General features: G+C 35.3%; 6 protein-coding genes and 1 pseudogene across 6 annotated transcripts; 6 read left to right on the top strand and 1 right to left on the bottom strand.

The window, feature by feature from the left end:
* The first annotated feature begins 9,466 nt into the window (after positions 1 to 9,466).
* LOC114498904 (olfactory receptor 52Z1) lies at positions 9,467 to 10,764 on the top strand. Its single transcript, XM_028514910.2, has one exon. The coding sequence runs from the start codon at positions 9,672 to 9,674 to the stop codon at positions 10,641 to 10,643; it is 972 nt and encodes a 323-aa protein (XP_028370711.2). The 5' UTR covers positions 9,467 to 9,671; the 3' UTR covers positions 10,644 to 10,764.
* An 8,070-nt stretch (positions 10,765 to 18,834) lies between these two features.
* On the top strand, positions 18,835 to 19,800 carry LOC114498455 (olfactory receptor 51G2-like). The gene has a single exon (XM_028514372.1). The coding sequence runs from the start codon at positions 18,835 to 18,837 to the stop codon at positions 19,798 to 19,800; it is 966 nt and encodes a 321-aa protein (XP_028370173.1).
* Positions 19,801 to 29,717: 9,917 nt separating this feature from the next.
* LOC114498903 (olfactory receptor 52A5) lies at positions 29,718 to 31,585 on the top strand. The gene has a single exon (XM_028514909.2). It carries the CDS (start codon positions 29,942 to 29,944, stop codon positions 30,965 to 30,967), a length of 1,026 nt encoding a protein of 341 aa, XP_028370710.2. The 5' UTR covers positions 29,718 to 29,941; the 3' UTR covers positions 30,968 to 31,585.
* Positions 31,586 to 45,205: 13,620 nt separating this feature from the next.
* LOC114498901 lies at positions 45,206 to 46,103 on the top strand (annotated as a pseudogene).
* A 3,136-nt stretch (positions 46,104 to 49,239) lies between these two features.
* On the bottom strand, positions 49,240 to 51,166 carry LOC114498900 (olfactory receptor 51V1-like). The gene has a single exon (XM_028514908.2). The coding sequence runs from the start codon at positions 50,758 to 50,760 to the stop codon at positions 49,810 to 49,812; it is 951 nt and encodes a 316-aa protein (XP_028370709.1). The 5' UTR covers positions 50,761 to 51,166; the 3' UTR covers positions 49,240 to 49,809.
* Positions 51,167 to 54,872: 3,706 nt separating this feature from the next.
* LOC114500770 (olfactory receptor 51V1-like) lies at positions 54,873 to 57,387 on the top strand. Its single transcript, XM_028517550.2, has one exon. The coding sequence runs from the start codon at positions 55,187 to 55,189 to the stop codon at positions 56,234 to 56,236; it is 1,050 nt and encodes a 349-aa protein (XP_028373351.2). The 5' UTR covers positions 54,873 to 55,186; the 3' UTR covers positions 56,237 to 57,387.
* A 10,030-nt stretch (positions 57,388 to 67,417) lies between these two features.
* Positions 67,418 to 68,696, top strand: LOC114498899 (olfactory receptor 51V1-like). The gene has a single exon (XM_028514907.2). It carries the CDS (start codon positions 67,717 to 67,719, stop codon positions 68,662 to 68,664), a length of 948 nt encoding a protein of 315 aa, XP_028370708.1. The 5' UTR covers positions 67,418 to 67,716; the 3' UTR covers positions 68,665 to 68,696.
* Positions 68,697 to 72,089: the final 3,393 nt, after the last annotated feature.

Below are 72,089 nucleotides of genomic sequence, written 5' to 3'. Positions count from 1 at the left end.
GCTCTCCTCCTCAATGGCTGCCAAATCTGGGTTTAAATCCCTGTGGCCAATCTTCCTCTGCAGCCTCACTTCCGACTCCTCCCACACTCGGCTTCACATGCCAGAACTCGTATCCTCCAGCTTTACTGGGCTGCCCTCATGAGTCTGGGCAGGTGTGGCCCCATGTCCTGGAGCCAATCCTCTCTGAGCTCCCACACAGGCGCTGTAACTCAGGGGACCCGCCCCCACAGTTACATCTGGGTGGGGAAGTTACTTCCATTCCCCTGGCTTAGAGCTGATCACAGCTACTTAACATATCTATGCAACCAGTCAAAGGTTATAGATATGCCAAACTACCATGCCAGAGCTTAGCTGCAAGGCTGTTGCTACGCTAAACAGCTCTCAGTGGCCCTGCTCCATTTGTCCCTTCCCCCAACCCACACCCTGGGGGGGGATGGAGACATCCCAAAATCTCCTGGACACCTTAAGTTCTGGACCGCATTTCAAATGCCCATTTGGGGCCCCCCCTCTTGGCTGCACCCTGTAACAATAGTGTGAAGTTCGGTTGTTTTCAGGGGTTCAGAGAGAGGAAGGGTGGGATGAGCTAGATGGAGCACAGAGGCTGCCTTACTGGTCTTTCCCTATTTAGACCTTCTAGTAAGATAACAGCTTTCATTAGACTTTCTATCTCCCACTTTTTGGCTTATGTGCTAGCATTCAGGAATCTCTCTTGCCCATAAAACAGCTATGTAGGGTCAGCTTAGAGAAACTTAAATGTTAACACATGTTAAAAGAAAAAACCCCAACCAGTTCAACATCCTCAGTTTACAGTAAAGAAAGTCATGCTCCAAGAAGTTTCTACCATTATTTTAGTTACACAGCCACAGTCCCTTATTCATTCTTTTGAAATGCATAGAACTTTGAAAACTGAAACTTCGGTTGCACAAGTCTGACCTAAAGCAATGACAAAACCTGATGTATAGGGGACCAGTTTGTTTAGGTCTGGCAAATGTGACTCAGCTCTGTATGGAAAACCTACAGAATCGAGGTGTTGGGCAGGAGCCAGACCTTCAAACCGAGTTTTCCCATGGGAATCAGGCCTAGAAAATGCATGCAGACTGTTATGGTTTGCTCTTGCTAAAACTCCATCACCCTGGTCTGAAACAGTAAATGTATTTTGTCTATCTTCAAGGTAATTTCCAAAGCCTGTGTGAATTTTCCCAAGGATGGAGCTAATCAGCTTCCCACCTTTCCCTTCTGCATATGTTATTTTCATTTTCTTGATTGTACCTAAAATGTATACAATAATATTCTATGTAATAGATAATAAATTCTTCTTTGATGTAAGACCCAAGAAAAACAATAAAAGCTTGTCTAGGCAAGGGTTGGGACACTCTCCTCTTGAAAGAATGACTGTGCCACCCCTTTGTCTCCATAGGATTGCTGTAGCTTGTGCATTTGTTTTTGTCTTTAGGCACAACAGGTAGACTCTGCTAGCTGGAGTCCGCCACATCTGGTGCCCAGGAACAGGGACCCAGAGGCTATGAGCCACAGTTGTGGCCAACACACCAACTTGGTTGGAACACGTGCATCAGCCCCGGTAAGAGCCAACAACACTGAGTGCTTTTCGGTAAGGTCATAGGGTGTGCTGTATTTCAGAGAAAAATGGTATTTTTCCAAGGTTGCCCTTTCTTGCAACCACACTCTCTTTAGTAAGCAGAAGCCTTGCACTCTCTCTCTGGCAATCACCACACTTCTCAGGCACCGGTTGGGTAGTTAAGAGCCACAAGGGCACGCGCCACTGAAAGTCACCCGTGACAGGATAAACTGGACGTGGACCAACTGCAAGCAAAAGTCCACACGAGAGCCACACTGTAAAAACATTCATAAGTCCATCCCTGTGGCACAACCCCCAATCAGTTTTTAGTCTTGTGAGAGAGAGCAATGAATTTTCCTTTCAATTAGCTTTTTTTTTCTTACAAATGCCTCTGCACGTTCTTTCTTTAAAAGCTGCTTTTTACAGACCTTTTGATTCTGCCTTTTCCCACCACACGCCCGTAAACAGAAAAGCAGATAGTAAATGAGTGTTTCAGTTTCAACCAGACTCTGAAGATTGCTTTTAGAACTCAGTGTTAGTTACAGGGTTATTTATGAGCGTCTCAGCTTTTTGCTGAAGCACTGAAGATAAGAGGCATTCCTCCTGTGGCTTGAAATCTCAGGCTTTCCCTACCTGAGTAGGGGCCTTGTGGAGGTGTCTGGGGTCAATTCCCTGGACAGGCAGAGGCCTCACAGGGAATTCCAATCACAGTAATTTAACTCTCAGCTGGGTCAGGGAGCACAATATAAAGGTGGTCACCTGGCACTTTGAGCCCTCCTCACAATATTAAATGTGTGAGGGGAAAACCTGAAACCATAAGTGGGGTTAGGGTACCCTGGATACCAGGAAGCCCTCCCTGAAGGTTTTCACCATCAGTATATTATGACCCACTACATTCTTTTCACTAAAACAAGTAGGATTCAAGGTGTAGATGGAGTGAGTGAAACTGGTTTTGTAATTGCTGTGCTTGAAGCAGGAAGAATTTTAGAACAAGATTCTATTAAAAAAAATTTTTTTAAAGCTTCTGCAAATCCTCAACTGTGGGGAACGGGCTCTCTAAAGAACAAGAGCAATGTTTTATGTTAATTCAGCAGCTTTTTAAGGATGCTAAATGTCTCCCTGATAAGAATGTTTAGACTTAGTTATTTAGAACAAGTTGGGCAGAAGTTGAAATAGCACCAGGTGGTGTGAGATAAAGGCTAGTGTCTCATTCTATCCTTTAGAGGGTTTAATTGAAAGCACTGGTTTGCCCGAATTTTGTTTTTGTTTCTGTTTTAAATGTAACCTCTCAGTCTCAAAATGTTTGGTAAATGGAATGAGATCTCTAATGTTGTTACATCAGAAAGAACTTAAATTGATTATTTATAAAGAAAAAAGATCTCACTTCCCTCAGACAGTAAAAAATGCAGGAAGAAAAACAATGAGAAAATGTGTCTTTTAACCTAGCTGAATCCTCTTTCTGAAGGCCCAGAGACTGCTTTGGTCCTGGGAACAAGCTATGCCAAGCTTAGCATCCTCCCTCTTCCTACTCCTGCCTCCCTAAAGTTGTCAAGGGCACTAGATAACGAGACAGCTCACCTTGAGCACATTCCAGGAATGAAGTAATCACCAAGAATAGAAAAAAAAAAGTAAATGTATTTACCAGTAGAGAAAAAACTGTTTCTAAAAGTTATGAATGTGTTCATAAATTTGTTAATCTAAAGTATGCTGGGATCGGGGTGTGACATGTTAAAAAATATTAAGAACCATCCTTGTTTATGCTGCAGCTGTGACCTTTTACTGTAAAAATAAAATATAGTGTACTGTCTCTGGGGAGAAACTAGCCTTTCTCCACAGAAGAATAAGTATCATTTTTTAACTCAATACCTGTAAACACTGATCGTTTCCTTGGGGAAGAACTATTTCCCAGAGGGAAGGGCTAGTCAGTCGAGTCACGAAAGGTCCTTGGCACGTAACCACCTTTTGTCTAAAACATATTTGAGGCAGAATCCCCCCACCATCCTCCCCATTTTCCTTACAAACTCTGAACCCAGGAACTACCAGGTCTTAGGAACAATAGGGTAGTTAACTGGCTGCTCAAACTCACTGCAGCTTGCAAAAACAGCAGGGGACCTGTCTTTCCAAGCAGAGAAACAAATAACACTTTTGAAACTAAGACTGTTTTTCAGCAGCCATTTAGAACCAAACCTCATTCACACTGCCCCCTACCTGTTGCAAACTGGAAAGCCAAGTGTTAAGGGCTAAAAATCAAGAGGAGCCCTCCAGGAGGCCCAGGAGGGCGAGAATCAGACCTCCTGGGCCCTAAACAGGAAAAGTAATAGAAAAAGTTAAAGGACTATTCTTTATCACTCCCAAGCTAAGCAAATTATTAAGGTATGCCCTGACTGTCAATCCCTTACTGAGGCACCTCCATTCATGGGAGTTAACCCTTGAGGACTAAGTTCTCAACTGATTTGGCAAACAGATGTCACTCATTACTCTCCCTTTAGAAAATTCATATACATTACTCTGGTGCCCCACATGCATCTACTTTAACAGGAGAATCTGCTAAAAATACATAAGCCCTTTGGTTTGAAGCCTTTAGTATTTAGGTTGGCCTCAGCAAGGTTAAAACTGATAATGCCGCAGGATATCTTGCCTATTCTACTCAAGCTTTCCTTCAGCGTTGGAATATCCAACATAAAACAGGAATACCTTATAATCAACTGGCTAGGCAATTGTTGAACGGGCACATCATACCTTTAAATCTTCTTAAAAAAACAAAAAAGGGGGAGTCAAGAGTCTGTTACGGAAAAGACGACTCAGACGGCCTGGGAGTTTACAAAGTGGGGTTTATTCACACATGCGGACCCAGAGGAGATAAAAATCCAAATTCTGGGAAATGAGCTTAAGCTAGAGGCTTCTTCTATGCTTGTTACACAGGCAGAAGGAGGAGGGGAAGGAGTGCAATTGCTAAAACGGGGGTAGTGTACATACGACCTTGAGACCAACTGCTTATCTGGGAACAGGTTGCTGTCTGGGAATGGCTGCTGGTCAGCTCCTACCCAAGAATGGCTACTGCTCAGCTCTGTCCTGTCACAAGTCAACCCCCGAATATTTGATTATGTTAGCTATGTTTACCTATAATTTTCTAAATTGTGATGAATCACCTCTGTACTCTAAATGAAAACATTTTCGGAAGAAGAGCCAAAGTCTTGTTATCCTCAGGTTTATATAGAGATCTGCTGGAAGATGACTCTTGGCAAGGCCCTGTAGACCCTCTTAACGTGGGAATTACCTTAATAATTATACATTGTTTCCATCCCTACAGGTCCTGTCTGGCTTCCAGTTAGAAGGGTGAAGCCTTATCATGAACAAAACAAGGACATCAAGCTCCACTACCTGGAGATGAAAAACTGATTAGCTAGCAAACCACATAGCCCATTAGAAGAAAAACAAGCACTGGATGCCCGTGCCAAAAAATACAATCTATGTTGCTAAGTATTTTACCAGTTTATTTTTCTGTTCTTACTGACACTTACTTTGTGCTTTCCTTAAAAGAGCAACTTTGTGCTGCAAGCAAAAGCGCAATACAGTAATTAGTATTAGTTTTCCATGGTAACTACGGTTGGCCTATGTACCCAGGAGGGGATTTATCATACTCACAATCCCCTTACAGTTCCTCCTTGTACTTTAGACAGTAGCCATAAAGAATTCAGTCTCTTTGTCTTTGTGCAGAGGACCAAATGCCACCATTGCTTTTCTCCCCAAAAGTCCTTTTGTAGCAGAGAACTGGGGAGCTAATTGGAAGGTACTGGCTCTGCCTCAAATTCCAATATACTAATATGTGGTGGAGAGGCCCGGTACCAGGGCACCGGGTATCAGAATTGTTTCTTCCAACTACACTAGCCCTTGGCATTACAACTTTTGGAAATGGGCTTGCCTTTATTGCTAGAAAATGCCTGTATAAAAAAAAATTTAAATGTCCTATACCAGGATGGCCCTCCAAAGCAGGATTGGGCCATGGTTTGTATCTCTCACCCTTACTTGTTTTTAACAACTCCAGGGACAGCTTCAAGTCTTTTACAATAATCAGCAAAAATTTATTCTCTGCCTGTCCCTGCAGGCTCCATGTATGTCAGCTGTTTTACTCATCTCAATATTACTCAGTTAGCTTCACTATGGTGTATATAGTTAGAAAGACAAACTCAAGTATGGGTGCCAGTTAATGTAACCAGAGAATAGGAAGATCCCAATGGCATAGTAGACGCTTAACAATGTGCTGGCCTCCTTAAGAGTCCAACAGTTTGTTGGCACCTTAATTGCATTTATTGTTTCTGCTATAGTTGTTGCAGCTACTGCTGCCATGGCAACCATTGCCCTCATTAAATCAATTCAAACTGTTCATACTGTCAATGTTCTTTTAAACAGTTCCACCTTACACATGCTTAAACAGGCCCAGATTAATCAAGAAATCCTGACCTCAGCTTTCTGCAATTAAATCAGCTCTCAACTGGACATGCCAGGACATGCTAGTGACCTGTCGGTAGCTGACCTGATTTTCTGATGGTAGCTCACCATCAGAAAATCAGACACAGAGGCCATTTCTTATTGTCACCTAATTTTTCACTCTCCTCCTTAGTCTCTTTTCCTCCACTATACTTCAGTTCCATTAATTTGTTTTCCAAGGATAGGTAGGAAGATAAGTGCTTTTCCCTTTTCAAATTCAAAATCACTAGAGAGAAACTATTCAATTTAAATGTAATTTTTGCTCTTAATACTTTTGGATGAAAAACATTTGAAATGCAGGGAACACTTAGTAGCTACAACTGAGTATGTGACCAATGGAAGAAAGGAGAAGCTAAGGAGCTTGAAAATCTCAAAGTAAATAAGATGACAGAACTCAGTTGTAGGAGTCTTCTAAGAAGCACATTATTCTTCCACATGTGGCATTGAGAGCTTATATTGAAAATGCCTCATTGGGCACAAGGTATTATTACTACAGTACCACTAATCTCTGACATGCAAAGGAAATCTAGATAGTTAGCTGTATGTGTTAACTTGGGTGTCTGAGATTGCGAGCCAGGGGAGCAACTGAATGTGTTGTAGAGGGAGAGAAAGCAGGGTGCCTCTCCCTGCAGGCTATGTACCAGAAATAGCTTTATGGACCAGAAACACCTCTGTCCACAAGGGAAATAAAATTCAATCCTCTAGGGGCTGAAGATGTTGGACCTGAGAGATGCCTAAAAGGAGGTATAAATAGAGTTCCAGATTCCTATTCATGTTTTGGACATCTTGCTTTATTTTTTTTCTCTACTCAACCAATTAAATACCTTCAGGATCCTAGAAATGACAGGTAAGTAAACTGAGTTATGCTCAGTGAAGACATATAGAAAAGAAACCAGGAAAAATAGCACAGTAAACTGTAGCACAGAATCTGCTCATTCTTCCTGGAACTGAACTATCTTGCATTTTCCTTAACCTTGATCTATGATGTATTGGATATGGCTTTAACTTTGAATTTGACCTGCAATTGTAGTATCTCTTTGTACTCTCTTATTAAATGGGTCCTCTGCAAAGAGCACAAATGTATGCATTTTTCCTTTTAGAATATGTTAATGCAGTGGCTGTTTTTCTTTGACATGCAGATCTGAATGTTGTGCTTAGATGCATTGAACTTATATTCCAGTAGTGAAAAAAAGGCTGTTATTTTAAAAGTTTGTTAAAGATTACACTTATATTCCAGACACACATATACATATATATGCATGATTTTTCCCATAAAATTTACTGAATATTCATTATATATCAGGTGTTGTGCTAGGTGCATATGAAGAAGATGAAACTCAGAGATTTTTAACTCCCTCTTTATGTAACAAAGGTGTTTCATTAGTAATGGGGCAAGAACACTCTACTTCTAAGCCCAAGCATCCATCACTATGTTAAACTGTTTGTACCTTATAAGAGTAAAATGATTGTTTTGGGGTAAAAATGATCAGTTGGGACCATGTGCTCGGTATAAGAAAATAAGTCACGGCCCTTATGGATACCTTGAACCAGTTCAATCTCTGTGTAGAGGCACGTAGCCTAAAATCGAGAATGTAACTTCTACAGTATTTGAATTCAATTCTATGTAGCCCTAGAATCACACTATCTGTATTACCACACATTGCCCCATTCATATATTAATGATTCAGTCAGAATATTCCATCAGTAATATTATAAAATAATGCCACAAAGAAATCCAGACCTATAAGTTAGATAACTACAAGTGATTATACTACAGTCAAAAAAAAAAAAACACCTAATAAAACAAAACAGATACCTGATATCTCAGATCATGCATAGAATTTAAAGAAAACTGGCAAAACTTATTTTCCTTCCTCTCATCTCCATTTCTCTATTTCTTTCCATCACTTAGACTCTTCCTTCTCCCTTCTTAATGTCCTTACGAAGCCTAACTCACTGTAAGCCTCACCTGCATAGCTGCACTACAGTCACATACGTGACTCTGTCAGATTGGTATGGGTATGCTCCAAAATTATCTTTACTCTCCCCAAAGCATCAAAAGTCCATTAACATTTTTAAACAATGAATTTTAGCTATATGTTAAGTGGTTAAACAGTCAATCTATGTAATGAAAGTAGATCCCTAGACTTATGCATATCAACATGTTATTAAGTTATTTTAAAATAATTACATCCCAACATAAAAGCATAATGGGCAAACCATTTGAGTATCATGTATTCTAACTCACAACTCAAAAAATGGAGTCCAAACATTTCAATCATATAAAATGAGGGATTAAGATATTGAAAGCTTAATAAAAATAAAAGTAAAGATAATAAAACAATACTGTACAATGATTGCTACACTGAACTGCAGTAGAATAGAGATGAAGAGGTAGCCATTCCTGAAGCCTGTATACCACCTTCGAAAATGAGGAATTTAGCTAGCTCTTATTGAGAGCACGGACTGTGAGAGGATGGGAGTCACTTGTCAACTGTTTGTTTTGTATCTATGTCTCTACCTGTGTTTATATCTATGTGTTTATGTACATACACAAATACATACACAGATACATACAGCCTACCCTAATATTAGGTCTCCTAGCTTGACTTTTCACCCAGCAACTCTTACTTCTATCTATATTCTTTGAGAACTATAGAAACTAGTAATCAATAAAGTACCTTCCCTCCCTTTTATTGAAGAACTATGGACCCCTGCTTTATAATATGAAAATATTAAGTTATTTGCCACTGTGATGGTCTTCAGAGATACAAAGTGTATTGTCTCCTTTTCCATCAGTGACCCAAGTGGATCAGAATGATTTCCTTCACCACATGCTAAGCATATCCGTTTACGAACCCAACTCGGTTTGGCAGTAAAAAGTTTTTAATCTTAATCCCATAATTTTAAGGGATTGGTAGGCAGGGATGAATTTATTTCACCTGTGTGTCCTCAACGTCTACTAGCACAGGGCTCAGCATCAAGTCAGCAATCAACCAATGTTGAAGAAGGCATATGTAAAATATTGCTTGAAATATATTTTGTCAAGACCTAGTCCCTCCCTCTTCCCTAAGCAGTATAATCCAATTTCACATCTTTCTGTTTTACTCAGCAATGTGATCAGTAAAATTTTTGATGACATTTTTACATCTAGTTTTATTTTTATAGCTAGTATTGGATGGTCATTAAGATCATAGCTTTCAAATTTACCCTGCCTGACTTCAAGTCCACGGTGACCAGCAAATGGCTAAATGAAGGTCTATGGGACCTATCCTTTTTGTCATACATAGGAATTATAACAGTATCTATGTCACACATTATTTTAAATGTATTTTCAATAGGCTATTGTGAAGATAATATTAATATAGAGTATTATAACACATATTAAGAATTTATGAAATGTTAATTTTTTTCAGGATACAATATTTAATTCTTCCATGGAAGAAGTCAGAGTGGACTTTTAGGTGAGTTAATCCATCTCATTATTCTTTTATAGGGAAGAATATATTGGGGAAAATATCTGATCAGATATCATTCAGCCTAAGGTGATGTTCCTGTATCCTCAGTCAGCCCTGTGGTCTTTCATTGAAGGTACTAGGTCTGGAGTATGCAGCCACAGATGGGGCCTTCTTTTTACAATCACACTAATCCCCAGGATATATGGTATGTCCTGATAGGAGTCCCAGGACTGGAAGAGGCACACACTTGGATCTCCATCCCTATCTGTTTCACATACATTGTGGCTGTCATAGGCAATATCTTCCTAATCTTTTTAATCATGACTCAGACCAGTCTGCATGAGCCCATGTATCTCTTCCTTTCCATGCTGGCCTTCGCAGATGTCCTGCTTTCCACCACAACAGCCCCCAAGATGCTAGCAATCTTCTGGTTCCATTCTGTGAATATATCCTTTGGTAGCTGTATATCACAGATGTTCTTCATACATTTCATCTTTGTGGCAGAATCTGCTATTCTCCTGGCCATGGCATTTGACCGCTATGTGGCCATCTGTTACCCACTGAGATATACCACAATCCTAACCTCCTCAGCCATTGGAAAAATTGGCATAGCAGCTGTGGTCAGGAGCTTTCTCATATGCTTTCCATTCATTTTCCTGGTATACCGACTTACATATTGTGGGAGAAACATCATTCCCCATTCCTACTGTGAGCACATGGGCATTGCCAGATTGGCATGTGACAATATCAACATCAACATCATTTATGGCCTTACTGTGGCTCTGATCTCTACAGGACTGGATGTGGTGCTCATCATTATTTCCTACACAATGATCCTTCTCACAGTGTTTCAGAGACCTTCTTGGGCGGCCAGAGGCAAGGCCCTTAGCACATGTGGTTCCCATATTTGCGTCATACTTATGTTCTATGCTCCAGCCTTCTTTTCTTTTTTTGTCCATCGCTTTGGGGGTAAAACCATCTCTCACCATATTCACATTCTAGTTGCCAATCTCTATGTGGTGGTGCCCCCTATGCTCAACCCCATTATTTATGGGGTGAAGACCAAACAGATTAAAGACCGAGTAATTTTGCTTTTCTCCCCCATCAGCACATGCTTTTAAAATAAAGAATACATCAAAAATTAAGAATTGAGTTATTACCATGTGACCCAGTAAACCTTATTCTGCATATATATCCCCCCAAATTGAAAATGTTTATTTCATTTATTCATAAAAATATATGCACTCCTATGTTCATTGCAACATTATTCACAGTGGACAAGACATGGATGTCTTCAATGTATGATTGGATAAAGAAGAGGTGGTACATATATACAATAAAATACTACTCAGTCATAAGAAAAGATTAAATACTGTCATTTGAGACAACATGGATGGATCTTGAGAATATCATGTTAAGTGGAATAAGAAACAAAAAGTTAAGTACCACATAATTTTATTCATATGTGGGATATAAAGCTGAAAGCAACAAATGAACAAGGAATAAAAACCCAAAACTCATAGACACAGTATAGTTGTTACCAGAGGGAAGAAGGGTTGGGAGTAATAAAAGGGCATAAGGGGTCAAATACATGGTGACAGAAGATGATTTGACTTTGTGTGGTGGGCGCACGATGCAACATACAGAAGATGTAGCATAGAATTATACTATTGAAACCTATATAATCTTGTTAACCAATGCTACCCTAAAATTAATTAAAAATACAATAAAAATAAATTAACGGTATCTCAGTTCTTCTAGAAATCCTATTATTATGTGTTTTAATTTATTCCTAAAAATACATGAAGATAAATGACAAAAGAAAAGTATTTCAAGATTCAACCCAGATTAACTTTTCATGTATAAAGCTAGGAAGTGAGTGAGTCACTCAGGTTTTTTTATAGACAGTTGAAATTCTGCTGAAATAGAAACATTCTTATGCTCTCAGTTGATCATTGAGCCAATAGAATGAGTCCTCCATATTTTAGTTATTTTTCTCAGCGTGTATTTCATAAGTTAAAAAGTGAGCTCTAAAATCAAATAATTTCTCCCCATTATGGGGGGCAAGGTGGGAAGGAATTTCAGAAACAACTATAAAGGACAAATGGACAAAACCAAGGTGGGGTGGAATCAGGGGAGGGAGGGAGGGAGGACTGGGTCGGGGGAGGAGTGATGGGAAAAAATGCAGATACTTGAACAATAAAATTAAAAAATTTAAAATTAAAAAATTTAAAATCAAATAATTTCTGAATGACTAACATCTTATACAGTATAGTGTATGGGATGGACACACAGGGCACCACAAAAGTAAGTTTACAGTTGTAAGTACATGAAACACAGTTCGTGCTTATATTATCATTTGTTAATTTTTGTTTTATTTTCCATACAAACAACTAAAAACCTATTTGCCCCACCCTGTACAGTATATATTTATGGAGTAAATGAATAATACTGAATTAAAGTAATATCCAACATTACATTAACCCACCTGAAACCACACAGATAACTTAAAAACTAATACTTCTGTTCTACATGTTGGGGATGGAGGCACAAATCATCAAAGAGCATCCTGATATTAATAAAGACTTCACTAGGGGACTAAAGGATTGAACACTTTCATACCCAGGACACAAAAATAAAAGTCAATGGAACATTAAACAGGATGCTTACACAGAATACAAGAGTCTCTTGTATTAAAGAGACTCTAATCTGACCAAGTATAATTATCTATGAACTTGTCTCTAAACTGTGCCTTAATTCCTTCATATCTAGAAAATATTTTTATAACCTCTTCTCTTCAAGGCCTAGCACAATCCCATGAGAATGTGAAATCTGACCTTATTTACACTTAAAGAAAGGCATATAAAACCTTTGAGGTGTTCTTTTGAATATTTATAAGCTTTCGAGGGTTAGGTTTTTTAAAATCTTTTCTTTATAACACACACACACACACATATATATGTGTGTATATATATATATACATGTGTGCACCAGAAAAGAAGAAAGTTATGAATGGGCTTTCCTATATCACTTTCCTTTTTGGGAAGTGGGGGAGAAGACAGAAAATATAAGTAATTTGTGCATAGTGGTACTGGGTTAAATAAACACCATTTTGATTTATCTTCAAAATATTTGGATTTTACCCATATATTTTTAAAAATTCAAAGTACTGGTAGATATTTTTCCTATAGTACTTTAGATATCTTTCTGTGAAATTTATACTCAGTGCTATATTTATTTATCCTAATACTACTAATTAATGCAGCTAACAGTATCTGCATTTTATAGGTGAAGGACTGGTCTGTAGGACAGGGAGATAAAGTTGTTTTCTCAAGCTTTCAGGGAAAGGGGCAGGCTTGAACAGAAACCCAGGCTTATACAAATAATGTGGATCAATTAACAATTTTAAGGAAGAAAAATATGATTCAGATAACTTTTTAGAATAGCAAAATGAGTATTATGTAAAGGGTCATATATTTACAAAAAGGTAAGTTAAAAATCAGTACCAACAGTCAGTGTTAAAAATGAAAATTTTATTTCCTTGAGCTTTGGAGATCTAGATAATTGCCTTGGCTTGAAAAATATGTTCAATTCACCTTAATTTCAGCAAAAAAGATTGTTTTAGGGATTAAAAACTTTGATGTTATGAATCCTGGTTTGCCTGTTGCACACTAACTGTAAGAAATTCTACATTAACTATTGGTTATCAAGTGGTAAAATGAAATTATTTTAGTATACATGTCATTACTTTGATAATTAAATGAAATACGTCAGATAATATATTCAACATTTAATAAATATTCATTTTTTGGTTTTGATAATAATGATAATTTTTATAAATAAACACATCAAAGAAACCAGTCCACCAAATAACTTAGCCCTCCTTCAAATAACCCTCAGAAAATGTTTGGAATTGGGTTACTGTCATAGATAGTGAAGTCACATAAAATTTTGACAAAAGTTGCTGTAAATAAATTTATGACTCAAAGGCAAATTCTTCAAGGAATAAAGGAGAGTAAGAGAGTAAATGTATTACAGCATGACAGAATATTTGATTCTGTGGCCTTAAGATATTTTTATGCTCACAATTGGCAATGGGAAACTAGGAAAATGCCAATTTTGTATCTAGAATGCATGAAATAAGAGAAGAACAAAATATGATTGAATTGGCAGCCTTAATTTTAAGGACACTTTCAGGTTGAGGGCTCAGAAATGTGCACATGCTGAAAGGGATTAGGAGGTCACTGTCCGCACTTAACTGCCAAAAGCAATATGCTGAGCTGTGGTCCTGGAATTTTTGAAAGAGACTTTTCATGCCCTGGTGTGTCTCCTTGACCACTAAATCTCCACCTACAGGACAATGACCGAGGGAGACATAACAGCACAAAAAATGGAAATGTAGACTTCTGAAGGGGTTTAAGAAAAACTGACATATTCTTTCAGATCACACACACACACACACACACACACACACACACTCATGCATGCGCGAGGTCTGTCCAGAAAGTTTCCAGCAATGTCATATGAAAAATAGAGACGTTTATTGAAGATACAAGATACAGTGTACATAGGAAAATGACACTTTAGTCCCCTTAAAGCAAGCACCTTGGGACCTCACACAGTTCTTCCGATCACCATCACTGCACCATCTTATTTTTCTGAATCTCATCAACAATCTGACATCTCTTCCCTTTCAAAGGTGATTTTAATTTTGGGAAAAGCCAGAAGTCTCAGGGTACGAAGTCTGGGCTGCAGGGGCGCTGAGTCACCTGGGTGAGGTGATATTTCACCAAAATCCCTGCATGAATACTGTCTGATTCCAATTATATAAAATACCTAGAATAAAAATTTATAGAAACATCCAGTAGATTGAAGATTACCAGGGAAATGAGAATTACTGCTTAATAGGTATATAATTTATTTTTTTGGTGATGAAAGTTTTGCAGTTAGATAGTGATCATGGTTGTACAACATTGTGAATGTTATTAATGCTACTGCATTGTGCATTTAAAAATACTTAATGTGTAAATATCAAATCACTATTTTGCACACCTGAAACTAATATTATAATACTATATATCATTTATACCTTAATTAAAAATAAGAAAAATGTTATTTTTAAAGTAAAATTCTTTTAAAATGTTAATATGGCAAATTTAATGGTACATAGCTTTTACCACAATAAGGATTTGAAAATAAAATTGAAAAAAAATCACCAGTAAAACACAATACAATATTAATATTCTGAGTGGGATGATATTAAATTAATACATTGTTTTTAATACAATTATTACTACTACTATGAACAATATTCAGTGAACATTTCCTACATTTATTTCCATCACACATAATTTTTTTACCATTTTGAATGAGGTCATTTTCTATTTCATTTTTTCTTTAATTATTGCTGCTATAAAACATTATTGACTTTATTTAGGTATAAGTTCAAAATAAAAAATTGTATGTATTTAATATGTAAAACCTGATGACCCAATTTAGGTATACATTATGAAATATTCACCTAAACTAGGCCAATCAACATATCCACCAATTAATGCCTGTACAATTTTCCTCTTTTTCTTCTTTGTTGTAGCAAGAATACACAGGACTTGTCCTCTCGGCAAATTTCAAGTACATAATACAGTATAAACATTATAGATTTGTATGTTATTCTTATAGACCTCTGTTGACTTTCTTATGTTTTATAGATTAAAAAATCACATTATCTTCAAAATAAGTAAACAAATAAATAAATAAAAAATAATAAACAAAATTCAGATTTGTCTTTTTCTCTTATTTTCTACACTTCTTTGATTTATATTAAACCTCAATTATAACAGTATTCTGCATTAGTTTTGATACTGGGTATTCTGATCTGGTTTACTCTCATTACACTTTTGGATACTTTTTCTTAACATTTTTTGCTTTATGTCATAAAGTTTTATCATACATGAAGCCACTGAAGACATAGTAAAAACCACAAGGTGGGAGATTTATTCTTCTGACTATTCTGGTTTCTAAATCTGTCTCTGGGGAAAAACTACATACAGTTCATCTACTGAGATGATATAACTTTTGAATCTCCAAGCTTCAGAGTCTGATGAAAAATTATGCAGCCTCTCCCTCTATGAAGGCACTCTTCTCAGTTTATTTAGTCATCTCTTAGTATCTTAATTTAAAATATAGGTGTCAGATCAGAGGCACAGAAATGTGGACTAGGCTGACAGCTGTAAGAGAGGAGGTGTCGGTGGGGACTAGTTTAAAAAAAATGAAGGGATTAGTCAAAGAACATGTATGAATGACCCATGGACATGGACAATGGTGTGAAGACAGACTGTGGGAATGGGGGGAAGGCTCTGGGGGATGGGCAAAGGGGAACATTTGAGACAACTATATTAGTATAAAGAATAAAAAAGACTAAAAAGGCAAAATAGATCTTTGCAAAGAAATAAACATATTTCAAGTTACACATACATATATATGCATATATGTACACACACATGTGTGTGGGGGGGTGTCTGTCCAGAAAAAGTCCAACTATTGTTATTATAATGAGAATGGTTTGTGCAACATCAACCTGGCAGCAAAGGAGAATGGACTGTAATGGGCATGTGTGAATGATAACAACTTCACTATACTAGTCACTAGTAGACACCAATGATTGAATATGTGTATTGCTTGGCCATAGCATTCAAAATGATTGAGCAAGTAGAGAAACAAATTTGCATCAAATTTTGTGTTAAACTCGAATATTCCTCTGCGGAAATTATTCCAATGATTCAGAAGGCTGCAGCTACGGGCAACTGGTGACTGGCAGCTTCACCATGACAATGAGCCCACGCATGCATTGCATCTTATGCAGGCATGTTGGGGGAAATATCAAATCACCCAGATGACTCAACCTCCTTACAGCACAGATCTGGTGCCCTGTGACTTCTGACTTTTCCCAAAACTAAAATCACCTTTGAAAGAAAAGAGATGTCAAACTGTTGAAGAGATTCAGGAAAATACAACGGGGCAGCTGATGGTGATTGGGAGAACTGTGTGAGGTCCCAAGGTGCCTACTTTGAAGGGGACTAAGGTGTCATTGTCTTATGTCCAATGTTTCTTGTACCTTGTATCTTCTTCAATAAATCTATTTTTCATAAACAATTTAATTAAAATTGAAATAGAATATGTAGTTCCTCAAAATGATTGGGGGAAGGACAGACCAGCAATTAATATATAGTATTGAAAAAATTATTTATATATTTGAGAATAATTAAATGAAATCTTTAATCACCCAAGTCCTCAGAATGAACTCCAAATGAAGTAAACATTTTCCTCTCTCCCTTTCTCACTCTCCTATTGCTGTCTCTTTTCACTATTACTGTCTAATCATTATCTGTATCACTTTCTGTCTATTTCTACTGTTCTATCTCTATCTCCATTGCTGTGTTTTTTACTTTGTGTATGGAATAGCATTTTATTTTATTTTATTTTATTTTATTTTATTGTTTTATTGTTCTTCAAGTACAGTTGTCTCCATTTTTCTGGCACCACTTTCCCCCACCCCACTCACCCCCACCTTCCATCTTCAATCCTTCCCCCTTTTGGCTTTCTCCATAGATCCTTTATACCTGTTCCTTGACAACCCTTTCTCTTCTTTCCCCTGTGGAAGAGCTTCTTAAGAATGCAAATAATGTCATAAATATATGTTAAATTGACTACATAAAATTATGTATGTCATGTATGTGACAAAATGAACAAAGTTAAAAAGCAAGAGATGTATTCAAAATATTTAAAATATAAAAGTGTTCTACATCTAAATTATAATTAATGATTTAAAAAATTAAGTATTTCCCTTATTTTTGTATATGCATATGTTTACGTGTATTTCCTGACATGCCTTTTAGTGAGAATAACTTCCTCATCTTCTCAAAAATCTAACTGAAGAATCTGAGAATAATTATTCATAGTTAATTGCTCCTTCAGGACCTGTCTCATCTTGCCTCCCCTTCTAGTCAGCTAAGCGCATATAAGTAGAAGTAGAAACCATATCCACAGCCCAGTTGGAAGGAAACAACAAGAAAGGGGATGCATGGATGCTTGTTCTCAGTGCCACCTGGACAAGTAAGTATCTTATACCTAGGATTAACTGGCTGTATTTGTGCTTAATGATATACTGATACTGACTTGTACCATTTTGGCAAAGCTGATTGTAAACATCTCAGTTCTACATTCAGTGGCATCATGGTGGTAGCATTAAATTTCAACAGAAGTATTTCAACAAAAAAATGGTAACTGGCACAGATCACAGAATTTTCACTCAGAGAGCTGATTGTTAAACATTTATTAGCACTCCAAGGGTTATAATGAACCAAGGGCCTTATCCCAATATAGAGGGAGAACTCACTTTCACTTACCATTGCCATTCCCAAGCCCCATTCTGAATTCCATTTCTGGTCTTTAATCTTAATCCAAGACTGCTACAGATGAGTAGAATTTTAGTGTAATAAACTTGTTCCCAGATACCCTAGTCCTGGACCCTACAGCATGATCACACTTAGACTGTAAAATCCTGATGCTTTTAGTGTTGCTCTCAGCCCTGACCCCATGTTCTTGAAGGAGACACGGACTTTCCTGCGAAACATAGAGAAACTTTCCTCGTTGCCTGTGGATAGCAGGTAGTGAAAGTGTGAACTGGTAAGTTAAAAAAAATACATTGGAAAATATAAAAACTAGGGGAAACTATGTTAATTTTCTAATTTGTTAATTTTTCTTTTTTATTTCATGCATTTAATATTTATTGTGATCAAATATAATGATAAACAATTTACATATTTCATCTTGTATCACTATTATCATATTTCTATTGAATACTTGAGTTAGAGATATGTGACACCCCCAAGATCATAGGTCTATTAAATATAAGAATGCTCTTTACTACTATCATGTAACTTTACTACTCATTCACTCCTGTATAAACTACAGGAAGTTACCAGATCTTTCAATCCTTAATTTTCACATAAACTTGTCACCTCTGTGCTTATTATCACTGCCTTTTACAGCCCTAAATGACCCAGTTTAAGATTTCTATTACTGCCTTCTGCATTTTGTTTGAGGTCATATGGGAAAATTCTTCTACATACCTAATCATATTTCTCTTTGATACACTGTGGTTTTCATGTACCCTTGTTTCAGATGTAAGTTTTTCACTTATTCTCTAAGAAAATGTCTTATCTATGACTGCCAGGAGCTCAGAATTTAATGTATAACAACTAACAAGTGATATATATTTTTTAGTCTTCAAGTACTTCCTAATATCTTCAAATGAAGTCTCACTATGATATTTCCAATGGTTCCATTGAATTCACACAACCATCATTTATTCTTATGGGTATCCCAGGACTAGAAGGAGAGCATATCTGGATATCCATCCCTTTCTGCCTAATGTACATCATTATCTTCATAGGAAATGGCCTCATTCTTCACGTAACCTGGATTGACACCGTTTTGCACCAGCCTATGTACTTTTTTCTGGCTATGCTGGCCTTTGTTGAACTCGGGGTCTCCGCTTCCACCATGCCTACAGTGTTAGGCATTTTTCTCTTTGGCATTAATGATATCAGTTTTGGTGGTTGTCTGCTGCAGATGTTTTCCATGCATTCTTTTACCCTTATGGAGTCTGGTGTCCTTCTGGCTATGTCTATAGACCGCTTTGTGGCCATTTACAGCCCACTGAGGTACACAGCTCTCCTGACGATTCCCCGCATCGCTGGGATGGGTGCTACCATTGCCTTGAGAAGTGTGATGCTCATGTTACCACTTCTCTTTCTCCTGGAGGGTCTGCCTTTCTGTGGCCACAATACCCTCACACACTCTTACTGCCTTCACTCGGATCTGATCAAATTGCCCTGTGCAGACACCCGCCCCAATAGCATCCTGGGTCTATTTGTCATTACCTCCACATTGGGGCTGGACTCATTGCTCATTGTGGTTTCTTATGGGCTGATCATTCACACAATAGTAGGAATAGCATCTGGTGCAGGGCGGTGGAGGGCACTCAACACATGTGTGTCACATATCTCTGCTGTGCTTGTGTACTATGTTCCCATGATCAGTCTCTCTTTGTTGCACCGCTTTGGGCATCATTTACCTTCACTCCTCCAGACTTCCATGGCCAATGTGTACCTCTTCTTCCCACCTGTGGTCAACCCCATTGTCTATAGCATCAAAACCAAGGAAATTCGCAACAGCATTGTTCGTACACTGTCTAGAAAGAGGGGTGTAGTCTAATCAAACAGATGATACCCTGAATAGCCTGAGAACACAAGGACTTGGATTAGACCTATTGCCTGAATATTAGCCTTGCAAATGGAAGAATTCATAGTTTATTATTGCTTATGAATGAGCTACAAACTTTAGTAGATGGCAACCCCCCACTTCTGCCCCCACTTCTCCCTGAGAAAAGAGAATGTCATTACTCTGAAGAAAGTATATTGAAAGAGACAGAGGACCTGGTCTTTTTTTTTCTGGCAAAGACATCATTTGTTTATTGAACCCTTGAATATTCAATTCATTTTTTCCCCTTGGGAATAGGTAGAATGTGCCCTGGGAAGTTTCTTTTTATAGGTATGTACAGGTTAGTGAAAAATATGTGTGAGTGAAAATAATAAGGACACAAAAGAGTATGTATTGTATTATAACCTACATATAAAGTTGAAAAATGAGTACAACCACTTAGTGTCAAAAATAACAAAACAGCAGTTGCTTATGATGGATGTAGAGGTGAGAGAATGGGAAAATGCATGAGGAAGTTTTAGGGATGATAGAAATGCTCTATGATGTGTTAGGGATGTAAGTTACAGAACTATATCTATTTGTCAGAATAGTACTGCTAAAATTTGTGCATTTCAATATTTGTGCATATCTTGATTTTAGCTCTAAAACTCATAATAATATTTAAAAGACTAAAAATAATGATAATGATAATCATTGGGTTACATGGTGAATGGAGGTACAGAAGATACAAGAAAGGCATAATGTTGATAAATGTTAAAGCTGGATGATGGGTAGGTGGAGGTTCATTATAATAGTCTGTTTGCTTTGTACATGTTTGAATGCTTTTAATAAAAATTTTAAAAGAAATACTAGTGGTAATCTTATTACATTGTTATTGAATGTAGGCCATGAGATAACTTTTAGTTGGTCAGAATGATTTGGTCAGGAAATGATTTGACTTTAGAAAAGTGTTTCATTTTTAATGAGTTAAGTTAGAAAAAACAGCAATGTAAAAATAATGGTTTTAAGAGGAAACAACTTAAAAAAATAAGCCCTTACTTTGCAAATATTCTTGGTTGACACAAATCATTCAGTAGCAGACACTTTCTGATCACAGGAAGGTAGGAAGGGAAGAAACAAAATGGAGTAACATTGCTACACAGGACCTGCAGTGCTCAATTATTTTTCCATATAATTTTGACTTTCCACAACTACAGTGAGTACATCATACACCATAGAGTCTTGAATAAACTTTCACTCAACCAAGTAATTAAGAGAGGTCCCTCTCTTAAAATAAATGATAAGTATATAAGGTGATGGGTGGCATCATTCATATCTTTTTTCTGTTTTTATCTAATTCATTCAATTATTGGATTTTCTTCTATTTTTATATATCTATCTTTGAAAGTGCTCAGTCAGTGGAATTATGAACATGAGCTAAGATATTTTAATAGTCTAATCTTTAATTTTTCAAGGTAGTGCAGAAACCATTGGATAACAATAATTATTGGTAATCTCCATGACAAATATGTAAATTAGATAGCATTATTAATTTCATATATAAATGAAGAAAATAAAAAGTTACATAAATTTATCCAAGTCATGCAAAAAATGGTCTAAAAATTAAATACAATAGGATGGGAATAAAAGGCAGAAAACTGTACTTCAACAACAATTTAAAAAATATACAGATAGCAAATAAGCCATGAAAAAAAATTAAGTAAAATGATGCATGTAAAACAATTAGCACAATTCCTGGTAGAATTTCCTTAATAAGCAATGAGATTTTATTATAATCACACTTTTCCAGCAATCTGATGACTGCGTGAATCCCACAGCCAAATTTCACCATGCCTGATAGTAACAGTTCTACATCCTAACTTAAAATTCAAAAACATCATAATGAAAGTCATAAATTTATTTGATGAAAGCTTTATACAATATGTCATATTAAGTGATTTATATATGAGATATTGAGATAATTTATTCAAAGAAATGACACATGAAGCAATTAGCAGTAATCTCTGCATGTTACAGTTATGGAAATGGAAACAGAGATGTGTCATGCCCCAAATCACAGAATTAGTAAGTTGTAGAATCCAGAATCAAAACTGGACAATCTAATTTAAAAGCTCGTTCTCTAACTAGCCATAATCTGAATTCTATAAGTGAAAATTCAAATCAATTCTTAAATTGGAATCTGAAGAATATCAGGCAATTAGAGAATAGTAACAAAAGGTAAATTTGACATAATGCTTAAATTTCATGGTTTTGTTGCCTCTGTAGCCTTATATATACATTGAAGAGAGAGAAGGGAGAAAGGAGAAAGGGAGATGAAAAAGAACTCATAGTGATAGTCATGAAATATGAGGTTGACAAAAAGAATAAAGCATTGAAATTGAACTGAAAGCAGCAGCCAGGAGAGTTATATTTGTTTTGTGTTATGTTTTAATTAAGAAGTCTGATTTTTGAGGAAGGATGAATGCATAGACAAGCAAATAAGGGCACCCCAAACCAAGCAGACCATAAAGGAGATTTAAGAAAACGTGGTTTTAAGGTAACTGCACAGTTATTGTTGTTGTTGTTTTTGTTGTTTTAAATGTAATTACAAGGTGTCCAGCAATAGACACCTAAACACAATTAATGGTTAAAAAAGATGTGGTACATTTATACAATGGAATATTACACAGCTGTAAAAAATAATGAAATCTCACCACTTGTGACTACATGGATAGACCTAGATGGCATTATACTAAGTGAAATAAGTGAAAGAGAGAAAAACAAATACCATCTGGTTTCACTTACACATGGAATCTAAAAAAAAATAAAACAAGCAAACAAGAAAAAAAAAACAGATTCAAATAGAAACAAAGACCAAAGGATGGCTGTCAGAGGGGAAGGAGAAAGAGATAGGAGTGAAAGAAGAGAAGGGGAATATAGTCAATAGCATTGTGACAAGTTTTCCCAGTGACAAGTGGTTACTAGAATTAGTGGAGTGACCACATTGTAAGGTGTAAAAAATGTCAAATCATTATATTGAACACTTGAAACTAATGTAACTACTTGAAGACTGTATACCAACTACACTTAAATAAAAAAGTTTAATATAGCAAAAATGAAGAATAGTCATGTACACTGTGCAAGTTTGTTAACTTTATTCTGAAAACTACAATGTGTCACTGGAACATTTTTGTCCATAAGAAAGACATGTGTGTGTTGTGTGTATCTAATGAAGGCAACATATCTTCTCAGTGGTAGTATAGGTTTTCTGTAATTCATGTATATTAATTAGAAGAATGGAATTCATTTTTTGTCCTTAGGAGAGCATTCTGCTTAAGTGGACTTAAAGTTAAATTTTCTCTATCATCAAATTGATTGCTAAAGTTCCTCCGTAAAAGAATATGCTCAGCTAGTAGATTATACAAATACAGACAGCAGACAGCTTTGAGTGTTGCACTCTAATTCTAAGCTAATTTGGAGAAGTTTGAAATATGCTTAACAACTCCTAGTTATGGCAGTAGTCCTGAAAATATGTAGGAATATAAAACTGAAACAGAAACAGAATGTGAAACTAAAAAGTATTAGTACCATATTAAATAGCAAATATCCCATAAAATATCTAGTGAAAAATCCAGTTTAGTTAGTCATTATGATCTTCAAATTATGAGAACTATTTCTAAACTGAGACCTGCAAATGGAGAAAAGAAAAAATGGGAAATTTCAAGGACAAGAGGGTGCCTAAGACTTTCTATCACCCCCACAAAATTGGACCAGGACAATTATAGTATAAATACTTAAACATAAAATGGCTTGAAAAATATATTTTGTAACTTCAATAAAAGTATAATTTTGAGAAAATTAATAAGCAATACATAAACCATGATATGGTATAATACATGTATATATATATATATATACATGTATATATATATAATATACATATATATATATATATGTATATTCTGACTAAAGATATGAATCTAAGTTAACATATAAAAACTGTGTAACTATCACTAATATCTAATTCCAGAACATTTCATCATCCCAATATAAATATTCCATCCCACTAGCAGTCACTCCCCACTCTGTTCTGTCCCCAGTCTGTGGTAACCACTAATCACCTCTGGCTCAATGGATCTGACTATTCTGGACATTTCATATAAGTGGAATCATATAATACATGGCCTGTTAAATCTACCTTCTTTCAAAGAGCATCAAGTTTTTAAAGTTCATCTGTGTTGTAGCATAAATCAGAACCTTCTTTTTTAATGTTTGAATGAAATACCATTGCATGGAAATACTGGAGTCTCCTCTTCCACATGGCAGGCAGGATTCTGACCAAATAAGGTTTTTCTTAATCCCTCTATATGGTAAATGTTCCCATCTTAATTAGGACAATTGCGCAATTAATATAGGAATGGCCAGGCACTTCTCTTTCACATTTTACCTATTTCATTTAAACTTATTTCTACTCACTTGGTGAATTTTATCACCCATTCATAGTAAAAGCTATTAAACATCCATTTCTAACTTGGTTACTTTTTAAAAATGAAATGATTTGTTTCTCATTTTCTCTAAATAATGTGCAGAAATAAGAGTCTCTTCTAAAAATTTGCTCTCTGTATTTCCTGCATTTTACAGATGAATACATTATTTCTATTTAATACTAGGAGTACTAAGGAACCACCAAGATAAGGAGTCACATCTTTTCTAAAATGCCTTATTCTTCCATTGTTCTAATAGGTGAATGTTCTATTATTCAATAACATTTTGGTGCACTGAGGTTCAAATATTTTTCACATATTTCAAAAGTATTCTGAGAATTATTAAGCATGTCTAATAATTCAGTTATTAGACATAGTTAGTTGCACTCTATCTACATAAGCACAAATTTCAGAACCTGAGAAACTCACCACAGTCTACTTCATATTCATCCTGAAAAGTATTCATCCTATTTTTCCAGAAAAGATTTGATTTTATTTGGTGGGTGATATCAATTTGATGAATATTGTTTATTCATTTTCTTGGTGTAAGTACTATGGCTGATTTTAATCAACCAACATGAAATCACTGAATGCAGAACTGGGAAGAGATGAATACAGCCAGCTGTCCTTGCCTGGTTTGAGCTGGCTCCAGCATGTAACTGTCCTTAAGTTTATATCAATAGTTTCTCTAGAATGAATATAATTTTACGACAGTTGAATGACAAGATGGAGTCAGATAGGTTTTTTTTTTTTCCAACGCCAAAAGAACAGGTCTACTAAGCAGGGCTAGACCCAATGACACAGGGCAAAAACAGTGTGACTACAGATAAGGTCACCATAACTCAAGAGGATGCAAGAAATCCTTCCTGTAAGACTTAATTTTATTCTGTGAAGAGAATGACTTATCTTCACTCTTCTTGATACGAAAGCTTAAAATCCTGTTTCTAAGGCATAACACCCCCTTTTTCTCCAACTAAGTAAATGCCTGCCATGAATAATAGTTCCCATCTGAGAAGCTGACATAAATATTGTGACTGGTAGAAAAAATTCTGATCATTATTTCACCAAAAATATGAATTTGACCAGGAAATTCTGAGTACAGAAAAAATTATCATCAAATTTCATATAAGAGAAGCTTAGAAAGTGAATGGATTGATGCTCTGAGATGACTTTCCAGTCCACTTCCTTTAGGGACCTAAATAAGAAAGTGCTTCTTCAACTGGAATTAGAACACAGAAAGATTCCTTTTGTTGCCTTACCATAATGGCTCAAGATGTTTTTATTTTCCTATATTGGCTCATTATTTTTGAAAATGTGTCATCGACCTGTTTTGTGTTGGCTTGGGGCACTTTCATCTCTAAGGAATATTTAAAAATAAGTTTATATTGGTTCCCAGTCCCAAAGAGATAAGAGAGTTTGAGAATTTTTTAATATACAGAACCATTATTAGACAACAAATCTATGTTCTGAACTGTGTTGTGCCTTTTTTTCACCTTTGTCCAAGATGAACCTAAAAGCTCACTAGGGATTGGTGAGAACTATGCCCCCAGGTGTATTTATAATACAAAACAGTCATCCTTTACTATCTGAAACATCAAAATGATTTCTACTCTATGGCTTCTACATGTATTATCACAGATAACCCATGGTAAGTCTTTGGGGTTGCGATTCTACACCAGATTTGGGAAAATGGAGGACTGGTTTCAAAGAGAACATGTCCTATCTTGATACAATATGATGCCGGGATGTTAAAAAAAAAAAAGCAATAGAATCTCATGGTGGTTGAATGATTAAGCACCAGAAAGATTTGTTCCATGCTCTTCAGAATATTTCTAAGTCAGTTAATGATACGCTAGGTGAAACATGTTCAAGTGCATTGACAAATAAGATGACTTCCAGATAATAATATCTAGGCTGATAAATGAATAAAAAGCTTATTTGTTAAAAGGTCAGAAAATTATAACTGTTTAGGTTGGAAAACATTCAGGGGAAATAACGCTCTTCATTCAGGTGGAATGCTCATCAAATATGTGAGATAATTTATGAAAAAGAGAAGATAAATGTCTGTGGACTAGTATCTGCATCAATTGTTATTTCAATACATTCTAAGTATCTTTCTAAACGTTTTAGAGAAATTATGTATTTAATCCTCTCAGCTACCCAGTGTTATATTTCTGTCCATTAACTCTATTTTTAGCACTGAGGATAATTGAGACACATAGAGACTGAAGACCATGCAAAGCTAAAGAGGGACATCCAGAATTTAAACTCCTGTGACTCACTAAGACCTATGCATTAATGGCTATGACCTATGACTGATGTCTGTCACTGGAACATGGAATGTGCATTCAGGAACTTACAGAGAAATTAAGAAAGAGGTTATTAGAGGCTCAATAGAAAGAAGACCTATCAGACATAGGGCTGTTCTGCAATGTGGCAAACTCAGAAAACAGAGTTCTCTGTCACTGGAGGCTTCCAGAACAGATTGAAGGGTGTCAGAGATTTTATAGAGAGATGAGATCTCCTAAGATTTTAGGGGGAGTGGGCTCATGCCTTAAATTTCTTAAATCTTTTAGATTCTGGGACTCATCCTGAGTCAGAATTAAAGTTGTAAGTTGTACTAATGGTTCTGGATTTATTAGATCCATGATTGTTTTCCAGGTTTATGAATTTCAAGGGTTTAAGACAGGTTACCTCCCTCTTCTAAAGAGAGGCTAGATAGATAGATAATACATATATATATATATATATATATATATATATAGATAGATGTTAGACAGTAGATAGATACATAGATATAGATAGGTGATAGATAAATAGATTTTAGATACATAGATACATAGATGTAGATGGATAGATAGATAGATAGATAGATAGATGATAGATAGAGATATATAGATATCTGTATACAGAGAATTGCTTTCACCATGTCCTTCAGCATCCAGTGCTGTTACTCCCATCCTCAGAACATAACATTTTTTAGCTTCATCTTTCTCAGTTTTCCTACATCAAGTCAGTGAGTCTCATAGATACTGCTTCCTTGATATCCTTCTGATTTTGCCACATCACTTCAAAGCATCTCATCTGAATTATCACCAATATCTTTGTAACTTGAGCTCCTCATGCTTAGTTTCATGCCCTTCAACCCATTCACCAAGGTGCTTGCAGACTGGATTTTCAAAAGGCAAAATGCTACCTGGCACCTAATGTGTAATAAACAGGAATTTTGCTAAGCCTCTTAGAATATAGAGAATAACCCCCACATCAAGATAGTTATCTGATCTATCATGCTGAGATTAAGAAACTGCCTTAGAAAAATATCGATGAGGCCTCATGAAGATGGAAACGTTAATATATCAAGGGAGGGAAATAACTACTTTGTTCATAGGATGTTTGGTCTTTTAGACTGAAGACGTGCCTTTGTATTTCATCTTCCTGCAATTTTTCTTACTCTCATTTTGCTCAATATTCTCTGATCACTCACTATACATATTTCTGTAAAGCTTTAGCTTCCTTGTTATTCTCCAAGGATTCTCTAGGTCTAATATTACTCATGTGCCCATGTTTAATTTCTAAAATTAATATTCTTCATAAAAGCAGTAGCATACAGTTTTGAACCAAATCACAGAGATTGTTTGTTGGTGTATAGATGATATGATTAGGCAAATGTGGTCATTAATCAGGCATGTAGCATTTAGTAAACACAGTATAATGTATTTATTTATACTTACTTGATGAATTAAGAAGGTGATGCAGAGGTTGTTCCCTTCAGAATCTGAAAGAGCACAGATTAATTAAAATCTTTAGTAGTATATATTTTTATAACCCGACCTGATTTACTTGCACACTGATACATATTTCATAATCCTCACTGAATTACAATTCTAAAATCTCAGAGGATAGAGTTCTTTTCTTATTTGTTTTTTTCTGGACTAATGTACCATAGAATTTGTATCCAAGTAGATTTACCTACAACAAGTCTTAGCTTTTTATTAATATAATAGGGTAATGATGTCAATATCATAAGGTAAGAAAAATAAAATCATTCAGTACAATGTAGATACCTTATAACTATAAAATAAATAAACTTACCTTTGTTCCCCAATTGCTTCTTGGAAGCTGGTGAATAATTTATGTGTATTTTAAAAATCATTAGAAAGTAAACTTTTAACTTGTGTGTAGTAATATTATCTTCTCATGTGGGAAAGATATAGGCTGACCTATTGTGTGTTTACTTGAAGGAAGAGTTCTTGAATAAGGAATCTCAAAAAAGAAAGCCTTGCAAAGAGATGACTAAGTTTTAGGAGGAGAAACAATAAATTCTCTTGCAATTGGCCTGAGGTGGGTTGTGGGTGCCAAACACAGACATAATCTGAATTCATCAGAAGAAAAAACTTGAAAGAGATGGAGAAGACGTGATTATATGATTTTTCTTGTTCCCAATTTGTTGCTTTATGTCTTCTTTACTATCTGTGTCTGTTTTATACTTTCTTTAAATGGTTTCATAAAGTGAGCTTTGCAAAGAATAAAATAAAATAATTATAATTTCTATATTAATATTTTTATATACTGGGGTGAAAATATTTTCCCAAAGAAAATTAAATACAGTTTATAGAAAATCAGCAGTGAGAAAAATCCTCTAGGACTTCAGGAACTCTTAAAGAAAGCCTCTCACAGGAGGCCCTGGAGACATACAAGATATAGTGTTATATACTATAGTAACCAGCAAAAGGCAGACACATAAAGATGATGGGTCTAGTCCTATGAAAAACAACTTATAAGAAAAAAAATCACCTCTACAGAAATTGTAGTTTTAGTGGATACAATATGCATAAGTATCTAAATAAAGAAAACATTACATTCATAAAGATTTTGTGTTATCACAAGTAGTTGAGAAAAAAACTATTCAAGCTTAGGGATGTAATAATGGTTATTGATGAGGAGAGAGAAGAACAGAAGGTATAGATTGGCACTTGAAATTAAATATAAAGGATGCACAAATAATAGAACACATTGAGAACAAGCTCTAAAATGAACTGCTACAGAAAAAGCTTTATAATAAAAAAGGATTTATTTTCCCAGAGAATAAGTAGAAAAAGATGCAAAACATATGGCTGAAGTTTGGGAAAACACCGCAAGTTTGAAAAATTAGGTTGAAAGTTTTTTGGTAGAATTTACTGGAGAGGGAACTCACTCTGAAGACAGTTACCTGAGAAAACAAGTTAGCTACAAAATTGAAAAATATTCTGGTAAACAAAGTTCATGAGTTTAATCAAGCAGAACAATTTACCACCAATGTAAACCCTTAGTAACTTGTATGTCTAGCCTAGGTGGGATCTAGTTTTTGAAATATTTTTACTCTGGGTTAACTATTTTCCCACAATTCCTATTGGCAGGTCACAAAAGCACATATGTTCAGCAAACAAAAATTAAAGGGAATTGGTTTGGTCCAGCAGTCATGGACCAAAATGAAGCCATCGAATCTATTTAATTTTGCTTATTGGAAATAATTAAGGCACAAAGAAACACAGAACCTGATAGTGGGCTGTTAAAGATCGAGAGAAAAGAAAATTAGAGAGGAGTAGTTTGGATAGAAAAGATAACACGGTATATTTCTAAAATAATTGAAGTATATTTTGCCAAATAAATTAATTTATTCTTATTTTTAATTCATGAAGTCTTCACAGGGAACAGAAGATAAAACAACCACACTGACATTTGATTCTAATGATTGGATCAGCATGCTCACATTCAATGGCTCAGTCTTCATGCCCTCTGTACTGACACTCATCGGGATTCCCGGCCTGGAGTCAGTGCAGTGTTGGATTGGGATTCCATTCTGTTTCATGTACCTCATTGCTGTGATTGGGAATTCCCTAATTTTACTTATAATCAAATATGAAACCAGCCTCCATAAACCTATGTACATTTTTTTGGCCATGTTGGGGGCCACAGACCTTGCACTCAGTACCTGTATTCTTCCCAAAATGTTAGGCATCTTCTGGTTTCATTTCTCAAAGATATCTTTTGAAGCTTGCCTTTTACAAATGTGGCTTATTCACTCATTCCAAGGAATTGAATCAGGTGTCTTATTGGCAATGGCCCTCGATCGCTATGTGGCCATCTGCCACCCTTTGAGACATGCCATTGTCTTCTCCCAACAACTCTTGACTCATATTGGAGTTGGGGTGATGCTCAGGGCTGCCATTCTTATAGCACCATGCATAGTGCTTATCAAATGTCGTCTTAAACTCTTCCGCACTACAGTCATCTCCCACTCTTACTGTGAGCACTTGGCCATTGTGAAACTGGCTTCTGAAGATATCCGAATCAACAAAATATATGGTCTATTTGTTGCCTTCTCCATCTTAGGGTTTGACATAATTTTTATCACTTTGTCCTATGTTCAAATCTTTATCACTGTCTTTCAACTACCCCAGAAAGAAGCACGATTCAAAGCTTTTAATACATGCGTTACCCACATATGTGTCTTCCTCCAGTTCTATGTCCTTGCCTTCTTTTCTTTCTTCACACATAGGTTTGGCTTTCATATACCACCATATGTTCATATTCTTCTATCAAATCTTTACCTTTTAGTCCCACCTTTTCTTAATCCTATTGTCTATGGAGTGAAGACCAAACAAATCCGTGACCATGTCCTGAAAATAATTCTCTTCAAAAAACATTTTCATCAGTAGTGCCTCTTTGTATAGGGATTTGAGGTTGGTTCAAAGTAGCAACATGGATATGGTGAAGAGTTGTATCTTTTACAAATATCTACATCCAAAAACAATCTTTAAATTTTAGATGCTCATCATTAATGGAAGTATTTAAGAAATCATAAAATACTTAACTTTGTCTGGCCACTCATATATGATGAAAACTCTTATGCTGAGTTTTCAAATTGTTTCTATTTATAATTATTCTTCTGTATTTGGCCAGTCTGTTTGAAGTTAGAAGTTCCTCTCTGTCAACCTTTAGCTCTGCATAAAAACAAAATTGCAGAAAGCAAGACAATACGAGGTAATTTTTCAAGGACCATTTCACACATCAATATTTTCAAGCTGCTAACCCAACCCATAGCTGTAATTGTGGATGTATCTTGTTTTCTAACATCTGCTTGTGAATCTATAATGTGACATATTTTGAATAACTTATCTATTTTACCTATTTTCTCTTAAAAACTGATAAATATAAAAACAATACAATACTGATATCAGCAACACAAAACATATATGATGAATCCCACAGACAACAAATAGTCGTGAATTTATATAGGAAATAATGTAGTAAAAATACTGATAAAATTAGGGTATTTAAAATACTTTTTGTTTTGGAAAATGAAAATGTGATCAGTGCTTAAATAGAAAAATACCCTTAAAATAATATGTTTTTTAATGACATTACCCAATGAAGTTTATTCAAATTTGGAGGTTGAAATTTCAGAATGAAATAAATATAAAAATTAATCCCATTGCATTCATTAATTGCCTACTGCAATTATCTTAAGTATGAAACCTTGTCTTATTTACATTTTTATCAATAACATGTAAAACAATGCCCGAGACTTCTTAGAAGCTCTATAAAATTACATTAAATAATAAACAATGTCAACACCTTTATAGTGTTGGTTAATGGTATTCAAAAGCAAGGAATCTGGAGGTTTTAAGGTCAAATTTAATATTGTCATACAGAAATTACACATACTAGAAAGGTTATTCAAATATTAGAAAGGTAAACAAAGATGGTGACTTGAATAAATCATTATGTAATTTTGAAATAGAGTATAAGCCAAACACAAAGCTGGAATATGAGGAACTCATTCCTAAAACAGGAATTTCAGATCTTTCTTCTGCCCATATACCTCCATCTTCTTTCTACATGTTGCATCAACAAAGGTCAGGTTTAAATTTTTTTTGGTTAAACCTTTAAAACTGAGAACCAATAAGATGATTTTTTAAAATAACCAAGGAGACAGAGAAAGACACTTGGTTTTCTAATTTTAGACAGAGTCCCCGATGAGGAAGAACTAATCTAAGAAAATATCCCAGTGGAGGAAAAGGAAGGGACACTACCATTCAACATACAGAGGTAGAGAATAATTTTGGGTAAAAGTTCTTGTTGAATGAAGCAGAAATAAATTTGAATCATATGCTCTTGGTTTTTCACAAAAACTATGTAAACATGCAGTATGTGAAGTAAAATTTATCAGAAAGAACAAAGTAGTATTAGTGGGTATGACGGAAAAGGTATATAATGAGACAATAAGCACTTAATCTATTTTAATTATGTATTAGAGCATGAAATATTTCAGATGTTGTGGCATATATAGTGCATACTGAATAGTTGATGAGGACATCATTCCATCAAAAGAAAAAATGTCAAATATATGAATTCTTTCTGAGAGGTTATTGTGTGTAAATGATAAAGAATGGAAATTATAAGTATGTGATATTCCTAAATGAGACCAAAACAAATAAAGCATGATAAAAACAAATTAATATTGTATGAAAGGAAGAACCATATTTCACAGTATAAAATACAAAATATACCAAAATACATAAATAAAATGAGAAAAACACCTATACTTTAAAAATCTACCTTTTAAATCTATACTTTTAAATTAAGAAATGAAAAAATAAAACACATTTTATATGCTTCAGAGTATATGGTTTCATTTATCTTCTGGAATAAGAGGAAGACAAATAAAAAAGACATTAAAATGTACACTAGAAAATGAGAAAAATTATTTTTATAAGAGGAATCTAGGGTCTAAGATTATTATGGGTTAGTAGTCTGGTTATTTAAGCCTCCTCTTAATTAAAGATACCTTGACATTGATATCAAAGGTGTAATAATTGAGCAACTATTTTTTTGTATCTGAAACAGAGGATGAGACATAGGGTAATTGCTAAGAGGAAGCACTTCACTTCCCCTTCTGGGGAATGTAAACATATCTGGAGGAAATGAAAACACTAATTCAAAACAATATGTACCCCTAAGTTTTCATTGATAGATGAATAAAGGTGATCTCATATATATGTATATGAACATACACACACACACACACACAATGGAATACTACTCAGCCACAATAAAGGATGAAATATTTTCATTTGCAGTAATGGACCTTGAGGGTACAATGCTAAGTGAAATAAATAACATAAGGACAAATACCATATAATCTCACCTATAAGTGGAACCTAATCAACAAAACAGACAAATGAACAAAATAGAACTAGACATGGAAATAAAGAACACACTGACAGTGATTAGAGGGGAGGGAGAAGGGGGATAAGGGGGGGTGAAGAAGGGGGAAGGGGCAAGTGAAGGAACATGAAGAGAGGACTCATGGACACTCACAGTGGAGTAGGGATTGACTGTGGGGTGGGGAGGGGCAGAGGAGAGTAAGGGGAAAAGGTGGGAAAACTGTAACTGACAATAAAAAGACAAAAAAATTAAAAGACAAAGACCATATGATTTCATTTATATGTGGAAGCTACTAAAAGACAAAGCAAATGAATGAACAAAATAAAACCAGTATCCTTAAAATAGAGCGATTGCCTGAGAAAAGGGGGATGCATGGGCAAAATGGGCGAAGGGAATTGAAAGCTTTAACTTTCAGTTATAAAATAAATAAGACATGGGGATATAATGTATATCATAGTGAGTAGAGTCAACAATATTGTACTGTAAATTTGATAGTTGCTAAGAAAGTAAGTCTTCAAATTTCTAATCACTAGAAAAAAATTTTGAGACTTTTTATGGGGGTAGAAGGTAAATAGACTTATTGTGATGGCCATTCAGCAGTGTATACAAATGTCAAATCATCATGTTGTACACCTGAAATTAGCAGAATGTTTGTTCTGTCAATTGTACTTCGATTTTAAAAAAATACAAGAAGGTAGTTAGAATTTAAAGTTTGATTTAGTTGATTAGAAGCAAATAAGCAAAAGAGTCAGTAGTGTAGCATAGTTTCTTTTCTTTGAAACATAACTCCCAGAAATGTTAATATAAAGGAAACAACCACAAAACTGCCTTCGAGGTGAAGAAATAAATTATAGTGCATTCCCTGGAAGCCAAGGTTGTGTCTCACTGTGGTCACAATCTTTCACTCTTGCCAAAGTTAATCTCTGTACTATCATCTAATATAAATCTTTCCTTGTTTTTTATATTCTTTTAAAACAACAAAACAAAGAAACAAGCAAAATATAACTAAAGACACTGAAATAAAAAACAGGCTGACAGAGTTCAGAGGGGAGAGGAGAGGGAATTTCAGGGGAATTTCAGGGGAAAAGGGGAAGGGTTTACGGGAACGAGTATAAAGGACACATGGATAAAAACTAGGGGTGGGTGGAAATGGGAGGGAGGAGGGGAGAGCTGGGTGGGTGGGTTGGGATGGGAGTAAAAGATAGAAAATTGTACTGCAACAACAACTAAAATAAAATAAAAAAAAGAAAAAGAGAAAACCCAGGTTAGGTTTGCTTGTTTTTGAATTTTACACAAATTAAATGATATAATGCATATTTTTTGTGTCTTCTTGTGACTTTTACCCAGGATATTATTTGTACATTTATTATGTTCATTTTCTTCCAGCATAATGTTTCATGGTAGAAATATACTATAATATCTTTCCTCATCCTGTGAGTACTGAAAAGGGTCAGTTATGAATAATATCTTTATAAACATTTTTGTATATGTATCTTGGTACACTTAGAATGGTGATTTGTATACTTAAAAGTCAAATTGCTAATCCTTGCATCAATTAAACCCACTAGCAGAATATAAGAATTTACATTGCTGGACATCTTTGCTAATATTTGACACAGCTCTTTGTAATTTAGCCACATAGTTTATATATAATATTAACTCTTTGTGATATTAGTTGACATTTTCTTGACAACCAAATTGAGTAAACTTTGTTTATATTCAGGGCACATTTGGATATTACTTTCCACAAATTAAAAGCCTTTTTACACTTTCTACTTTATCTCCTGTATTATTTTTATTAGCATTTCTGAGATCTTTATATATTTACTCCCATTCTATTTATACATATTAAAAATATTTCCTGCTTCTTTGCAGGATTCTCTTGATGTAATTTTGAAAACTAGATATTTTCATTCTAATGTAACAAAACTTATTAAGCATTTAAATAAGAGGTAGTGCTTTCCATGCCAGTTTAAAAAATCTTTGCCTATTATGTGTTTATGAATATCATCACCATAAATATTGTTTTTCTCTAATAGTTAGACTTAAAGTCCATTTAAAATTGCTATTTAGCTATAGTGAAATAGAGACTATTGTCCTTGTTTTAAACTTCATTATAAAAATGTCATACAATTAACTTTAGTTAATTAACATGTACTATCTGATGAGTCTTGCCTTGGGGGTATGTCCATGAAATCATTACCACGATCAACTCATCACTCCCCACAACTCCTTACAAATCCTTATGTGCATTTGTAATACATACCACCATTTACTCCAGTATCTAGGCAGCCATTTATCTGTTTCTCACTAGAGATAAGTTTGCATTTTCTAGACTTTGATGTAAGTGCAATATGTAATTGCATTTTTCATCTTGTTTATTTCACTTGCCATACTTATTTGATGTTAGAAACTGCCAAATTGTTTAAAAAAACTAACATTTCATACTCCTACCAACATTTTACAAGAATTCTAGAACTGGCTTGTATTTGATGTCATTTTTTATTATAGCAATTTTGATGGATGTGTAGTATATTTTTGTGGTTTTTCATTTGCATTTCCCTCATCACTAATGGTGTTGAACACTTTTCTTTTGTTTAGTGGTAATGTTGTATCCTATAGTTGTTCATATTTGTTGCCCATTTTCTTATCAGGTTGTTCGTTTAGTTAAAAACTTTGTGTGTGTGTGTATGATTAGGTTTGAGTCCTTTTTCTGATATATGAGGTCTGTCTGGAAAAAGTTCAACCATTGTTATTATAATGAGAATGGTTTGCATGATGACATTGTAAACTGACAGTCAAGGAGAGTAGACTGGAAAGTGCTTGTGTGAACAATGATGACTTCACTATACTAGTCCATGGGGGTGGTGGACACCTTTGAGTGAGCATGTGTACTGCACGGCCATCACATTCAAAATGACTGAGCAAGTAGGCCAACAGATCTGCATCACATTTTGCATTAAACTTGAATATTCCTTCATGTTAACTATTCAGATGATTCAGAAGGCTGCAGCTATGGGCAACTGGAGATTGGCAGCTTGATCATGACATCCACTCATGCATCACATCTCATGTAGAGTTTTTTGGTAAAACATCAAATCAGCCAGGTGACTCAGTCCCCCTGTAGCCCAGATTTGGTGCCCTGTAGCTTCTGGCTTTTCCCAAAACTCAAATCACCTTTGAAAGGGAAGAGGTTTCAGACCATTGATGAAATTCAGGAAAATACGATGGGGCAACTGATGGTGATTGGGAGAACTGTGTGAGGTCCCAACATGCGTACTTTGAGGGGGACTGAGGTGTCATTGTCTTATGTCCAGTGTTTCTTGTATCTGGTATCTTCTTCAATAAATGTCTCTATTTAGCATATTGTGTGCCTGGATATTTTCTGGACAGACCTCTCATAATGTGGTAAATCTTTCCTCTCTTTAACTTCTCTTTTTATTTTCTTAATGCTATCTTTCAGAGTTTAAGTTACTTTTTCATGCAGTTCAATTTCATCAATTGTTTTCCATTATGGTTTTTATTTTGTTTTGCTTTATCTGAGTTATCTTTGCCTACTCCCCTGTCACAAAAGATTTTCTTCTGTTTTTACCACAAAGTTTTATGGTATATGGTGTTTTCAATTAGGTCAGTAAAAGATTTTGAGTATATTTTTGTATAATGCTAGCTTAATAGCTATTTTCATTTTTTATACAGATGTACAGTTGATAATTTGTTGAATAAACATTCCTGTATCTATGGTATTGCCTTGGCACTTTTATTGAAAATCCTTTAACTGTATATATGTGTGGATCAACATCAAATTACCATAATCATTGTAGATCTGTGGTAAGTCTTTAAATTGGGTGAGGTCAAGACTCCCACTTTGTTATTTTATTTTTAAAGTATTTTCTTAAGTCTTTTGTATTCCTATAGACACTTTAAAAGTAGTTTGTCAATATTTCCAAAATACATTCTAGAATTTTGATTGAGATTGTATTTAATTTATAGAGCAATTAAGGAAATATTGTCAATTTAACAATATTGTGTATTTCAATCATAGAAATAGTGTGTCTTCCTAGGTCATCCTTTATTTTGTCTTTAAAGTTTGTTACCTTTATATTTTAGAAATATTGGAAGTATTTTTTAATCCTAATTATGTTTTGTTATTAATATAAATACAGTTTTAAATTTAATGTTTAATTGTTGCTAGTCTATAATAATTTAATTTATTTTCATATTTACTTTTTTCACACTTTTTTATTGTTGTTCAAGTATAATTATCTCCACTTTCCCCCCACCACTCCCCTCCTACCCCAACCATTCCCATTTCCCACCCTTGATCCTACCTCCCTTTGGTTTTTATCATAAATCAGTGATAATGCTATTACAGTTGTCCCATTTTTTCTGCCCTTTATCCCATTCCACCCTGCACCCTCCCTCCCAGCAGCATCCCCACCCCCCACCTTAGTTCATTTCCATGAGTTGTACATGTAAGTTCTTTGGCTTCTCCATTTCCTATACTATTCTTAACCTCTCCCTTTCTATTTTGTATTTACCATTTCTGCTTCTTATTCCCTGTACCTTTCCCCCCATTCTCCCCACTCCCCACTGATAATCCTCTGTGTGATCTCCATTTCTATGATCCTGTTCCTGTTCTAACTATTTGCTTAATTTGTTTTTGTTTTAGGTTCAGTAGTTGATAGTTTTGAGTTTGTTGTCATTTTACTGTTTATAGTTTTGATCTTCTTTTTTTAGATAAGTCCCTTTAACATTTCATATAATAAGGGCTCAGTGATGATGAATTCCTTTAACTTGACCTTATACGGGAAGCACTTTATTTGCCCTTCCATTATAAATGATAGCTTTGCTGGATAGAGTAATCTTGGATGTAGATCCTTGCCTTTCATGATTTTGAATACATCTTTCCAACTCCTTCTTCCTGTAAGGTTTCTTTTGAGAAATCAGATGATAGTGTTTTTTTTCCATCATTTTTTATTTTTAAACTTCTTTTATTTGAGTAATTATAGACTTGTAAGTAATTGTAAAGATACCACAAAATAGTGGACCCACTTTTTCCTAATGGTTACATCTTACATATTATAACAGAGTATCAAATCCAGGAAAGTGACGTTGGTACAATATGTGCATTAAGTTATATCTCATTTTATCATTTATATATTGCTATAACTACCAAATCAATCAAGATACACAATTAATCACTATTCTACAAAAATTCCTTAAGCTACTACTTTATAATACTGACCCCTTTCTCATCATTCTTAAAGAGAGAAATCAGCTGATAGTATTATGGGAACTCCTTTGTAGCTAACTGTCTCCTTTTTTCTTGAGTTTTCCTATATAAACAATCATATCATATGCAAATTGGATAGTATTAGTTCTCTTCTTTTTTTCTACCTTTTAAAAATATTATTTTTCTATATCTTTTATTTTACTTTTTATCCTACTATATTTGGGCTTCTTTACCATGATGTAGCCACTGGCCTGCAGAGCTTACGTGCAGTGACCACGGAATGCTGTGGATGGCTCGTCAAAAGACGAGAAAAACATACACAGAGACAACCGAGTCCTGTGGGGAAATAAGGACAAAACGGCCAATCTCTCTAGTGTAGAACACCCCGAGTCCCGCCTGAGTAGTGCTTTTATTAAGAATACAGACACAGTTTGTGGATTCCAGTCTGGCAGGAAAGATCAAAAGGAATAGGTAATTTTCAAAGGGTCTGAGAGAACTCCCACTGAAATTCTGGGCAAAGTTTGGGGTTTTGTCACTGTAGGAACCTAAAAGGCTAGTCTCGTTTCCTGCCTGTGCCTTCAAATTCTAATTCAATAGCATCCTCCAGCAAGCAGATCTCACAGGTTCTTGCATATTCTATGTCCCAGGCCTGATTACCCCAGGGGTCTGCTGTTTCTGGTCTGGGCTGCACTGCCCTTGTTATTTCCACAGACCTGAGACAACAGAGGAGACAAAGGCAGCCAGGAGACTTGGATTTCTTACAGCTAAAAACAAGGACTCAGGCTTTGACAAAGCCAAGGGGGCAGGGGTTGATGTCCATCACCCCTTCATTTCCATAGCCCCGAGTCTCTTCCCTGAGGCCTCCTTGTGATCATGCCTGTCTTAGGCAATTCCCCCCATGGGAAATCTTCCCTGTCATTGGCTAACTGATCAAGCATAGGAGGCCAGGCGCAGAACAGGCAGCATTCATGCCAGGGAAATAAGTTTTGTCTCCTTAGTGGCTCCTGGTTCAGAGGTCTCTCACTCAGCCTTCGCCACGGTGGTTACAGATTCCTGAGACCAGGCAGGGTGGGCCCCAACAGTACCATGCTGAATAGAAGCATTGACAGTGGGCATCCCTGCATCACTCTCAACCTGATGAAGAAGTTTTTGTTTTGCACTCAAGTATGATATTAACTTAGGTTGTTCATAGACACACTTCACCAACTTAAGTTCTCTAGCATTCCTAGTTTTCTGGTGGTTTTTATTTTAACTGAATGTTGAATATTTTCATATGTTTTTCTGCAATCATTGAAAAGATTCTGTCCTTTATTTTGTTCATATAGTTAGTTATATTGATTTACTTTCTGTTGTTTACTGAATGTTTAACTAACATATATGATTATAATAACAAACATAGCATGTGTATATTTAGATTTAGAGGCAAATAACTCAAAATTCAACTAGCAAGGAAAGAAGAGAGGTGTCTGTCAGCTCCATAGGTCAGTCCAGACCTCTGTTAAGACCATCTGCTGCCTTCTCATTATTTTACATACAATGGAATTGAGGCTCAGAAGAGTTAAGTAAGTATTCAGGGGCACAAACAGTCCAAGTTTGAGTCCTGGCTAGGCAGGGACCTAGCTGTTATATTCCAAAAGTTGTCTCTGTATCACCATACGTTGCTTCAAGCATTACGTGCCGTATGTATAACCTCTGGTCTTTGTTTTCTCTCTATGTGGCGTTTCTGCCGACATAGTACATGACTCAGACTCCAGGAGAAATCCAGTTACTATTGGCATTTATCTGACCTTCCCAGGACTTGGGAGTCTCATGTTCTTTGTTTTATCCAAATCTATCCATAGAGATGGGTTTTTAGAGCACACAGTCATCTCTTCCTGTTCTCTCTGTTGAAAAAACCTCAGCTAGTCTATTGAAAGAACTTTCAAATGGAGTATAAGAACCTGGCCCAGTTACTTTCAGGTTGGCTTCCAGTCGGAAGACAGATCTATTTTCCAGGTCAAATTTGTTCCATGCTGTGGATCCAGGAGCATGTAAAAAAGATTTGGCCCCAAACAGACATTGTATCCATAATGCCTGGGGTTCTCCTCCACTCACAGGTTTGAGATCCCCTTCAACTAAGGGCTCTGGCGAATTAGAGGCAGAGTCCAGGGTAACAGGCAGTTACATGCAGCAATTACAGGTTTGAGATATGTGTCAGATTGACTTATACCCTATCAATGAAGTAATGGATATTTAAACTAAGGAACTTAACTTCCAGAGGCTTGAAATGAGAGCTTGAAGGGATTACCTTAAGTTAAAAATGCTCAGACATCACAGCCAGAAATTAGATAGACCAGAGCTTTTCTACTGCCCTCTCAACTGCCTACATATTTCTGGGGACATTATTTCCTTTTCTCTAAAATGGGGTTCATGATACTAGCCTCAGAGACCCGTTATGAGAAATGTGATAATACTCATCAAAGATGTAGCATAGATCCTGACCCCCAAATGCAACTAAAATATTCAGGGCCGGGTGTGAACACCCTAGAGTTAAGATCCAAGAAAAATCACTACCATTTCAAAAGCAGAGAGGCAGAAATGAATGGAGCAGAGGTTTGGAAGTGCTGTTTATTGGATCCTCTAGCCAGAGTCAGATCAACATCTTTGGGCATGCCATACACTGGGAAGCACGCTAGGCAGAACAACAGAATCACTTGGTGTTCTTTCATTTACATCATCATTTATTCTTATTGAATCATAAGTCAGATTTTTAAAAATATTCAGTTCAATGGTTTTTAATGTATTATAAAGATCATGCAACCATTATTAATATTCAATTCCATAATATTTTTCTCATCCTAAAAGAAACCCATATTCATGGATAATCACTTTCCTTTTCCTCCATCACTCCCACCTCCAGCATCCCTATCCCCAGTCCTGACAACCACTAATCTGGCTTTTGTCTTCATGGATTTGCCTTTCTGGGTGTTTTATCTAAACGAAGCATAAAATATGAGAACCTCATCCATGTATTGTATCAGTACTGCATTCATTTTTATGGCTTAGCAATAGTCCATTGTATGGATATAGCATATTTTGTTTAGCTATTTATAGGATGATAAACTGTTTCTACTTTTGGTTATTACTAGCCATCATTAAAAAAGCATCACTAGAAGGAGACTTCACTTGGGGGTAGTGAACACACAGTACAATATACAGATGTTGTAATATAAAATTGTATATTTGAAACCTATACAATTTTATTAACCAATATCACCTCAATAAATTCAGTAAAAAAGGCAAAACAAATCCAAAAAAGTATCATTAAAGGTTCCACTTGAGGTTATTTATAATCAATTTAAAATAAGTCCAGTAGCATTTTTATGTATTTTTTTAGTTATTTCATTTGCATAGGAGAGGGAATATACAAAGTAGATATGGGTATATTTTCCTTTTTATTGCATTAATCAATTTTATACAATAAGAAAGAAAAGGCCAAAAAGATATGTATTTTAAATTACATTACATATTAAAAATATTAAAAAGTATAGACATTCCTGTGATCAAGTGTTTGTTGAAAAAGCCTATGATCTCCTTCTCTAGAATAACTGCCTTCATCCCCGACATTGTAGATAAGGTATATATTATCTGTGTATTGCTGATTTTTTGCTCGTATTCTTAGGAAGCCTCACTACATACAAAGCTCACAATAAACCCCGTGCTCCCTATGACTTCCAACACATTCCTCCCTGGAATACCTGAAGTGATTCTGGAATGTTTGAATCTTCATGGGATTGCCAAGAGTAAATAAGAAGAGACAATGATTTGTTTTGTTTCCAATTCTTTTTCCTTAAATAGCATGAAATAAAGCTGACAGTTTTCTCAGTCAAGTAATGAATTCCCATGCTATGCACTTCCTTACTTTGTGTTCCATTTTTTCCTCTTTTCTGTTTTAGTTATTTTATTTTATTTTATTGTTCTTCAAGTACAGTTGCCTACATTTACCCCTCACCACTGCCCCCCACCCTAGCCATCCCCACCTCCCTCTCCTGATCCCAACCCCCCACCTTGGTTTTGTCCAGGTGTCCTTGTTGCTCCTAAAAACACTTCCTCCACTTTCCCCCCATTATCCCCTCCCACTTCCCCTCTGACTACTCTCAGATTGTTCTTAATTTCAATGTCTCTAGTTATATTTTGCATGCTTGTTTGTTTTGCTGAATTGGTTCCATTTATGTGTTCCATTTTTATCACAAAGAAGAGAGCAAGATGAATCCCACCCAACCACTGGCTCTGTGAGACACAATTGTGCTAGATGTTTCAACACTTCCATCTTCTGGTCAGACGTGATATGTCAGGCCCACTGGGAACTGAATGGTATTGCCCTAAAAAATGATGTCAGTTCTTCTGGCCCTAAACCTCCTTTTTGCCCTAGGGAGTAAAAAATATGTTAGAATTTTTAAGAGTCTGATGAAGTTTGATAATCAAGAAAAATTATATTAGAAAACAAATCTGCCATACCTAGAACCAGCAAAGAACGTTCTCCTATGCCAGTCACTTCCCACTGTTGTTCCTAGATAATGAGTAGATAGTCAGAAATGTGTACTAGGTCAAGTGGAGATAAAAATATATCTTGAAGTGAAAACACAAGTAAAGTCATAAATGTAAACTTCAGAAACAAAATTCCAAATCATAAAAGTAAAGAATATATATTGATTTCTGATAGAGTCTGAATTTGAACTTGTAGGAAATATAATTCAAGAGCAGTCAGATAAATTGAAGAATATGCTTGAGAAGATTGAGAGGTTAAAGGCAATTTGTAACATTATTGGATAAGTTCAGTCAATCTGAACATGTTCTACCTGAAAAAGAGAGGATTGTGAATGACGTGAATCTTTGTATTTTATATCTGAAGCTGTATAACTCAAGAAGGGAAGTGGTGGTTACAAGCTACATGTTAGCTCAGTGTAAGGTCTTTCTAAGAGAGTTGTACAATAATTAGACACAAGGCAGGGAAAGGCATTGACATACATAGAGTCAGCAGCCAAGAAACTATGCTAAAGAATTCTGTTTTGAGAGAGTGATTTGGTACAATAATCTCCAAAACATTCCAAATTTAAAATTTATGAATAATGTTGTTGAGGGCCAGTGAATAACTCAGAATAGTATTTGGAGATGATGACTTCATTTATAGAGAAATGTTTCAAAGTGCTTAGGGTAACAACACAAAAAATGGTTAGGAAAATTTGATTTACATTTACACAGCTAATCACTTAGGCAGCATCTCTGCTCTCATTTAAAAAAATACATTTTTAGATGTATACTCTTGTCAATGCTAAAACTGAACTACAGTTTGCTGTTTGTATTCAGTTACTGGAAAGTGTGATATGTTCACAAACCGAACTTTGTATTGCAATGAGTTTTCTGGAATCTTTTCTTTCTGTCTCTCCTGCCTTCCAAATCACTTACACTTGGGTCTGTCAATTATTCACCATTCAACATCTTGGACAATTCTCAAAAAATCCACTCCCTTATATTTTTTTGTTTGTTCAGATTTTGCAGAAGATAAAAAATTAGAACTTCCTGCTTCCAACTTCATTTACTTAACCTTACTTCCAAACTCTTCAACATCTTCCTCATTTCTTTCCTGGTGAAACAACCAAGGTCTCTCTTTACCTACACCAGGTACTCTTTATCTCTTTTAATTTTATTAACTAATATTTTCAAACTGTCTTCACTTTGTTGTGTGGAAAAGAGACTGGGCGAGGAGCTGTGGATGCTTATCTAAGTGAGAAATTTATATATAAGACTTGTTTCCTGAATCAGAATCACCTTGGCAGCTGCCAATGTGTATCTTGATGGAGTCTGGGTCCTGCATCATGTCATATTTCAAAATTTCTTGGTGGGAAGGAAATTCAAGATGAGGAGAGGTAGTTTTATTGGGGGGGGGGGTCACAATCCTAGAAAGGGTCTTCAATCAGTAGTTTATTAAAGAACTGTTAGTGTGTTCTGTAGAAATACCCAGCCCTGCTAGTCTAAAGTGAGTGGATGTTGAAAAGAAAAGAGGCAGTAGGAAGGAGAGAAAAATGGGCCTCAACAGATTACAGATTTTGGTGTTTCTCTGTCTAAAGCATTGTTCCATTTTTTTCTTCTGATTTTCATGAACAGGTTAGAAGAAGAAAGGGAAGATGGACTGGGGTCAGGTAGGGGGCGAGAAGAACACCAGTAAGCAGCCAGGTCATGTAGGTCCCATCATCGGCATCAAATACTCCATTTTCAAACTGTGGATATCACTGAGTGTGGGCTGATGGTTTTGTTAACACGTACATATCCCGATGAAACTCTCTGTGGGACCAAAATTCATTATCTCATTCATTTTAAAGAAAACGCTATATAAGCTGATGAAGTTGATTCTCATAATTCTGTTATTCAGTATTTGTGTGACTGGCTGAGCTGAGTACAGAGAATCACAGTTTACCAAACTTTGCTCCCTTGCTAGAAATGACTCTGATCTGCCATGCCCATTACAAATGGCACCATGTTCATGCCTTCTGCGATCACCCTTATTGGGATCCCTGGCCTTGAAACTATACAGAGTTGGATTGGGATTCCATTCTGTGTTGCTTTGGTGGGGAATTCTCTACTTTTGCTCATTATCAAATTGGAACACAGTCTCCATGAGTCTATGTATACCTTCCTGGCCATGTTGGGAGCCACATAAATTGCACTTGGCACCAGCATTGTCCCCAGGATGCCTGGAAATTTTGGGTTACACTTGCCAGAGATCTATTTTGATGCTTGTCTTTTCCTGATGTAGCTCATCCACACATTTCAAGGTATTGAAGCAGGAGTCCTGCTGGCTATAGCGCTGGACCACTATGAAGCAATCTGTTATCCTCTGAAGTATGCTATCATATTCACACAACAAATAGTCACTCATATTGGAGTTGGGGTGTCATTGCATCCTGCCATTCTGGTAATGTCATGCCTATTGCTCATAAAGTGGCATCTAAAACTTTGTCAGTCAAAGTTAATACCTCACACTTACTGTGAACACATGGCCCTTGTGAAGCTTGCCACTGAAGATATTTACATCCATAAACTCTATGGTCTCTTTGAAGCTTTTATTGTTGGCAGTCTTGACTTCATTTTGATCACTTTTTCCTGTATACAAATATTTACTACTGTCTTTCACTTGCCACAGAAAGAGGCATGTCTTAAGGCATTTAATACATGTATTCCCCACATACATGTCTTCTTCCAATTCTACTTCCTTGCTTTTTTTCTCCTTATTTACTCACAGTTCTGGATCTTATATCCTATCATGTATATATATCATGTTGTACAACCTTTTATTGTGCAGTGTCAGTCTTGCACCTAAGGCTTTACTTTTAGGGCTTTTAAAAGTGGGTTAGGTATATAATCCATTCCTTAGACTATAGTCATTATGTGTTGAGCAAGGAAAGACTGCTAAAAACTCCCTATTTATTTTCCAGATGTCATCTGCTTACTTTTTTGACCTCCCATTACATGAAGTTTAAGAGTTCAGCAATTGTCTTATATGAAAACTACCACATTATCAGTGTTAATTCTCCATTTCTCCTTTCTCACCAGGATTTAAATCTTTCTGTTGCCTCCTTTTTTCTTTGATACTTTGCCAGAATTTGAAAATATCTGTTTTTCTGACCTTCAGAATGGGCCTTCTGCCAGGAAAATTCTCTTTCTCAAATTTATGTTTTATCCTCAGAAATAGCAGATGGCTCTTGGTAACCATGGCTTCAGAAAGTCAGCTATCTCTGTCCTCTGAAATCCTGCTCTCTGACTTTTTATTGCTTTAGGATGTCTCTAATATATTTTAAACTTTTAAAATGTACATTATTTACTTATTCATTGGGTAAACTTTTGCCTCTATTCTCCCTTTCTTGCTCTTATTGACAGAATTATAATTTGGGTTTCATACACAAAAATTTATTATTTACCTTATTTTTTATAATGTGTTATGTCTAGAAAACATTGCCAGTCACAAAATTTACATATAATCTTTGATATATATTAAATTGTGATGCTCATGTGTATGAAAAATCAATTAACAAGTTAAAATTATACCATATAAAATGAAAAATTCATAGACCACTTTCCTTTGAATAGTTGTATATGTACTTAAATTAAAACAATATCTTTTATTGTATAAAACTCAAACAATATAATATCTTCTTCTGTCCTCTATTTCTATTCTTTCATTAGAGTTGAGTGTGATATTCAGGATTTATTATACCTGAATATACATAGAATTACTTAAATAAAGATCAAATCATGTCATCAATATTGTTTTGCAACATTTTTTTCATCTATAGATATGATGCAAACAACTCTAAATTACAACTTTTGGACTCCTTTCTTTTTTGAAATGTCAAACATTAAATATTATAGAAACATCATAAGGCAATTGGTTGTTTCTCTAAATAAACTTTAAACATATCACTAACATTTCATATACATATGTGGGTGCTAATTTCCCCTTCACAACAGTGCTGTACACTGTACTTCATTTAATTGCCCATCATCTCATGAAACCACATATTTACCCACTTTTCCATTTTTTCCATAGTTTCATCACACAATATATGTATTACTTTAGTACTTATCATAGTAGCCTCATACATAGATGAGTAAAAATCCTCTTCTTTTTTCTGGTGGTTACACAATATTTTAGATTCATTAACATTGAACTTACAAACACTAAGCCTATAACTCATGCCTAAAGGAAACTTTTCTAACACATGTACATTCTCCATAGGTTATATCACAGACTTGTGTTTAGAAACACTAGACAGCCTTTTAGCACTATGCATGGGTCCATTTGTTTGAAATCATCAACATACAGCATGAAATGAGAAAAAACATAACATTGAATAGATCACAAAAAATATACATTTGTACAGTATAAGAACCAATACAAGAAGGTGGAGCATCACCTTGTCCAAGCTCATCTGGGAACATGTGCACTGGGCAACCCCAGTTTTTTGCTTTTCTGCTCATGTTCAGTAATGATGGTAAAAATGCTGTGGGTACTAATTTTGTGGTTTTGAATATGAATACACAAACACAGAACCTGCAAATAATAAGGATCAATAATATACACAATATATTAATACAAATATTCATCTAAACATATACCCATATATACATACAATGAATTGATTTGTTAATTTCTAATTATGTGTTATCAGCTAGTTATAACATAAATAAAATAAAATGTGAATGTGTAAGCACAGTATTTTGACACTAACATATATGAATCACTTTCATAAAAACTCCTTTCTTTTTACTGTTGTTTACTTGGGCTCATTTCAGTCTACTGTGTGTTCCATTCAGTTTGTAAAGAAATCAGGGAGACACTTATGAGATCTTATAAAAGCTTGATTATTGGAAAACTTATTTTCTTAGAAATACTTATGGAGAAAAGAAAAAATTTACCTGAAATTTAAAGTCCCCAAACCTATTACACTGTTGTATAAAATGAAGACAATACTACTACCTTGAACTAATTCAGAGAGTTATTCTTACTTACAAATCTGATGTACATAAAACATTTTGTTTAATGTATATGTTATAAGGATCATTTGTGTTATCATTTATTAATGTCATAATTTAATATAGAGGTTTCTGTGGCCTGCCCTCCCTAAGAAAGAGGAGGAATACATTGCAAAATTCTCCACTGTAACTAGAGCAGGTACCAATGATTTGCAAGCAGGGTCTCTAGGAAATGGGCTATAGGGAAAGAGAACTGATGAAAGAAGAAGCCATTCTAAAATAAAGAAGTACCATCATAGGAAGCTCAAAAGAAAGAAACTAATCCAGGGAAAGTAAACCAGCAAAGGCAGAGTATGGGGGATGAATGGCAAGTTTGGAAAGATAAGGGTCACAAATATAAACTTGGGGTCTTTTAATTAAAAATAAAAACTATTAGTTTTCTATTAAAAAACACTAAAAGACAAACTAAAAGGTAACAAACCAAATATTAATTTTCAAAATTGAATACTTTTATATTTTTAAGAAAATTATTGGTGGAAATGTGTGATAATTTGTTTCTTCCAATCTACATAGCTTAACTGCAGTTAGGCTCTGCTGATAACTCTGCTACCCCATTCATAGCTAGTACATAGCTGTGCATAAGTGACAATATTCAACTGAGAAAAAAGTATCTTGAAACTGATATCTTTTTTTTTAATTTTGGAGGAGATCAATATTTAAAAAAAAAACAAGGACCAAGGAAATGCACACTTGCATTTAGTGACTGAATTGAATTCCTTGTTGTTCCCAGTGAAGAAGATGAGACTTAGAAATAAGAAATATGTTCAAAAGAATCTCAAAGCCACATTTCTATCCTCAGTTTAGGTATTAATGTTTTACTTTATATCTCTGTGCTTCAGCAACCTCTCCTAAAAATGAAGAAGTTTCTCAAACTGTCTTTAAAATTCCCTGTATTATGATACCAAGATTAGAATCAATTGACAACTCTTCTGTATTCACCACAATGCAGACGTATGGAGTAGGATATGTAGAGATGTAATAGCTGACTCAGTGTCGTGTTCACCAAACCTTCTGTATTAAGCTGTGATATCTAATCTACCTACATAATGCATTCTATTATATGAGACAGAATGAACTTTCTGGATACTTTTGCTTACTTAAAGGTAGAGAGGTATGAATGACTCAACAGAGTCAGTCTGTGACACAGCATAATAACATGTAACAGTTGTTTATGACATATTGTAAATGTGGACATATAACAGTTACATGTAGCAACAAAATCACACTCTAAACTAGAATTCAGAAAGCGTGGGTGGTAATAAAAATTTAATCATTTCTTGGTAAGTGCTCACTGGCACATATGGAATATAATTCACTTTAGTAAACACTATACTTAACTTTAAAATAAGAAAATAAGATCAGTAACATTTTCTCTGGCTATTTATCTGGCTTTGAAAAACTAAATTAGAAAATGACTATAAATATGCCTTTAACCTTTTAAGAATTTTATATAAATTTATTATTTTTGCTACAAATCATTATTAGTCACTCCTCTTCCAAATACCATCATCCTTTCCCTAAAACACATTAACCTCTAGTACTCTGTTTAGTGAACCATCTCTGGATTCTGCTACGAATCTGTTGGGTCTTGACACTGTAGATAATGGGGTTCATCAGGGGTGGAAAAAGGATATAGATGTTGCCCATGAGGACATGGACCACAGGTGAGAGGTGCTTCCCAAAACGGTGCACCATGGTCAGACCAATAATCGGAATATAGAAAACTAGGACAGCACAGGTGTGGGAGACACAGGTCTGCAAGGACTTGAGCCGTTCTTCCTGGGATGCAATAGCCAAGACAGAACGCAGAATCAAGATGTAGGAGATGAGAATGAGCACTGAATCCAAAAACAAAGTGCAGATGACTAGGGCTAAAGCATAGAAGCTGTTGAAGCGGATGTCAGAGCAAGCCAGACGGAGTAGGTCCTGGTGCAGGCAGAAAGAGTGGGAGAGGATGTGGGGGCGGCAGTAATGGAAGAACTTTAGGCGGACAATGGGAGCAGTAATGAACAGGAAACTCCTACCTAGAATAGCCACACCAATGTTGATGATTCTGGTATTGGTGAGGATGGATGTATATCTCAGAGGATTGCAGATTGCTGTAAAGCGATCAAAAGCCATTGCAAGAAGAACTCCAGATTCCATGCATGATAAACCATGAACAAAGAAGGTCTGTGCAATGCAAGCATCCAAATCAATCTCCTGACCGAGCCCCCATAGGATACCCAGTACTGTGTGCACTGTGGACAGTCCCATGCATAGGTCAGTGAGGGCCAGCATGGCCAGGAAGTAGAACATGGGCTGGTGCAGGCTTGGCTCAGTCCAGATCACATGCAACACCAGGCAGTTCCCTGAAATTATCATAGCATAGATACAGGAGAAGGGGATGGAGAGCCAGGGATAGTCCCTTTCCAGTCCAGGAAAACCAGTAAGAAGAAAGGTAGAGTTACTAACTTTGAAATCAGGTCGAACAGACATTGGTGTGTAAAGAGAGAAACCTCTCAAGGCAAAATGTATATACTCGCAGTATAAGATTTATATATGTTTTCCACTGCCTTAATATAAAGTCTGAAGTAACAGCTATAATTAAAATGATTGGATTAGCACATTTGCTTGTGTTTTATTTCAAAAGCTAAATTTGTTCCAAAACACTGATGAAATTAGTTTATGCCTACATATGAAACTGCCTGTTTATCAGAACTTTGGTCCCATTGGAGGAATCTGTGTCCCTGATCACAACATCATCATCACATTCTGCCTCACTGCTTCCTATTACAGGCAGCAGAAAAAAATAAATATTAGGCTTGTGAAGTTGTAATAATGAGACTTAAGCACACAAAGTAGAAAAAAAATCACATTCAGGTTATTCACACTTAAAGCCTAGTGAAATAAATTAGTCACTATTGTGGGGTGTAAGATTAGCTAGCCTTGCTTATTATATAAAAGACTAAGTAATTTATAAAAAAATCAATTACTAACCATATTCTCCTTTCAGACATCTATGCTTGAGGGCTTAATAAAGCACAAGTGTCATTCATGGAAGAGATGTTCTTGCCAATTTTGAAAATGGAGATTACTCTTATTTTGGGCACCATAGCATTAAGATCCTCAGAAAAGCAGATTTAAGCAGGTGCAAGAGTGCAGTAGTCAGTGGAGTAAATGCTGGAACCTGGGAGATGCTGTGTTGAATGATGCAATGACCTGTGCCCCATTGGAAAAATGAGGGAAACCCCATGGGCAGTGCCTGCAAAGCAGACTTTCCACTCCAACAAGTTTTCAATGTTCTTACAAGCACAAGTTTATAAAAATAATTCCTTCATCCCAGGGGATTTGAAAATGAGCATTGGACAGGTTGTTTCAGAAACCTCTGGTAGCTTGGCTTCTCCCAGACTGGTCTTTAATTTTTATTTGAAGGGCAGCAGGTGTGTCCTATATAAAATAGATTACTGTTATTAACATAAAATTTCATTTTATTTGTCTTCATTTCTGTCTCATTTTACCCCTCTATTTGAATCCCCTGCTTAAATATTCAAAGAGTTCATGTGCTGGCAAATATAAAACACTGTGTATAAGTCATATAGTTTTGTATAAGGTTGATAATCTTCATAAACTGCTTGAAATTAGAATCTCTGTTTTCATAAAAATGCTATTGAGGTTTTTTACATTTACTGTGTGCTAGGAATTTTAGTATTATTTAATTCTCAGAGTTAGAGTATTGTTGTTATTTAATTTAATTGCTAGAATTATTTTAAGATCATATCTTTATTTTCAGAGGCAGTAGAGCATAGTGATAAAGAATGTGCTTACAGAGTCAACTTCCTGACATGGAAACCATTCTTCAAAGCCTTTGAGAATTGGGAAAGACACTTAAGCACATATCAGTTTTCTCATCTAAAATGGGGGTAATATGTTACCAATTTCATAGGGTTGTCCTGAAAATTAAATTAGATGACTATATAAATAAAGCATTTAGAATAATGAAGATGCAGGGAAACACTTCAATAAAAACAAATTGCTATTACTTCCATTTCAGAGATGAAAGACTGAGGTCAGAATTTCAATACTTAAAAAGGTAGCCATAAGCCACAAGTAGCTATTGAGTACATGAAATATAATAAATGCAAATTGAGAACTCACACAACTCCACTCCGGGAAAACAAAATATCCAATTAAAACATGGGCAAAGAACCTGAACAGAATCTTCTCCAAGCAGGACATACAGAGGGCCCAGAGGCATATGAAATGATGCTCAGCATCACTAGCCATCAGAGATGCAAATTAAATCCACAATGAGATACTACTTTACACCAGTCAGAATGGCCATCATAGACAAATCAACAAACAATCAGTGCTGGTGAGGTTGTGGAGAAAAGGGAATCCTAGTACACTGTTGGTGGAAATGCAGACTGATGCAAATTCTGTGGAAAACAGTATGGAGTTTCCTCAAAAAACTAAAAATGGAACTGCCTTTTGACCCGGCAATTCCACTGCTAGGATTTTATCCTAAGCATCCTCAAACACCAATTCAAAAGAACATATGTGCCCCAATATTCATAGCAACACAATTTACAATAGCCAAGTGCTAAATGTCCTCCAGTAATTGAGTGGATGGAAAAACTATGGTACATTTACACAATGAAATACTATGCAACAGAAAGAAAGGAGCTCCTACCCTTCACAACAGCACAGATGGAACTGGAGAGCATTATGCTAAGTGAAATAAGCCAGGTGGTTAAGGACAAATACCATATGATCTCACTTATAAGTGAAATCTAATCAACAAAACAAACAATCAAGCAAAATATAACCAAAGACATTAAAATAAAGAACAAACTGACACTAACCAGAGGGGAAGGGGATAACGGAGGAAAGAAGAGGAAGAGTGGTCAAGGAACATGTATAAAGGACCCATAAACAAAGCCAAAGTGGGAAAGGATGGAGGGTTGGAGGTGGGAGTGGGTGGGGTGGGAAAAAGTGGTCTTGGGAAAATGGAGACAATTCTATTTGAACAACAATAAAAATATATATTTTGTATATTTTTATATATATTTATAGAGATGGATGGATAGATAGATAGATAGATGATAGAATTTGCTTTCCAGAAATTGTTGTCAGTTTGGATCAAATAAACTCATAAGAATTCTTTAAAATACAAAAGAAAAGAAAATGCAAATTGAATCAAGAACATAGTGTGGAAAAATGATTTAAAATGTTTCTTCAAATAATGTTTATATTGACTAGTTGCTGACAAAAACTATATGAGGTTAATAAAATATTACACTAGTCACTGGTTTCTTTTTATTCAGAACATTTAGACCTATAGAAGTGACTGACATTGTATTTCTATGGAATAAACTGACCTAGAGATATATACTTGGGAAATTTTCCTTATTACATAGCTATAATAGCATTAATATTGTTCTGACTATTTTTATGAGTCTTTTCATTGTAATTAAATAATGTTAGTTGTTTCTATACTAAAAATTACCATTACCATACTAATATAAGTCTTTCATAAAGCAAAGTGGCATAATGTAAATTTTTGGAAAGCAGGGGAAAAACATAGGTTCTGTTATGCAGAATTAGACACTTAGGAATTTAACAATAATTATAGTAACTGAATACATAACATGTTTATAGAATTATTTTATAGTTATTATTTTTTAAATTTAATCTTCATTTTATTTTTTCCATTAGCATTTAGTCCCCTTATACTTCCTTCTCCCCAGCAATCACCACACTGCTGTCCATGTCCATGAGTCCTTTTTCCTTTTTGTTGCATCCCTCCATCACCTGATCTCACCTCACCAGCTGTTGTCCTGCTCTCCATCTATGAGTCTGTCGCCATTTTCCTCATTAGTTCAGTTTTATTTATTAGATTCCACATATGACTGAAATCATATGGTATTTGTCTTTTCTGACTGGCTTATTTCACTTAGCATAACATTCTCCAGGTCCATCTATACTGTTGCAAAGGGTAAAATTTTCTTCTTCATTATGGCTGAGTAGTATTCCATCATGTAAATGTCTCATAGTTGTTGTTTTTTGCTTTCTAACTTATTTTTAATGGTTTTATTGTTGTTCAACTACAGTTGCCTTCACTTACCCCCACATTACTCCCCCCCAGCCATCCCCACCTCTCTCCCTTGATTCTACCCCCCTTAGTTTTGTCCACAAATCCTTTATAGTTGTTCTTAAAAACCCTTCTCCCCTTTCCCCACTTTATCCTCTTCTACCTCCCTTCTGGTATAGCACCTATGGCTCAGCCTTGATGTGAGGCTTAAATTACATGTAACTTAAAAATGCCTAGAAGAGTGCTTAAAGAGTCCAGAATGTCAAATGGACTATATGTTTGCTAAATAAAATAAATTCACTGACCTTGGATAATTCTAGATTGCAGTCAGGCATAGATGTTTTCATCATTCTGTTTAAAATATAAATAGAATGTCCCAGGGGACCTGAGGTCAATTTAGCCTCCTTCCTAATAGTATAAATCACAGCCCTCTGGCTCTTTCTTGTGCAAGGACTTAAAAAGACACTATGTATTCTGTTGGGAACAGAGAAGCAACATATCTTTGAGGTTTTGCAAGGACCAGGGATTGCTGGAGAGAAGAGACAGACAGAATTACAGGATGAATGAAAATGTCCTGTGGAGGTGAAGGTAGTGACTTTTCACAATGACACTGAAGGATTAATATCCATTTTGGAAATCAAACCCTTCCAGAGTTTAAAATTGCTTGAGAAAAGGCCAATAATTTAGATATTTTTTTCTTTTTTTTCTACCCTCAATGTTCTACCAGGTAGAAATAGCATGAGATTCTTAAGTGTTGCGATGCTCTTGGATTATGGATGTGAACAACAGCAACTGAAACTTTTTAATATGATCTAAAGAATTCTGTGCTACATGAATTCTGTGCTTTTACTCACCTTGCTCCTGTATGAGAAAATAAGTTGTTTGAATGTTACCTATCAAATGGATGTAATTTCAGACTCACAGAAAAAGCACCTCAAGTTATCCATGCCTCCTTTTTCTGCTCATGACACCAATTCCTCCATCTTTCTTCTAACAGGCTTTCCAGGTCTGGAACGGGAATATCCCTGGCTCTCCATCCCCTTCTTCTCCATCTATACTATGGTTCTCTCAGGGAACTGCCTGGTGCTGCATGTGATCCGGACTGAGCCAAGCCTGCACCAGCCCATGTTCTACTTCCTGGCCATGCTGGCCCTCACTGACCTGTGCATGGGACTGTCCACAGTGCACACGGTGCTGGGGATCCTATGGGGTCTCAGCCAGGAAGTCAGCCTGGATGCCTGCATCGCACAGATTTACTTTATTCATGGATTATCTTTCACAGAGTCTGGAGTCCTTCTCACCATGGCTTTTGATCGTTTTACAGCAATCTATAATCCTCTGAGGTACACATCCATATTAACCAATGCCAGGGTCATCAAAATTGGACTGGGAATTTTAGTTAGGAGTTTTATACTCATCATTGCTCCCATTGTCCGCCTAAAGTTTTTCCACTACTGCCATCTGCATGTACTCTCTCACTCTTTCTGTCTTCACCAAGACCTGCTGAGACTAGCATGTTCTGACATCCGCTTCAACAGTTTCTATGCCTTGGCGCTGGTGATTTGTACCCTTTTGCTTGATTCCATATTAATTCTTGTATCCTATATTCTGATCCTGCACTCTGTCTTGGCTATTGCTTCTCAAGAGGAGCAGCTGAAGCCCTTGCAGACCTGTGTCTCCCACATCTCTGCTGTCCTGGTTTTCTATATTCCAGTTATCGGCTTGACTATGGTACACCGTTTCGGTAAGCATCTCTCTCCTGTGATTCATGTTCTCATGGGAAACATCTACATTATCTTCCCACCCCTGGTGAACCCCATCATCTACAGTGTGAAGACCCCACAGATCCGTGGCAGGATTAAGAAATGGTTCTCCATGTAGAAGAAGTAAAACACTTTGAATTAAAAAGGAGTGAGTTGTTTAGATGCAGAAAACTTTGGGCAGGGAGAGGAAAGGGATATTTATTTAAATTATGTATAAGGTAATTGAACATTAAGACTTTATATGATATGCCATTAATTGAAAGATTTATAGATATCATGAATGGAAATAAAACCCATTGTATCTAAATTCAAGTATAGTGTTGGAAGTTTTGAGAGTAGAGTCATTTATCACATGTCTCTCATTTCTGTCTAGAAACAATCATTTTGCAAGAAATAGCTACAAGAAAATTATCCAAGCACAGTTAATATTCATCAACAGAGGAACAATTTTATCACCATTTGAGTAGTTGCCTTGATAATCACAGAAGTTACAAATGGTCTCTATCCTTAAATGATATTCTCAGAATAGCTAATAGTTCACTTAAGAGCCATTCCAAATTATCATCACCCTTCTGTTCTCACTAATTCATCAACAGACATCTATTTCTTGCTTCAGAGGAAATTTTATCACTATATTTTACATATGTATAAATGGCTATAACCCTCACAAACTTAATTCCTGTCTTAGAATTATTGATGTATTTTACTATTCAGAATAAATTCTTCATATATGTGCTTCATTAAATCTTCTCTTAGCTTTTCTAGATTTGACAAATATTGACAAGTAAAAAAAATTTTGGTAGGGGCATTTTATTCTGTTGAAGAATATATGTATTATTTAATAATTAAGGTGAGGTCAGATGACTAACCATTTGGGAAACTAATAAAGCTTAGTATTACTGAAAACCTTGTGGAATTTCCATTCATCAGGATCTTCAGAGGGAGAAGATGCCATCTTTTTATCTCTAGCAACATATCATCTTCATAACTCTTATCACCAGATTAGGAAAAATAATTCCATATATGCTACTATATTAGGCCAATCTTGATTACTTTATAGAACTATGCCCCTGAATTTCTGAGACCAAACTTGGTAAACATTTCATTTTCTTAAAGGATTTCTCCAAATATTCTAATTTCCATTTACAGCCACTCCTCCTCTTCTATACTAAAAACTGTGAATTATTAGTCTCGTGATTCAAATTGTATAGCATGTATTCTAAAGAAACAGTACTGTTTTGACATAAATATAAAATATATTCAGGCACATAGATAGATATGAGACAAGCATACTGGTATAAATACATAAATATACAAGTTAATAACTCTTAAATTCTAACCTTTATCAGAAAATGTATAACTAGAGATAGAAGACTAGATAAAGAACTTTACTTAGGAAAAACGTGGATTTGTTACCAACTAACTTTGGAGTCCTTGCTTCTATTTACAAATTCAAAATTTGTTCAAATCAGAAAAGGTGTAGTGGAGTTATAATAAAAATAACTTTCAATCTTTAAGGGTTATATGGTATCCAGTTCATAAACATCATATTGACATTTTTCTAAATTCCCAATAAAATACATACACATAAAAGTAATTAACAAAATATTAAAATATTTGCAGTTCAACACACAACAACAATTAGTTTACTTAAGCAAAGTGTTTTTCAAACCAATATGGCAAAATATAAAATAAGTCAATAGAAAGAAGAAATAAAATTTAAATTTCAGTACTTAGAAAAAATTTAAATGGTTAATAAAAATTAAAAGATGTTAAATATCATTTAAAATTAAATAACCACAAAGTTTAAAAAATAGGTCACATAAATTTTATATTTATACTCAACTGAAAAAATAAAATATGATTATGAGGATCCATTATTTCCAAGAGTATATGATACTACAGAGACTCCCATGTGCTTTTAATATGGATATAAATTAACAGAAGATTTTTGGAGCTAAATATGTCAATGTTGTACAAATATTAAATCATGATACATGTTAACACTAACACCCTTATTCAGGTAAGAGAAAATAATTACTTTTAAAGATATTATTTATTTATTATTAGAAAGATGGGAAGGGAGGAAGAGAGAGAGGAACAGAAACATCCATCCTTCAGTTACCTCATGCACAAACCCTGACTTCAACCCAGGAGTCAAACTGACAACCTTTCACTTTGAGGGAGGACGTCCAACCAACTGAAGCACATTGGTCAGGGCTAGATAAAAGAATTTTTTAAATGTATATTACCTTATAGCTTGTATACTTTTGGTGGTTGTTAGCTTTTATTTGTTAATTGTATAACAATAATAAAATGTTAATTTTGTAAAAATGTTTTATGGTTCCTCATGGCTACAAATAATGAGAGATCTTCTAATACCTGCAAAATACTTTATTTCTAACCTTAAGTATTAGCATTTCCAAGAGACATTTTGGGTAGGGGGTTCGATAGTAAATATTTTAGTCCGCGTACCATCTCTGTCATGTATTCTCTTTGTGATTTGTGTTTATAACATTTTGTAAATACAAAAAGCTTTCTTAACTTACAAAACTTGCAAAAACAACTACAGGCAGCATATGGTCTGCAGTTCCATAGTTTGCCAAAATGTAACCTACACAAAAAATAAAAAGCACTACAATGGAAATATAAAAGGTACATATTTTGTTATTTAATTTTTTAAAAATCTCACTTTTCTAAATTTAAAAATATAACAGTGCCCAAAGATTAATGTAACACACTGTGGCCCATATCTTTCACTGCAGTGAACATTCACAGTTATTCCAAAACTACCTGTAACTATAAAATTACACACAATGATATGAAGAAAATATTTTCAGGCAATGGACAACATATGTATTTATATTTTTGAAATATTGGTCTTTCACAAAGAGAAACATGAGGTGAAATATACATTATTACCCAATTTCTCCTTGAATAAATATTCCCATATATTGCATAAAGAAGTAGAATACAAATTGACAGCTTCAGCTGTGCTAGGTACAAGGAGGAGAGATTGGTATACGAAATAACAGTGGTAGCTATAATTCTCAGGACAGGGAAATGGAGAAGAAGAAAGTTCCCAGGTAAAGCGCTATAGAAATTTACATCAGAGTTCCCTTAATCTGTGAGCTACACCTATGCAGAACAAGACTCTGAGGGTCTGACAAAGTAAAGCAATTGACACAAAGTGAAATGATTAGGAAATCTGGAATCACATATTGCTGGCACATGTTAGAATATTAAACAACTAGATGGAGAGGTCTTTCCGAACACCCCGTGAAGTCTGTTTAAACTTCCAAATAGCTATGCCTTACAAATACAGCTACATTAGCAGCAGATTAATAACAACTCTGGAATCATGCTATGTATATCAAAAAGAAAAAAAAAAAGCTTTGAGAAGGTCAAGGCAGTCTCCTAATATAATCAATTTCCTGACAGAACAAAAAACACAAATCTTACAAGAAAAACAACACAATCTAAAATTTCATTATTGTAGTATTCTTTATTTATTTTTATTTATTTACTTATTTTTATTGTTGTTCAAGTATATTTGTCTCCATATTCACCACACCACACCCCTCACCCTACTCATCACCTCCCCCCACTCTCAAACCCAACCCCTTTGGCTTTGTCCATGTGTCCACATGTTCCATGTGTCCACATGTTCCTTGATGCCCCCACCCATTACCCCCTATTATCCCTCTCCCTCCTCCTCTTTGATTACTGTCAGATTATTTTTTTATTTTGGTTTCTCTGGTTATATTTTGCTTGCTTTGTTTTGTTGATTAGGTTCCACTTATAGGTGAGATCATGTGGTATTTCTCTTTCACTGCTTGACTTATTTCACTTAACATAATGCTCTCCAGGTCCATCCTTGTTGTTGCAAAGGGTAGGAACTCCTTCTTTCTTTCTGCTGAGTAGTATTCCATTGATAAATGTACCATAGTTTTTATTTGATGGCCATTCTGACTGGAGTGAAGTGGTATCACATTGTGGATCTCATTTGTATCTCTCTGATGGCTAGTGATGCTGAAAACCCTTCCATATGTCTCTGGGCCCTCTGTAAGTCCTGTTTGGAGAAGTTTCTGTTCTGGTCCTTTGCCCATTTTTAAATTGGATTGTTTGTATTCTTGAAGTGGAGCCATATGAGTTCTTTAAGTATTTTGGGGATGACACCCTTATCCAGTATGTCATTGGCAAATATATTTTCCCATATGGTTGGTTCCCAACTCATTTTTCTGATGTTTTCTTTAACCATGCAGAAGCTTTTTAATTTAGTGAAGTCCCATTTGTTTATTCTTTACTTTATGTCCCTTGGCCTGGGGGACATATTGGTGAAAATATTGCTGCATGGAATTAAAATTAATACAATTGAAGCAATAATTTTTAAAAAATCCAAACAAACAAAAGTCATAGACTTGATAGCTTTACAGATGAATTTTATTAATTATTCAAAGAACTAACACCTATCTTTCTCAAACTATTCAAAAAAAATTGAGAGCGAGGAAGACTCTCAAACTCATTTTATGAAACTAGCATTATCTTAGTTCCAAAACCAGGTAAAGACACTATAAAGAAAAAGAATTACAGTCCAATATCCCTGATGAACATAGATAATAAAATCCTTTAAAAAATGTTTGCAAACAGAATCCAGCAATATATTAAAAAGAACATACACCATGATAAAGTAGATTTATTCAGGGATGAAAGGATGATACAATACTCACAAATCAATAAATGTGATACAACACATAAAATGAAGGATAAAAATCACATGGTCATATTGATAGATGCAGAAGAGACATTTGATAAAACATAGCATGCATTTATGATAAAAACTCTCAGCAAAGTGGGAATAGATGCAACATATCTCAATGTAATAAGGGTCCTATATGACAAATCCATAGATAACATCATACTCAAAGGAAAAAAACTGTAAGTGTTTCCCTTTAGCTTGGGAATAAGACAGGGATGTCTGATTTCACCACTCTTATTCTACGTAGTACTGGAAATTCTAGCTGCATGAATCAGACAAGAAGAAGAAATAAAAGGCATCCAAATTGAAAAGGAAGAAGTAAAACTTTCACTATCTTCAGATGACTTGATACTGTACATAGAAAATCCTGAAGATTCCACTGAAAAACTTCCAGAACTGATAAATTAATTCAGTAAGAAACAGGGTACAAAATGAATATCTGGAAATTGGCTGTATCTTTATATATCAATAACGAACTATCAGAAAGGGAAACCAAAAAAAAAATCTCATTATAATTGCATCAAAAAATAAAATGCGTAAGAAGAAATTTAACCAAGGGGGTAAAAGACCTCTACTCAGACAATTATAAAACATTAAAAATGGAAATTGAAGAAGATACAAATAATTGAAAGCATATACCATAGTTAAAGATAGGAAGAATTAATATTATTAAAATATTCATACTACCCAAGGCAATCTACAAATTCATTGCAATTCCTATCAAATAACAATGGTGTATTTCACAGAACTAGAACAAATATTCCAAAAATTTACATGAAACCCAAGAGACCCTCAATAGTGAGAGCAATTTTGAGAAAGAAGAACAAAGTTGGAAGAATCACCCTCCCTGATATCAGACTATATTACAAAGCCATAGTAATAAAAACAGCATAGTACAAGCATAAAAACTGACATAAATCAATAGAACATAATAGAGAGTTCAGAAATAAGCCAACTGCTTTATGAATAGTCAATATTTGACAAAGGAGACAAGGAAATACAGCAGGTTAAGATTGTCTATTCAATAAATGATGTTGGGAAAATTGGATAGATACATACAAAAAAAATGAAACTAGACTGTCTTCTTACACCATACACAAGTATAAACTCAAAAGGATTAAAGACTTTAATGTAACATTTGAAACACAGGCAGTAAAATTTGGAAATTTCTTGCACCAATATTTTCTCTGCTATATCTTCTTGGCAAGGAAAACAAAAGATAAAATAACAAATGAGAGTACATGAGACTAAAGAGTTTTGATACCAAAGGTAACCATTAACAAAATGAAAAGACAAACCACTGAATGGGAGAACATATTTGCCAATGATACAACTATAAGGGGTTAATATACAACATTTATAAAGAACCTCTGAGACTCAACATCTTTAAAAAAGGAAGCAAAGAATCCAATTAAAAATGGACAAAGAACTTGCATATACACTTCTCCAAAGGGGGTACACAGATGACAATTGACATATGAAAAGACACTCAAGGTCACTAATCATCAGAGACAGCATAAAAAAGATCCAATCAGAAACAAAGGATACACTAACTGAAATAAAGAACAATTTACAGGGAAACAGCAGTAGAGTGGATGAAGACAAGAATCAAATCAATGACTTGGAACATAAGGAAACAAAAAGCAATCAATGAGAACAATAAGAAGGAAAAAAATACAAAAACAATGAAGATAGTGTAAACAGCCTCTGGGGCAACTTTAAGAGATGCAACATTCACATCATAGGGGTGCCAGATAGAGAAGCAAAAGAGCAAGAAATTGGAAACCTATTTGAAAAAATAATGAAAGAAAACTTTCCTAATTTGATGAAGGAGATAGGCTTGCAGGTCCAGGAACCACAGAGAGTCCCAGACAAGATGCATGCAAAAAGGTCCACTCCAAGACATATCAGAATTAAAATGATAAAGGTTAAAGATAAAGAGAGAACCTTAAAGGGAGCAAGGGAAAAAAAGTTAGTTACCTAAGGGGAGTTCCCAGAAGACTGTCAGCTGATATCCCCCAAAAAACTTTGCAGGCTGGAAGGGATTGGCAAGAAATACTCAAAATCATGAAAAGCAGGGACCTACAGTCAAGATTGCCCTACCTAGCAAAGATATAACTTAGAATTGGAGTGCAGACAAAGAGCTTCCCAGACAAGGAAAAACTAAAGGAGTTCATCATTACCAAGCCATTATTAAAAAGAAATAGTAAAGGGACTTATCTAAGAAAAAGAAGAGAATCAAAACTATGAACAATAAAATGGCAATAAATACAAATCTAACAACAATTGAATCTAAAAAACAAACTAAGCAAACAAGAACAGAGACAGAACCATGAATAAGAGAGCGTTTTGATGGTTGCCAAATGGGAGGGGGTGTGGGGGAATGGGTAAAGAGGTGAGGGGATTAAGAAGTACAGATAAGTAGTTACAGAATAACCATGGGGATGTAAAGTACAGTGTAGGAAATGGAATAGCCAAAGAACTTGTATGCATTACCCATGAACATGAAAAATGGTGGGAGAATTGACCAAGGGAGCTGGGTAGAGGGGGCAAAGGGGGAAAATCAGGACAACTGTAGTAGCATAATCAGTGAAATATAACTAAAAATTTAATAATAAATATCAGTTATATCAATTAGATAAAGTTAACTGATAACATTGTTCAGGTGAACTATGTCTTTTCTGATATTCTGGCAACTTAAGGGACAGAAAATAACTGGAAGGAGAGAAACCTTTTTATAATCTTACAACAAATCTCTGTTTTTTAGTGAGTTTTGGGTTGTGACATTCATTTGTGTTTATTTGCCTCCTCCTCCCTCTTAAAGTGACACGGGAAGGCTAGAGGGGCTGAAGTTGAGTAACTCCCCTTCAGTCTTCTAAGTGAGACTCTGGGAAAGTCTTTGTCACTGGAGAGGAAGCTTTATTATGGACAGCATACTGGAAATACTGATGTATTTCAAAATAATTATCTTTACCCCCCACCTACTAGATACAGAAGATTATTTTTTTTCTTAGCTTTTCACCATTAGAATTATTTTCTTGGGGGGGTGAGTCTTTGGAGGTAGTTTATAAAAGTAATGTGGACAAAAAAATGCTACATACTAACCCTGACAAGCTCAGACAGGTCTGCGTGAAGGCCTTACAAACTCAGAGATCCAAAGCAACCACACAGGATGGTCTGAAATTAAAACTCCTCAACTAAAAGTGAGTCATGGCAAGTCATCATGCCCTAGGCTAGTATATTCCTGGACAAAGGTCAGTCTTAACCTTACCTGAGCCTGTCTATTGTCTTTTTATATCTGACTTTATGTGTACCTTTGGAATATCATAATCCCCTGTCCAGATCCCTCAAGGCACAATCTCCCACCACCAGTGCACTAGATCACAGGTTACCTTGTTCTAGAGTACACCAATGTTGTGTGCTATAAATGTTCATTGTTGGCTATCCTATATCCATTGATATAAAACAACAGGTGTCTCTCCATTCTACTCTTTATCCAATCTTAGAGATTTCACTGTTTTACTTTCTCCCACCTAACTCATCTACTACCAATAAATTTAATGAAACTGTCGTTTATGCTTCCTTTTCAATCAAAAAAATAAAGTGAACTGCAAAACTGCCATTCTCCAGAGCATTTTCTCAATCTGTTGAGATTATGCTTCCTAGCAACTGTTGTCAGTTTGACTCATATAAAAGTTCTATACATGTTTGGACTTTTCTTATGTTTACAGCATCCCACCACAATATTACAGTTTCCAAAATCTTCTTGCTTTCATCTTATTCCATACTGAATACCCAGGAATTTATAAAAAATTCTGGTTAAACATTTCTCCCAATGTATGGCTCCCTTGGCCTCTATTCTAGACAAACTAGTGTAGGCTGTCATTCTCTTTATCTAATTTTCTCTCTGTAATTCTGTGTGGTGATTCACCCTATAATTTTAATTCTCTGATGATTTCAAGTAAAGTCATAAGTTTTCATTTGTTTAGTTTTTATTTTTGTTGTAAAAATGGGAGAGAGAACTTCTAAAGTCTTTACATGTGAGAACTAAAAGCAGAAATCTAACAATTTGATTTTGAAATTTAAGTAATACCATTATAATTGCATCAAAAGTCAACTATTTAGAATTAAATATGAAAAAAATGTTTAAAATCTGGACAAGGAAAACTCCATAATTCCAATGGGAAAATCAAAGGACACACAAGTAAATTAGGAAATATTTTATTTTCATGGGTTGGAAATCGTGTCAATCCTTATCAATTTGATTTTTAGATTCAACTATATCTTAATGAATACCTCAGCAACCTTTATGCACATATTGATGAGTATTCTAACATTTATATGTAAAGGCAAATGAACTAGAATAGCCAAAACAAATGTGGAAAAAAAGAACAATTTTGAAGGACTCACTCTGCTCAATCCAAGACTTGTAAAGACACAGAAACAAGGCAGTATTTGTGAAAGTACAAATATGTAGTTTAATAGAACAGAACAGAGAGCTCATATAGACCACATCAATATATGCAACTAATTTTGGGCAAAAGTTTAAAGATAATTCTACTGAGAAAGGTTAGCCTTTTTTTTTTTAAGATTTTATTTATTTATTTTTAGGGAGGGAAGGGAGGGGGAGAGAGAGAGAGAGAGAGAGAGAGAGAGAGAGAGAAACATCAATGTGCGGTTGCTGGGGGTTATGGCCTGCAACCCAGGAATGTACCCGGCTGGGAATCGAACCTGGGACACTTTGGTTCCCAGCCCACGCTCAATCCACTGAGCTATGCCAGCCAGGGCTAGGTTAGCCTTTTAAAAAATAGTCTTGGTACCTTACAAGGGTGGAACCCCAAAATGCAACTTATTTATAAAAATTTGTGAATGTATTCTTACATGTTTAAACTTCATTCACCTTCCAAGTGCTCTACATTTGATACATTAAACCTATTGAGACATTTTTTCCACTGCTCAAAACAGTTTTTGAACTCATCAATTTTGATCAACTTTTCATGCTTCTGCAATTATTTTTTCTTTTACCTCTTCTACATTTGCAAAGTGATTCCCTTTGAGGACTTTTTTCATCCAGGGAAACAACAGCAGCAAAAAGTTGCTCAGGGCAGGATCAAGTGAGTAGAAAGGGTGAGGCTTAGGGGCCATGCTGTTTTTGATCAAAAACTGCTAAACAGCGAGGTGTGGGCAGGTCCACTCATAAATCACCCATCATGAAAGGGGCCAACTCATTGAAAAAATCTGTTTAAAAATATTCACTGAAGCCAAGCACAGTCTCTCACAATAATGCCAGCTAGTACACTGATACAGATGGGTTCCTAGAACACTCATCTAGCAGGGGAAGCCTGTACTACAAGGGGCCCACCCTTTAAAAGATAATTCCGTTTTGGGGGTGTCCCCTCTCTTATATAAAAATTAACTCAAAATGGATAATTGACCTAAAGGGAAAATGTAAAACTTCTAGAAGAAGACACATCAGAAAATCTTGTGACCTTGGGTTTGACAATGCTCATAGATATAACAAAAATAGCACAATACTTAAAAAATATGAATTGGATTCTATGACATTACTTCTAAAAATTAATATTTTGCTTTTTTTGGGTCACAGTTAAGCGAAAGAAAGGATAACTTACAAGCTGAAAATCACAACTTACAAATCATATACCTACTAAGGGTTTTGTAAGTAAAATATCTAAAGAACTCTCCAACCCCACTGAGAAGAAAACAACCTCACCAGAAAAAAGAAAATTATTATAGCAGGCACTTCACCAAGAAGATGGATATATGACAAATAAGCATATGAAAAATGCATTAAAGTATTTGTTATGAGGGAAATACAACTTTAAAACAATGATATATCACTACTTGCCTGTTAACATAGCAAAACAAAATAAACATAAAAAATCTGACCATACCAAATATGACCCAAATAAGGAGGAACTGTAATTCTCATATACTATTGGTCAGAGTGTTAAATAGTACAGTTATTTTAAAATACAGGTTGACACTATATTATAAAGTTTATCATATTTATCATATGATCTGGTCATTCCACTTCTAGCTGTTACCTAAGATCAAATATTGGTCTAATATTTTCCAATTTAAACTGTATGTCATTTATATAATATAAAATAATGAGGTTAAGTTGTGAGGATCAAAAAAAGTAGAAGTCTGTATAAGATATAAAAACATGGATGAAAATGGAGAAGAAAAGCATGGAATATAAAGAAAAAGTATAAGTAAAACAATTGTAAAAGGGTAAATCATTTAGAGAAGGGCAATGTGAGATGTCCAAAAAAAGTTCTGATTCTACTTTGTTAAGCTCCTCTTACCTAAATTTTAGGTCAGCAAAGTTAGATTGAATTAACCAGTCCATTTCATTTGGGATCTGATAACCCTTTGGGGGTAGTGAAAAGAACTATGGTACCCAAGAGAAAAATTACCCAGTTCATACTTTCTTTAGGATCCTACCAACCACGAAAGCAGTGAACACCTGTGATCACACATTCTCTTCCTCTAGAAATAAATAGACACTCCCAGAAGTCCAGCCCCAAATCTAAATCCCACATGCATATTGAGATTATTGTTTCTGCATAAAACTCCCTATTCTCCAGGCATTGCTTGTCACTAGCAGTAGAAAAATGTATGTTTAAAGAAAGGATTTTTACCCTAAAGGATAAAGAATCAGGTTTCTATCTTTCTGAGGTTATAAAACTAAAGGGAACATCATTTTATTTTGTATTATTTATTTTATTTTCAAAATCAGACAAACCTTACTAGAAATTAGAGGATCATAAAGTGATCTAATTTGCCACATCTCAAAATATTTCAATTCTCTCTTAATGTCTGCTGTCTTCATCTCAAAATACAATAGTTCTAGATTTATTCTCAGTGGTTTCCCTGGCCTAGAAGTCAACTATCTCTGGTTCTCCATCCCCTTTTCCATCATTTATACTATGGTTCTCTCAGGGAACTGCCTGGTGCTGCATGTGATCCGGACTGAGCCAAGCCTGCACCAGCCCATGTTCTACCTCCTGGCCATGCTGGCCCTCACTGACCTGGGCATGGGGCTGTCCACAGTGCACACGGTGCTGGGGAGCTTGTGGGGGTTTGTTCAAGACATCAGCCTGGATGCTTGCATTGCCCAGTCCTATTTTATCCATGGTTTGTCCTTTATGGAGTCCTCTGTCCTCCTCGCTATGGCTTTTGATCGCTACATTGCCATTTGCCACCCATTGCGCTACTCCTCCATCCTAACTAATGACAAAATCATGAAAATTGGGGTGGCAATCTTATGTAGAAGTACTTTACTCATACCTCCGGTCATCATTCGCCTAAAGTTCTTAAATTATTGCCGTCCTCATATCCTTTCTCACTCTTTCTGCCTGCACCAAGACTTAATTCGGATGGTCTGTTCAGATATTCGCTTCAATAGCATTTATGGTTTGGCCCTGGTGATCAGCAACCTGCTGTTGGATGCAGTGCTCATACTTGTCTCCTATGTCATGATCTTGCATGCAGTCCTAGCTATTGCATCTCAGGAGGAGAGAACCAAGTCCTTGCAGACCTGCGTATCACACATCTGTGCTGTTTCAGTTTTCTACATCCCAATCATTGGTCTGACCATGGTGCATCGCTTTGGGAAGCATCTCTCACCGTTGGTTCATGTGTTCATGGGCAACATCTATATCCTTTTCCCTCCTTTGATGAATCCCATTATTTACAGCATCAAGACCCAGCAAATACGAAAGAGAATCCAGAGACTGTTTTACTTGAAAGAAATGTGTTGAGATCAAATGTGCATGTATTTAAAAGTCAACAAGTGAAGATCAAAAGGGTAAGAATCAGTATATAATTAAAAATAAATTTAATGGCTTCTATTTGGATAATGTTTTATATGTTGCAAAAACTTTCACTTTTTTCCACAGCTGTTGTAATTCAGTGACATTGACATGGGTTATATTGTAATCAATTGTATAAATCATTATATACATATATGTATATATATAATGAGCTGAGAATCATATTAATGTATCAGGCATGTTAGCTATTAAAATTTATATAGTGCTATGGCCACTTGAGTGAGGATAGTTTTGGATTCATCCAACATGGAAAATGTTAATTTTACAAGTTAATGTTCTTCAGGTAATTACTAAGGTATCAATAATTGTCTTAGTCCACTTTTACTACTCTAGGCAACATTCTTGTTTATTGTTTAGCCATCATCCATGCTATGCAGTTTTGCCACATGATAATATAATGGAGTAAGTAAGCATCCCAAGGAGACTGGACTCTTTGGATGATTTAAAAAGTAGTGGAACAAACTAACAACAAAAAACTAATGTGATCTTATTTGCCCACCAGTAAAACACTCTTTCCTCACTGGTATTATATGAATAGTAATTGAACTGGAACTATAGATAGCCAGTAATTACCAGAGTAGAAAAAAACATACTTTTGTGATCAGTTTGTTTAGCTAAATAATACCAATAGCAACTACCATTTGAAAACCATTTGAACCATATTTAATAAATAAACCATATTTATTATGAGTCCATATCTCATTTAAAGTATAGTCTCAAGTGAAATAGTTATATTTCTAGTCACAGAAATACAAATACCAAAGGATTTCACTCATGTGTAGAATCTAATGAACAAACCAAACTAACAAGCAAAATAAAGACAGACTCATAGATAGAGAGCAGACAGATAGCTCTGGGCATATGTGGGCTGAGGTGTGGAAGGATTGAGAAAAAAAACTCATGGACACAGACAACAGTGTGATTTCTGTCATACAGTTTGCCTTTAAGACTAAATTATATAGCCCTGGCTGGCGAGGCTCAGTGGATTGAACATGGGCTGAGAACCAAGGGGTTGCCTGTTTGGTTCCCAGTTGAAGCACATGCCTGGATTTCGGGCCAGGTCCCCAGTACTGGGCTTGCAAGAGGCAACCACACATTGATGTTTCTCTCCCTCTCTTTCTCCTTTTCTTCCCCTGTCTCTAAAAATGAATAAATAAAATCTTTTAAAAAAAGTAAATAATATAAATTAAATCATAATGTAATCTTTTATATCTGGGGTCTTTCACTTGCAATAATACTTTTGAATTCATTTTTGTTGTTTGTATTCACAGTTTATTGTTAAATCCTATTTTGTATCACATACTGCAAATTTATTTATTCATCAATTGATAGGTATTTTAGTGATTAATAATTTTGATTTTGAATAAAGCTGTTGTAAGCATACACAGCTTATGAATATCAAAGTACTTCCTCAAAATTGGTATGGTTTATTTTTAATGTTGATATCTTTACAGTTAATAATACAAATATCACAGTAATAACAGTAGTCATAAATAATGCTTAGTTTACATTTATCAGATGCCTATTATATGTCAGTTACCATGGAAGCACTCGCTAGTGATTCTCGCTATTAATGCTCAGAGCAAATTTATGAAGTAAATCATACTCATATAGTTGTGCAGATAAGGAAATTGAGAGGAATGAATTTTAAATTAGGAGAAAACAGTGGTGGAACAATTTGGCTTCAAAGATTTTTATTATTGCTAGTGCTGTTTTATTTTGTGTTGTGGTTAATTCCCCATCATCCTGTGTGTTTCTGTTGGTGCTGGTGGTCATGGTGGGAGTGAAGGGTTTTAAACCACATATTGATGTAAACATATTTTTCAAATGAATTACTGGTTGAAACAATTATTTAATAGGCCGTTCTTCTCTCAGCCAGTATTATGATATACCAAAATCTTATGTAATAGGTTTTGTACTTCATACTTGAAAAGTCAGATGTGATGAGTTTTGTTTTGGTTTTATGTTTTAGCATTATCTTGTTCCAAGAGACCCTATCTTTGTCAATGGTGGCCTGAATTTCCAACCTTCCACTTAAAAGATCAATTAAAGTATTTTAGTTTAAAAAGTATCTTTACTGTGGTGTAACCCAATTTATTTCAACAACTTTTCTATTAATTGGAAATTGACTTCCCCTGATAGACTATTTCTTTTCTCCTTGAGTCCCTGCCACTCACTCCCACCTCATCTAAGTTTCTTACCACCTGCATTAAAAGGGAAGCCACTTGTCCCTGAGGAATTGGATGAGTGAATTGGATGAGATTCTGGTCTAAATCTGTAACACTTGGCTGATTATATTGAATGAAAGTTACCTTATTTCCACTGAGTCTGCACCCTCTACTGGATATGGACTCATTATTTTCTCTAGAATCCACTTAGTGACCCATCCTTAACATTGGTGTTCCCTCCTTAAGACCCAAAACCTGACTCATTTTCTCTTTCATTTTTATGGCCCTTGACTATGGGATCATTGTTCCCTAGCCAAAGCAATTCTCTTGCCAACTAAACTACTCAGCATTAGCCATGATATTTGTGTTCCTTACAGTGCTATCAAGAACTCCTAAACCCATTTTCTGCCTTGTGGAAGAAAAGAAAAACAATTTTTTGACTGAACAAGTCACATGATAATTTCTACTCTTCAAGTCTACATGAGATACTGTATAAGGGGATTTTCCTCAGATATTTATGCAGAAAGTAGGTTATTAATCTCCCTCTGCTTTTAGCTTCCCAGTACAACACATTGGGTTTCTATCTTTTCAGGCCCTGACACCTTGAATGAGGGCCTGAGAGTGTGCAGCTGAAACTGGGACCTTTGAAGATCCGAACTTCCTTATTTTTCCCTTCCACCTGTGTCTCTTCTCCCTATCTCATGCTGAAAGGGGGTCCACTACTCCTCTTTTGTGTATAAAAGGAACATCCTCTGCATCCCAACCTCCTTCCTCCCTACACTTGTTCTAGCTGGTACCCTCTAACAGAAGCATGGAATGATATAATGACATTGGGACTCTACTGAGAGACAAAAAAAAATCAATAATTTTTAGAAGACGAAGTATCTTGGCATATATGTAATATATACATGTATATATAGTATTTAAATATATAGAATATATGGAATTTGTATGTTTTTATATTTATATATAGAAAAAAATGTATATATATATTCTGATGGGTTTTAACTAACTTTTTCCTTACAGCAACGTGTCCTAATTTTGACAACTTTTCACTAATAGAGTAATGCTAACACACTTTTGGCATAAGTTAATCTTTTTTCTACTTTACCACATTTAAATAAAGTTTCAACCTAACATGACCCTGAAAATGTGCAAACTAAATTTTACTACTATATTTATAAG

The sequence above is a fragment of the Phyllostomus discolor genome, chromosome 6, assembly GCF_004126475.2.
Source record: "Phyllostomus discolor isolate MPI-MPIP mPhyDis1 chromosome 6, mPhyDis1.pri.v3, whole genome shotgun sequence".
Lineage (NCBI taxonomy): Eukaryota > Metazoa > Chordata > Mammalia > Chiroptera > Phyllostomidae > Phyllostomus > Phyllostomus discolor.
This window is presented reverse-complemented; position numbering and strand designations above follow the sequence as displayed.

Coding starts and splice junctions, on each gene's coding strand:
- LOC114498900 (XM_028514908.2), bottom strand. CDS start 50,760: ATGTCTGTTCGACCTGATTTCAAAGTTAGTAACTCTACCTTTCTTCTT.
- LOC114498455 (XM_028514372.1), top strand. CDS start 18,835: ATGAAGTCTCACTATGATATTTCCAATGGTTCCATTGAATTCACACAA.
- LOC114500770 (XM_028517550.2), top strand. CDS start 55,187: ATGAATTCTGTGCTTTTACTCACCTTGCTCCTGTATGAGAAAATAAGT.
- LOC114498903 (XM_028514909.2), top strand. CDS start 29,942: ATGAAGTCTTCACAGGGAACAGAAGATAAAACAACCACACTGACATTT.
- LOC114498899 (XM_028514907.2), top strand. CDS start 67,717: ATGTCTGCTGTCTTCATCTCAAAATACAATAGTTCTAGATTTATTCTC.
- LOC114498904 (XM_028514910.2), top strand. CDS start 9,672: ATGCAGCCACAGATGGGGCCTTCTTTTTACAATCACACTAATCCCCAG.